This window comes from Somniosus microcephalus, unplaced genomic scaffold (assembly GCF_052327205.1).
Source record: "Somniosus microcephalus isolate GS21.2 unplaced genomic scaffold, FLI_Smic_1.0 unresolved_chr2, whole genome shotgun sequence".
Classification (NCBI taxonomy): Eukaryota; Metazoa; Chordata; class Chondrichthyes; order Squaliformes; family Somniosidae; genus Somniosus; species Somniosus microcephalus.
The window spans coordinates 36,391,923-36,464,011 of NW_028225180.1; the positions used below are offsets into that span (position 1 = coordinate 36,391,923).

Consider the following 72,089-nt stretch of genomic DNA (forward strand, 5'->3'; position numbering starts at 1 on the left):
TTACCATGCCTCTGGTAGAAGCCTCTTACAATACTGAACAGACCAGTATTTATGCCAGTCCAACAGGAAGTGACATATGACAGGAAGTGAGGTATGTACACAGTTCATAGTTCATAGTTCACAGGAAGCGATGACATAACTTCCCGGAAGTTATCATTTTTATCACATTCTTCCCTCCTGCAGGATTAGGAGGCTGTGGTCTACCTTTTGGTCCGCAGCCGCCGAACAAGGAAGAGTCGCACCCGTTTGGATTCCCGTCGTAGAGGGTCACTGGTCCGCTTACATGCGGTTGGCCATTGGTCAGAGTCTGTGTGGCCTGGATTGCCCTGTGAAGGGTCGGGGAGACCATGGCTTTGAGTACGAGCCCCAATAGGTTCAAAGTTGGACTGCCTCTGTTCAGAGGGAGGTGCAGAGCTGGTCTGTGGCGGATCAGTACTTTCATGCGCGGTACTGGGAGGGTCGCAACCTTGAGCACGGGGTTCTACCGGCACCAAGCTATTTGGTGTCCGATCAGGATCCTGGAGAGGGGTACCCGATAGGTCCCAAGAGTTTCCTGGTGAAATGCCATCACCCGATGTCCCACTAGGTCCTGGTGGGCAGGGAGCCAGATCCCGTAATGATACGGTAGATTCTCGGCCGTCGGAATATCGTATGTTTGCATAGGTGGGGTTGGCATCGGTTAGTTCGACCTCGTCTACAAGAGGGTCATTTTTAGACGTCCGAACGTATCTTCGGAGTAATACAGGTCCAGGAGTAGTTAGCCATGACGGGAGTGATGTCCCATGAGATGAGCGACGCTGGAATCCAAAGAACCGCTCATGAGGTGTAGTATTTGTGGCTGTAGAAAGCAGGGACCGTATAGAGTGCAATGCATCCGGAAGCACTGTTTCCCATTGCTGGTCTGGTAGGCCCCGAGATCTTAAAGCGAGACGTACGGAATTCCAGATGATACCGTTATACCTCTCTACCTGCACATTTCCGATGGGATGGTATGGTGTTGTTTTGCTAGTAGCAATTCCCCGTTCTGAGAGGTAGTCCTTGAGTTCCCTTGACATAAAGGATGGACCCCGATCTGAGTGAATATAAGCCGGCATGCCACAGAGAGAAAATACCTGCTCAAGGCAGCAGATTACTGTGGACGCCAGCATATTGGAGCAGGGGAAGGCAAACGGAAAACGTGAATATTCGTCGATCATGGTGAGCAAATATGTGTTCCGAGTTGAAGAGGGCACTGGGCCCTTAAAATCGATGCTAAGTCGTTGCATCGGTTGGGTTGCATGTATGAGTATACCATCTGAGGGGCGGAAGAACTGAGGTTTTAATTCCACACAAAGCCGGCATTCTGAGCATATTTTCTTTACATCTCCAGTGGAAAAAGGGAGATTCCGTGATCGTACGAAATGTAGCATGCGCGTAACGCCAGGATGACACAAACCATTGTGGACATCCATGAGAGTGGAGGATGACATAGTGGAGCAGAATGCCCGTGTGAAGGTGTCCGGGGCCACATTCTCCTTGCCAGGCCGATAGAGAATGGTATAACCAAAAGAGGCCAGTTCCATCCTCCAAAGTTGTATTTTATTATTCTTAATTTTGGTTCGTTTTCGATTATCGAGCATGAAGGCGACTGATCGTTGGTCCGTGATCAATGTAAAGTGCTGGCGAGCTAGAAAATGGTTCCACTTCCGTACTGCCTCTATGATGGCTATGGCTTCTTTCTCAACCGGAGGATAATGTAGCTCGGCACCTTGTAAGGTCCTGGACATAAATGCTACAGGACGACCTTCCTGATTCAGAGTAGCCGAGATCGCCACCTCCGAGGCATCACATTCAACCACGAAAGGGAGATTCTCATCAATGGAGTGAAGAGCCGCTTTCTCCAACTGTTTTTTGAGAAGGTTAAAGGCTGCAACAGCCGCTGTTCCCAGTGGAAATGATCTAGCATGCAGCAAGGGTTGGATTTTGTCCGAAAAATGAGGAATCCATTTAGCGTAGTATGCAAACAGACCGAGACCCCGACGTAAAGAAGCCGGATTCTTAGGTGACGGGAGCTCTTGGAGCGGGCGAAGTCTTTCTGGGTCTGGCTTAATGATACCATTGCCTATGCAGTAGCCAAGGATGTTGATGGTCGGTTGCGACTCAACAGATTTGGATTCATTCAGGGTCAAATTACGGCGATGGAGGGCATCCCGAAATTTTTGGAGGTTGGAGTCGTGTTCCTGTTGATCGTGACCTGCAATGGTAATGTTATCAAGATAGGGAAAAGTGTCCCTTAGGTTTTCCTGCTTAACCAGGCCATCCATTGCCCGTTGAAAGACAGCCACTCCATTAGTAACCCCGAATGGGAGGCGACGAAATTGGTACAGCCGTCCATTAGCCTCAAAGGCTGTGTACTGCTTATCTGAGACCTTCAAGGGTAACTGATGATAGGCACTTTTTAAATCGTAAGTTGAGAACACTTTGTATTCGGCCAGTTTATTAACCATATCATCAATGCGTGGCAATGGGTAGGCGTCCAAGTCGGTATATTGATTGATGGTTTGCGAATAATCGATGCATAGTCGCTGTTTGTGAGGTTTTAGAGGGTTCTTGACAATGACGACTTGAGCCCGCCAGGGCGACGAACATGGTTCAATGATATCCTCTGCTAGAAGTCGAGAGATTTCAGCCGCAATAAAAGATTGGCCTTCCTGATTAAAGCACCGCGATTTCATTATTATCGGTGGCATTGAGGCGGAATACTGGCAAATAATGAGGGTTCATCAAGTGAAGCTGCTGATAATGCACAAAATGGTAATTTAGACGGTATATTAGAAATAGTAAGTCCGGGTTTGGATCCACCAAACTCAATGGTGAGTTTCTTATGCTGTTTTTGGAAGTCCAGCCCTAAGAGGAGATCACTACATAAGTCCTTGAGCACCGAAAGTCGGGTGGAGGGATACATACGACCATGAAGTGTCATATCAACAACACAAAAGCCGGAGATTCTGGTATTAAGTGATGACTGGGCCATCGCAATTGCCTGGTCCGATGGGAAGACATGTAGTTTCAATTTCACAACAATCTGTTCCTTAATGAAACTATCAGTACTTCCTGAGTCAATTAAGGCATCTAAGGTATGCCCTTTAATTGAAATTTTTGTGGCTGCATGAGACAGGTTCTGTGGGCAAGCAGCTGTAATTGGTGTCGTTGCACAGAGAGTGGCTAAAACTCTCGGTGTGCTTCTTCGGGAGAGAGCTCGAGAGGAAGCTTGATAGGTCCTAGCTGGAGCATCTTGATAGGCCCTAATTGGGGCAGTTCGGTAGGCCTTAGCTGGATTGGCCCTCGTAGAGGCCCTTGATAGGCAAACTTTAGCAAAGTGTCCTTTTTTCCCGCAATAACTGCAGATTGCATTGCGAGCAGGGCAGGTTTTCCTAGGGTAAAAAGCATCTCCATCAAAGAAGCATTCCTTCCTAGATTGCCAAGAGGCTGCTAAAGTGGGGTCGTCCTCCTCTTCTTCATCAGAATTATCAGAATTAGATTCCCCCATGATAGGGTTCACCTGAGACCGCTTGAATTGTCTGGTTGCAGCTACAGCAGCAGATCGAGATCTGGGCAGCTGATAGAGGTCTGCATTTCTCTTTGCCAAATCCAGTGAACAAGCTAGGTCAAAAGCTTTTTGTAGCTCAAGTGTTTTACTTTCTAGTAGACGCTGGTGTATAAATGGAGAGGCAATCCCGCAGATGAAAGCATCACGAATCATTTCTTGGCGGTACAGCTCAGCTGAGGCTGCCTGAAAGTTACAATCTACGCTGAGCCTGCGAAGTTCTTGCAGGAATTCGTCAATTGATTCCCCTGGCCCTTGTCGGGCTGTGGCCAGTAGATGTCTAGCATAGACCTCATTTGGGGTCTTCGCATACAGTTTCTTAAGTGCCCGAATCACCTCTTCCTAATTATCCCAGTCATCAACATATTCGAACACTTTTGGGGTCACATAATTGACAAGTATCTTCAATTTAGCAGGAGCATCCGCTTTACATTCATCCAGAAAATTCTCAAAAGTACGATACCAATGCTTCCATACCCTGCCAGCTGCTGGTGTATTCGGGTCCAAGTCCAGATGAATAGGTCTAAGGATTTTCTCCATGATGGGTGGTTCCCTGGATCCTTAACTTCCGAGTTTGTCTGAAGGTCTAGTATTTGTCAGTGTAAATATTAAGTTACTTAAATTGATGTAAGAAAAAGGAGACTTACCATCAAGTAACTTTAAAGTAAGCTTTAAGTAACTTATAAACACACTATAAACACAAGAGAGGTCTTTACCATGCCTCTGGTAGAAGCCTCTTACAATACTGAACAGACCAGTATTTATACCAGTCCAACAGGAAGTGACATATGACAGGAAGTGAGGTATGTACACAGTTCATAGTTCATAGTTCATAGTTCACAGGAAGTGATGACATAACTTCCCGGAAGTTATCATTTTTATCACAATGACTATGTCTGTGAGTCTCTCTCTCCAACTGTTTCACTCTGTCCCTCTCTGTGTGTCTATGTGTGCGGGTCTCTCTCTCCCTCTGTATCTCTCTGTCCCTCTCTCTATTTCTATGTGTGTGGGTCTCTCTCTCCCTCTGTTTCTCTCTGTCCCGCTCTCCATGTCTATGTGTGTAGGTCTCTCTTTATCTCTCTCTTGCCTAAGTGTGTTGTTCTCTCTGTGCTCTGTTTCTCTATTTCTATATGTGCCTGTCCCTCTCTCTCTCTCCCCCTCATTTTCAATCTGTCTCTCTCTCTATTTCTACATGTGTGGGTCTCTCTCTCCCTCTCTCAATGTCCATGTGTGTGTCTCTCCCTCTGTTTCACTCTGTCCCTCTCTCTATGTCTATATGTGTGTGTCTCTCTCTCCCTCTGTTTCTCTCTGTCCCTCTCTCTACGACTATGTGTGTGAGTCTCTCTCTCCCTCTGTTTCTCTCTGTCCCTCTCTCTGTGTCTATGTGTGTGGGTCTCTCTCTCCCTCTGTTTCTCTCTGTCCCTCTCTCTCTGTGTCTATATGTGTGGGTCTCTCTCTCCCTCTGGTTCACTCTGTCCCTCTCTCTATGTCTATGTGTGTGGGTGTCTCTCTCCCTCTGTTTCTCTCTGTCCCTCTCTCTATTGCTATGTGTGTGGGTCTCTCCCTCTATTTCACTCTGTCGCTGTTTATCTCTCTGTGACTAATTAGGATTCCCCAGCTGTTCTCCGTGTTTCAACCTCAGTCTGTAAATATATTTCTCTCTCTCTCTGTTGTCCCCAGGACACACACTCTCTCTCTGGCCCAGTATGCACACTCACTGTCTGGCGCAGGATTCTCTCTCTGTCTCTCTCTCTCTGGCCCACGATGCACACACTGTCTCTTTCTCCCTGGCCCAGCCCTCTGTCTCTCTCTTTGTGTCTATTTCTGTCTCTCTCTCTCTGGGCCAGGACACACACTCTCTGTCTCTCTCTGTCCCCCTCTCTCTCTGTCTGCCTCTCCCTCTCAGGCCCAGGACACACACACACACACACACACACACACACACACACATTCTGTCCATCTCTGTGTGTGTCTGTCTCTGCCCCTGTCTGTCTCTCTCTCCCCCTGCCTCTCTCTCACTGTCTGTCACTCTCTCTCTCTGTCTGTTAGTCTCTCTTTCTCTCTCTCTCTGTCTCTCTCTATCTGTGTCACTCACTCTGTCACTCTCACTCTCTGTTTCACTCTCTGTCTGTCGCTCTCTCTCTCTCTCTATCTGTGTTACTCTCTCTCTGTTGCTCTCACTGTCCTTTTCAATCTCTCAGTCTATCGCTCTCTCACTTTATCTCCTTGTCTGTTGCTCATGCTCTCTCTTCCTGTCTGCTGCTCTTTCTCTGTCTGCCTGTCTCTCTGTCTCTCTGTCTGTCTGTCTGTGTGATTGTCACTGTCACTCTCGCTGTCTGTTTCACTCTCTCTGTCTCCCTGTCTCTCTCTCCCTGTTTCTCTCTCTCTTTGTCTGTAACTCTCTCTCTGTGATTGTCAATCTCTTTCTTGCTCTCGCTGTCTCTTTCACTCTCTCTGTCGCTCTGTCTCTTGTGTTCTCTCTCTGTCTACCACTCTCCCTGTGCGTGTCTGTCTGTCAGTCAGTCACTCTCTCTGGGTCTGTCCCTCGCACTCCATCTGCTGCTCTCACTCTCTGTCACTCTATTTGTCTCTGCCTGTCTCTTTCTGTCTGTCTCTCTCTGCCTGTCGCTCTCTCTGTCATGCTCACTCTCTCTCTCTCTCTCTGTCTCCCTCTCTCTGTTGCTCTCTTAAAATTAAATGCAATAATTGGGAATTCCTGCAACGAACATAATGTATGAAAATGTTCCCTATATTTGTCTTTGTTTCACTGTATAGGTTACACTGTTATGTAAAACACACCATATGTGTCTGTGCCCCGACTGATGCAGTGCAGAAGTCCAGCTTTGCACCAAATCTCCCGAGTTTACTATTTGACTCTCTCCAGTGTAATCCTGGGGTACATTTTCCACTTGCCCGCCTGGCTCACCCATTGCAGAAATGGACAGAATTTCACTTACTTTGGGCGACACCATCTCGTTCATACTTCAAAACTGCACTGAGGGGGTGCAGCACTGTCGGGGATGCAGCAGCCAGAGTGAGTTGTTAAAGCTGGACCTTATCCGGGTGAGTGGAGCAGATACCCTGGAATTCCTTCAAAGAAGACCAGGAAACTCTCCAGGTGATTTGTCCATATTTTCTCTGTTATAATTTGCATTAAAACAAATAAATTCGAAAGCCATGCCATTGGCTGATTGTGGAACCTTGCTTTGTGTTAATTGGCTGCGACTCTCCTACACAGGAACAGAAACTGAACGTCAGAAAGAGAAGTGATTCAGTGGCTGTGAAGCGATTCTAAACAACGGCGCTTAACAGATAAAAGTTCTTTCTTTCTGTCTTTGTACTTTCTTTCTTCCCTTTCCTTATTTCCTTCTTTCTTTCCTGCTTCCTCTCTTTCTTTCCTTCTATCGTTCTTTTTTCCTTTCTTTCCTTTCCTTCTTTCTTTCTATCATTCTTTCTTTCATTCCTTGCTTTTTCCTTCTTTCCTTTATTTCCTTCTTTCTTTCTGTCATTCTTTCTATCTTGCTTTCTTTCCCTTTATCTTCCTATCTGCCTTTCAGGTTTTCTTTCTATCGTTCTATATTTCTTTCAATATTTTTATTTCTGTATAATTCTCTTTCTTTCTCTCTTTCGATCTTTATCTTTCCTTTTATCTTTCTTTCTTACTTTCTTTGTACCTTTCTTGCTGTCTTTCCCTTTATCTTCCTTACTTTTTAACTATCTTTTTATAATTCTTTTTCATTCTTGCTTTCATTCATACTATATTTCGTTTGTCTTTTTTCTTCATATTTTTATTTTTTTTGACCTTTCTCTCTATCTGTCTCTCTCTCTATCTATCCATCTATGCATCTATCCCTCTCTCCCTCTCTCCATCTATCTCCCTATCTCCCTCTATCTCTCGCTCTCCCTCTATCTCTCTATCGCCCTATCTTTCTCTATCTCTCTATCTCCCTTTATCTCTCTATCTCCCTATCTCCCACCTCGTCGTGACAAAAGAGTGTGTGGTAAACTCACTGAGTCTATTTGTGTGACTGTGGGTCCTCGCCATTTCAGAGCTGACCCCGTGGCACCCCAGTGACGGGATGGTGTGTGGCCTGTTGCTCCCCCAAGCCCCCAATCAGAAATTGGTCCATTCAATCCCCATATCTGGGCTGGGTTTCAATCCAGTTGATTGTAAAAGGTTAGCAGCTGAGGAACTTTACTACATGGTCCCCACCAGGCAAAGGAACACTTTATCTCCCGTTTAGGGTGGAGTTGAACCCACATCACGGAGATCAAATGGCAATATTGGACCCCCTTCAGAATAATTGTCCCTTCGGGGAGTGGAGGGCTATTGCACTCTGTCAGGTGAACCATATCAAGTGTTGGAAAGACAGTGCCTGACTCATTCCCCTCAAGAGTCCCTGATCAGAGAGTCAGTCAATCTTCACCCCTTTTGTCTGAGCAGGATTATGCCCAGATCCCATAATTAAAAAAATACTTTGCCACTTTCGAGATTGGTTGCTTATACGAATAAAAAACAAATATTTATGTTGCTAATTTATAGAGCACTCTCTGTACAGCCCATTTACCACAATCACCAAAATCTGATAAGCTTTTGTTCGCACACAGCAAGCATATCCGGTGGGGTTTTGAGGGTCATTTTCACGTCTGAACTGCACACTGAGTCAAGCAGCAAAACCCCCCAACATTTTTGCTGATTAAATATTATCATCTGGCGACTGACCAGAGGACAACGAGAGACGTGCTGTCAGGAAACCTGGGATGGTGCTTTAATACTGAGAAAATATAATAATATTAATCTCATAGTGCAAGACTGAGATGACAATAAATCACTTCACTATTTGAAGGTTAAGAGTGTTCTGGAGATTTGCTGCATTGTCTCAATGGGGTAAGTTTACATTTAGACTTAGATCCTTCATCTGATTTTTGATTATGCTGAAAAGTTGATGAAAGTTAATGCGATACCCAGTCCTAAATAGGGGAGAAGTGTCCAATTCGGGTTCAGTCGATGCAGAGGGCGACTAACTCAATTTTAATACCTTAAAAACAATTATTTTGCACAGAGGACCGACAATAAACATAGAATACAGGAAAGCTACGATAGACTAATAGAGAACCAAACAAGACATATAGGACAATCAGAAAGGGCATTTTATAGGCACATTACTGATAAGAGGAGAATCTCGATAATTATATATATTAATGACCTGGACCTGGGTGTACAGGGCATCATTTCAGAGTTTTCAGGTGAAACGAAACTGGGAAATGTGGTAAACAGTGTGAAGGGTAGTAACAGACGTCAGGAGGACACAGACTGGTGAAATGGGCAGACAAATGGCAGGTGGAATTTTACACAGAAAAGTGTTAAATGAAGCATTTTGGAATGAAGAATGAGGAGAGGCAATATAAATTGCACAATGTTAAAGGGGGTGCAGGAACAGAGAGACCCGGGGTTCACATACACACATCTTTGAAGTTCCTAAAGCTGTTTAAAAAAAAGCTTACGGAATTCGTGGCTTTATACATAGAGGCATAGAGTACAAAAACAAGGAAGTTATGGTAAATCTGTAAAAATCACTGGTTCGGCCTCAGCTGGAGTATTGTGTCCAATTCTGGGCACCAGACTTTAGGAAGGATGTCAAGCTCTTGGAGAGGGTGCAGAGAAGATTGACTAGAATGGTACCTGGAATAAGGGACTTCAGTTACGTGGAGAGACTGGAGAAGCTGGGATTGTTCTCCTTAGAGCAGAGAAGATTAAGGGGAGATTTAATACAGGTGTTCAAAATTATGAAAGTTTGATAGCGTAGATAGAGAGAACATGTTTCCAGTGGCAGGAGGGTCGGTAACCAGAGGACAGAGATTTCAGGTAAATGGCAAAAGAATGAGGGGGGAGAGGAGGAGAATTCTTTTTAAGCAGCGAGTTGTTGTGAACTGGAATGCACTGGCTGAAAGGGCGGTGGAATAAGATTCAATAATAACCTTCAATAGGGAATTAGATATAAACTTCAAAGGGGGGAAATTCAGGGCTATGTGGAAAGAGCAGCGGAGGAGTGGGATTCACTAGACAGCTCTTTCAAAGAGCCGGCACAGGCACGATGGGCCGAATGGTCTCCTTCTGTGCGGCCTGATTCTAATATTGTATAAGATAAGGGTGAGGCAATTCAGAGATGAAGGTGGAATGTTTTATCGTAGAGATCGCGGGCATTATATTGACATTGAATGCCCGATTCTCTGATCAGATTGTTCCCGTGAGGTGATACATTGACACAATGCGCTGATCGGGAAATTGAAGGGCCGTATGCCATGGGTTTTCTGTGTATGAGTTAAAAGGACAGAAAATCACGGGCTGCCAGGTCACGTGTACTGAAACAATGGTCACTGACATTAAATAAATATATTGCCTCAGTTTCCAGGAAGGTGCTGATCCTGGGTTTGGAGAACTGGCCGAATGGGACTGGAACAGTGAGTGGTGGGGGACAATAAGTATTCAGTGTGAAATGACATATTTAATTTTTAAAAATCGGCATTTTACAGTGGACAAACCAGCAGGAGGCAATGCTTACATTCAAAGATCCACAAAGCGGCTGAGACAGTAATATAGGAAAGCTGAGCCAAAGGGAACTGGAAGGGAACAGGGATAAACCAGGAAAATCAAAAGCAAGTTGGTTCCACCTCAATTGTTGATGCGGGAGGAATTCTCCATTTGGCTGGATTTCATCAGGAAGAAATAGTGGAAATCAGAATCAGTTTGCTCACCGAATTGTAAGGGGCGGGGAAATTGACTGCTTGATGTGAAATTTACATCCAGTCACATAGCACAGGAACGATGGGCTGAATGGCCCCCTTCTGCGCTGTATCAGTCTATGTTTCTATGACCTTTTGCTCAGTGATGGAATAGCATAATGAGGTCATTGGAGATGACTAAGCACCAGGAGAAACATGAGAACATTCAACACAATTTTCTGAATCGCAGACCAGCGAAGGTTAAGGGGAGATTTAATAGAGGTGTGCAAATTTAGGAGGGGGGTTTGATAGCGTAGATAGAGAGAACATGTTTCCATTGGCAGGAAGGTTGGTAACCAGAGGACACAGATTTAAGATAAATGCCATAAGAACCAGAAGTAGCGAGTTGTTGTGATCTGGAATGCACTGCCTGAAAGCATGGTGGAAGCAGATTCAGTAATAAATTTCAAAAGGGAATTGGATAAATACTTGAAGGGGAAAATGCAGAAGTACAAGGAAAGGGCAAAGAAATGAGACACATTGGATAGCTTTGCCAGAGAGCTGGCACAGGTACGATGAGCCAAATGGCCTCCTTCTGTGCTGTAACATAAGTATGACAAAGACCAGGTAATAGATTGGGGAAAAGCCAATTTTGCGGGGCTGAGAATAGAACTTGGGAAAATAATATGGAAAACAATATTGGCAAACAATGCTGTAGAACAGCAGTGGGAAATATTTAACACGATGTTCTGCTAAAAAACAATAACAAGCTAAACACTAATGAGACACCATGGATGAATAAAGTCATAAGGGAAAAATTGAGGGTAAGGAAAGAGGCATGCATGGACGGGGTACATGGACAGCAGGGGAGAGCATCACGAGGGAGAATACGAAGAGATTAAGAGAGAAGTAAAAAAAACAATTAGAAAGGCAAAAAGGAACTATGAAATTAAATGATCATGGAACATAAAATAAAATAGTAAAATATTTTACAGGCACATCAATAAAGAAAGGACTGTCGTGATGGGAATGTGGCCACTAAGGGATGGAGAGGATAATATCACAGGCAGCGATAGAGAGATTGCAGAAATATTAAAAAATTACTTTCCTTCAGTATTTGCCAGGGAGACAGAACAGGTGGACATGACATTGGATAATGAGATTAGAAATGAGAGAACTACATTTAAAATAAAAGGAGGAGAAATATTAAATAAACTAATCAAACTGAAAGAGTATAAATCCCCTGGTCCAGACAGATTACATCTAGGAAAGAGATAGCAGAGGCATTACTACATATATTTAATAATTCCTTAGAACAATGTGTAGTGCCAGAGGACTGGCAGATAGCTAACATAATACTTATATTTAAGGGGGGAGATAGAGCATTTCCAGGGAATTATAGGCCAGTCAGCTTAAAATTGGTGATAGGAAAAATAATGGAATCCCTACTAATGGAGAAAATAGAAGAATACCTAGAAACTAAAAATATAATAATGAATAGTCAGCGTGGATTTCAAAAGTATTGCTTGACCAACGTCATTGAATTTTTGGAAGAGGTAATAGAGGTTAAACAAGGGTAATGTAGTAGATGCAATTTTTCTAGATTTTCAAAAGGACTACGATAAACTACCCCATAATAGACTGATGAACAAGGCCAGAGCATGCGGAATCAGGGGACAAGTAGCAGAATGGATAACTAGCTCGCTTCAAGACAGAAAGCAGAGAGTTGGGGGTAAAAGGATTCACTGTGGCAGAAGGTGGGAAGTGGTGTTCCACAAGGATCAGGGCTGGGATCACTGTTGTTCACAATTTATATTAACGATTTAGACTTTGGAACCAAAAGCACAATTTCTAAATTTGCAGATGACACCAATTTTTTTGGGGGGGATAGTCAATACTGAGGAGGATTGCAAAAAATTAGAAGATGTTAATAAACTTGTAGATTGGGCAAATAATTGGCAAATTAAATTCAACATGGATAAATGTGAGGTGTTACATTTTGGTAAGAAAAATAGGGGGGTCATGTACTACTTGGAAAATCAGAATCTAAGTGGGGTAGTAGAGCAAAGGGATCTCAGAGTAAAAATACACAAATCACTGAAAGTTGTGACACGGGTTAACAAGGCCATAAAAAATGCAAACCAAGCACTAGTGTTTATTTCTAGAGGGATAGAATTGAAAAGTAGGGAATTATGCTAAGCTTGTATCGAACCTTGGTTAGACCACACTTGGAGTACTGTGTGCAGTTCTGGTCGCCATATTCTAAAAAGGATATAGAGCCACTGGAGAGGGTGCAGAGAAGATTTACAAGCATGATACCAGAAATGCGAGGGTAAACCTCTCAGGAAAGAATGAACAGGCTGGGTCTCTTTTCTCTTGAAAAGAGAAGGCTGAGGGGTAGCCTAATAGAGGGCTTTAAAATTATGAAAGGTTTTGATAGAGTGGATACAGAGAGAATGTTTCCACTTGTGGGGAAGAGCAAAACTAGAGGCCATCAATATAAGATAATCACCAAGAAATCAAATAGGGAATTGAGAGCTTCTTTACTCAGAGTGTGGTTATGTGGAACTCGCTACCACAGGGAGTGGTTGAAGCGAATAGTATAGATGCATTTAAGGGGAGGCTGGACAAGCATATGAGGGAGAAGGAAATAGAGGGTTATGCTGATAGAGTTAGATGAGGAAAGACAGGAGGAGGCTGGAGTGGAACATGGACTGGTTGGGCCGAATGGCCTGTTTCTGCGCCATTCAGCCTATGTAATATGTGTGTCTGTGTACATAAGAACATAACATAAGAAATAGGAGCAGGAGTAGGCCAATCGGCCCCTCGAGCCTGCTCCGCCATTCAATAAGATCATGGCTGATCTGATCCTAACCGCCAATCCATTATCACAGAACCATCTCCTGAATCTAACAGAATTAGACACACGAAATAGGAGCAGGATCAGGCTACATGGCCCCTGGGCCCGCTCCACTACCCACAGGGCCATGTCCGATCCGAACCTAGACTCATGTCCAAATTCCTGCCCGCTCCCCGTAACCCTTAATTCCCTTTACTTCTAGGAAACTGTCTATTTCTGTTTTAAATTTATGTAATGATGTAGCTTCTACAGCTTTTTGGGGCAGCATATTTCATGGACCTACCACCCTCTGAGTGAAGTAGTTTCTCCTCATCTCAGTTTTGAAAGAGCAGCCCCTTATTCTAAGACTATGCCCCCTAGTTCTAGTTTCACCCATCATCGGGAACATCCTCCCCGCATCCACCCGATCCAACCCCTTCACAATCTTATATGTTTCAATAAGATCGCCTCTCATTCTTCTGAACTCCAATGAGTAGAGTCCCAATCTACTCAACCTCTCCTCATATGTCCATCCCCTCATCCCCGAGATTAACCGAGTGAACCTTCTTTGCACTGACTCGAGAGCAAGTATGTCCTTTCTTAAGTATGGACACCAAAACTGTACGCAGTATTCCAGGTGCGGTCTCACCAATACCTTGTACAACTGAAGCAATACCTCCCTATTTTTATATTCTATCCCCCTAGCAATGAAAGCCAACATTCCATTGGCCTTCTTAATCACTTGCTGCACCTGCATACTAACCTTTTGAGTTTCGTGCACCAGGACCCCCAGGTATGTGTGCCTGTCTGTGTGTGCCTGTGCCTGTGCCTGTGTCTGCATGTGTGTGTGTGTGTGCATGTTTGTGTGTGTGAATGTTTGTGTGTGTGTGTATCTGTGTGTGTGTGTGAGTTTGTGTAACTGAGCGTGTGTTTCTTTGTGTTTGAGTTTCGTGTATGTGTGTGCATGTGTCTGTGAGTGCGTGTGTCTTTGTGTGTATGTCTGTGTGTGTATATGTGTGCGTGTGTCTGTGTATGCCTATGTCTTTGTGTGTGTATCTGTGTGTGTCTGCGTGTGTGTCTGTGCGTGTATCTGTGTCTGTGTGTGTGTCTGTGTGTGTGTCTGGGTGTCTGTGTGTTTGTGCACCTGTGTGTGTTTTTCTGTGTGACTGTGTTTGTGTCTGTGTGTGCCTGTGTGTGTGTCTGTGTCTGGATGTGTGTCTGAGTGTGTCTGTGAGTGTGTCTGTGAGTGTGCCTGTGAGTGTGCCTGTGAGTGTGCCTGTGAGTGTGCCTGTGTGTGTGTGCCTGTGCGTGTGTGCCTGTGCGTGTGTGCCTGTGCGTGTGTGCCTGTGCGTGTGTGTGTGTGTCTGTGTGTGTGTGCCTGTATCTGTGTGCCTGTGCATATGTGACTGTGTGGGTGTCTGTATCTGTGTGTCTTTGTGTGAGTGTCTGTGTCTGTGTGTGTATGCCTGTGTGTGTCTGTGCATGTATCTGTGTGTGTATATGTGTGTGCATTTGTCTTTGTGCGTGTTTCTGTGTGTGTGTCTGCCTGTGCCTGTGTGTGTGTCTTTGTCTGTGTCTGTGTGTGTGTCTGTGTGTATGTGTGTGCGTGTGTGTCTGTGTGTATGTCTCTGTGTATGCCTGTGTGTGTGTGTCTGTGTGTGTGCCTGTCTGTGTGTGTGTGTCTGTGTCTGTGTCTGTGCGTGTATGTCTGTGTCTGTGTGTATGTGACTGTGTGTCTGTGTCTGTGTGTGTCTGTGCATGTGTCTGTGTGTGTATATGTGTGTGTGTGCCTGTGTGTGCATGTGTCTTTGTGCGAGTCTGTGTGTGTGTGTCTGCCTTTGTGTCTGTGTGTGCCTGTGTGTGGGTCTGTGTGTGTGTCATGCCTGTGTGTGTGCGTCTATGAGTGTGTGTCTGTGTGTGTGTGTGTGGGCCTGTTTTGTTGTGTCTGTGTGTCTGTGTCTGTCTGTGTCTGTGTGTCTGTGTCTGTGTGTCTGTGTCTGTGTGTCTGCGTGTGTCTGTGTGTCTGCGTGTGTCTGTGTCTGCGTGTGTCTGTGTCTGCGTGTGTCTGTGTCTGCATGTGTCTGTGTCTGCGTGTGTCTGTGTCTGCGTGTGTGTCTGCGTGTGTGTCTGCGTGTGTGTCTGCGTGTGTGTCTGCGTGTGTGTCTGTTCCTGTGTGTGTGTGTGGAAGAGGGAGGGAGAGTGATAGTAAAAGAGATGGAGGAGATAAAGAGTGGGGGAGAGAGAAAGAGTGAATGAGGGAGCGAGAGAAAGATAGAGGTAGGGAAAGAGAAAGAGAGAAAAATACAGCAAAAGAGAGATTGGGAGGAAACAGAGCGAGGGAGAGAGAGTGGTAGAGAAAGAGAGGGAGAGAGACAGAAAGAGTACTACAGAGAGTGAAGGAAACAAAGGGGGAGAGGGGGAGAGATAAACGGAGATAGCGAGGGGGAATGAGAGATGAAGGGAAAGAGAGAGAGGGAGAGAGAGAGTGGTAGAAAGAAGTAATGTAATTTATGCTTAATTTGCCCCATTCTTTCGCTACTCAGAGAGCAGATATTATCCTGCTGTGCATGGGTTATATTGCAATGCTGATTCGAGAGTGTAACACGACAGGATGTGACCCACTCCCCCATCAGAGAGAGAGAGGAGCTTTCACTCCACTGGCTGGACTGGATGTGACCCCAAGTTTTATGGCAAAAAAACAAAACTTTTGATATCCCACGGTTTGATGTTCCAATAAATAATCTTTTATATATTTTCCCTATTTTAGAAAACAGTGAACTCTTTGCAAAGCTCATCACAGTCAACAGACACCCGGTAAGTATTTCTTTGTGTGCATTCAGCTCAGGAAGTAGGAGCTGCGACGTGGGTCGCTGGCCTTCACATGCTGAACACATTTAACCACAACTGACCAGCAAAGCTGCGACTGCTTGCCTGTGAACCGTCTGAGTCATTTCTGATGAACCACACGGGGAAAATGAGCATCCTTCCGAGAAACATCTGTTAAACATGAAACCAACACCCACCAACAGACAAGTACATTAATAGAGCAAAGGGGAATAGAGCTGGTACACGCTGGTTGAAAAAAATTCCCAAGATTAACTTGCAAGTGAGAAATCAAATGCGCTGCTTCGAAACATGTCATTGGGGACAGCACCTCGTTTGTAATTGGGCACTTCACAGCCTTCAACGTTAATAACTTCAGATCTGAAGCACAGCTCCCATTCTGTCTTTACTGTCAACAGGATGAAGGGACTTGCATTTATAGAGCAGCCTTCACAACCACAGCGCATCCTAATGTGCTTTGCAGCCAATGAAGTACTACTCAAGTGTCGCCAATGTTCTAATGTAGGAAACGCGGCTGCCAATTTGCGCATAGCACGATCCCACAAAAGGCAATGAGATAATGGCCAGATTATTGGTTTCTTTAGGGATGTTGTTTGAGGGATAAATATAGGGCCCGGGACACCAGAGATAATTCCCCTGGTCTTCTTTAAAACAGTGGCCATGGGTTCTTTTGTGTCCACCTGAGAGAGGGCGTCAGTCTGTCAGAAGGGTGGTACAGAGGGAGGGCTGCACAGTCAGAGGGGCAGTACAGGGGGAGCGCTGCACTGGGGGCCATGGTTTAAGGTCTCATCCAAAAGACGGCACCTTAGACAGTGCAGCACTCCCTCACCACTGTCCATCTGGCAGAGCAGCGCTTCCTCAGGACTGCCCCTCTGACAGTGCAGTGCTCCCACAGTACTGCCCCTCCGACAGTGCAGTGCTCCCACAGTACTGCCCCTCCGACAGTCTAGCACTCCCTCAGTACCACCAATTCCACACTGCAGCACCCATTAGTACTGCCGCTATGAGTGTGCAGCACTTCCTTAGTGCTGCTCCTCCAACAGTACGGTGCACCCTCAGTGCCGCCCCTCTGACTGTGTAGCACTCCCTCATACCGCACCTTCGACAGTGCAGCACTCCCTCAGTAGTGCCTCTCCCACAGTGCAGTGCTCCCTTTGAACTGCCCCTCCGACAGTGCAGGCCTCCCTCAGTACTGCCTCTCCGACAGTGCAGCACTCTCTTAGTGCTGGCCCTCCGAAAATTCAGCTCTCCCTTTGTACTTCCCGTCCGATTGTGCAGCTTTCCCTCAGTACATGCCCCTCCGAAAGTGCAGCACTCCATATGTAGTGCCCCTCCAACAGTGCAGCACACCCTCAGTACTGCCCCTCCGAAAGTGCAGCACTCCCTCAGTACTGCCCCCCTGACAGTGCAGCGCTCCCTCAGTACTGCCCCTCCGACAGTGTAGTACTCCCTCAGTACCACAGCTTCCACAGTGCAGCACCCATCCGTACTGCCCGTACGTGAGAGTAGCATCCCCTCACTATCACTGCTCCAAATGTACGGTGCTTCCTCAGTACCATTCCTTCAACAGTTAAGCACTCCCTCAGTACTGTCCCTCCGGCATCGCTGCGCTCCCTCAGTAATGCCTCTGCGACAGTGCAGTACTCCCTCAGTACTGACCCTCCGACTGTACAGCGTTCCCTCAGCACTGCCCCTCCGACAGTGCAGCGCTTCCTCAGTACAGGCCATTCAACAGTGCAGCGCTGCCTCAGTACAGCCCTCCGACAGTGTAGCACTCCCTCAGTGCCACCGCTTCCACAGTCCAACACCCGCTCAGTACTGCCCATCCAACACTACGGTACTCCCTCAGTACCGCCCCTCCTACTGTGCAGCACTCCCTCAGTACTGCCCCTCCGAAAGTGCAGCACTCCCTCAGTACTGCCCCTCCGAAAGTGCAGCACTCCCTCAGTACTGCCAATCCGACACTGCAGCACTCCCTCAGTACTGCCCCTCCGATAGGGATGTCCTCCCTCAATACTGCCTCTCCAACAGTCCAGCACTCCCTCAGTACTGCCCCTCCGACAGTCCAACACTCCCTCAGTACTGCCCCACTGACAGTGCAGCGCTCCCTCAATGCTGCCTCTATGAGGGTGCAGCGCTCCCTCAATACTGCCCCTCCGACAGTGCAGCTCTCCCTCAGTTTTGCCAGTGAGACAGTGCAGCGCTCCCTCTGTACTGCCCCTCCGACAATGCAGCACTCCCTCCATCACTGCTCCTCCAACAGTATGGTGCTCCCTCAGTAATGTCCCTCCGACAGTGTAGCATTCCCTCAGTACTGTCCCTCTGACAGTGCAGTGCTCTCTCAGTACTGCCCCTCCGACAGTGCAGCACTGCCTCAGTACTGCCCGTCCGACAGTGCAGCACTCCCTCAGTACTGCCCTACGACAGTGCAGCACCCCCTCAGTACTGCCCCTCCAACAGTACGGTGCTCCCACAGTACCGCCCCTCCGACTGTGCAGCACTCTCTCAGTACTGCCCCTCCGACAGTGCAGCCCTCCCTCCATTCTGATCCTCCGACAATGCCACGCTCCCTCAGTACTGCCCCTCCGACAGTGCAGCGCTCCCTCAGTATTGACCCTCCAACTGTGCGGTGCTCCCTCAATACTGCCCCTCCAACAGTGCAGCGCTCCCTCAGTACTGCCACTCCGACAGTGCAGCAATCCCTCCATTACTGCCCCCCCGACAGTGCAACACACCCTCAGTCCATAGGAACAGGAGGAGGCCATTCAGTCCGTTGAGCTTGTTACTGACCAACCACAGGAGGCTATTCAGCCCCTGGAAACTGTTACATAGAAACAGGTGTATACCATTGTGCCCCTCTGTCTGCTACATAGGAAGGTGAAGAACCCATTCCCTCCCTAAAGACTGTGATATGGGAGCAGGAGGAGACTATTTAGCCCCACGTGCCTTTTGTTTATTTACAGGGGTAGGCGAGTCAGCCCTTCGAGACTTGTAGACAGGACCAGGAAGCGGCCATTCAGCCCCTCGAGCCTGTTAAATTGGAACAGGAATATGTCATTCAGCCCATCAAGCCTGTTAAATAGGAACATGAATAGGCCATTCAGCCCCTCGAGCCTGTTACACAGGAACAGGAGGAGGCCATTCTGAGACTTAAGCCTGTTAAATAGTAACATATATATCACATTCTGCTCCTTGACGCTATCACATAGCAACAGGAGAAGGCCATTTAGCCTCTCGAGCCTGTTACATAGACACAGGAGGAGGCTATTCTGCTTCTTGAGTCTGTTACATAGGAACAGGAGTAGGCCATTCCGTCGCCCAAATCTGTTCCTTATATGTGGTACTACATCAACAACACCTTGCATTTATATAGCACCTTTAACATAGTAAAACGTCCTGAGGCACTTCACCAGAGCGTAATCAGCCCCAAAAATTGACACCGAGCCACAAAAGGAGATATTAGGACAGCTGGCCCAAAGCCTGGTCAAAGAGGTAGGTTTTAAGGAGCGTCTTAAAGGAAGGGAGAGAGGCGAAGTTTAGGGAGGGAAGTCCAGAGCTTAGGGCTTAGGTAGCTGAAGGCACGGCCACCAATGATGGTGCAATTAAAATCGTGGAAGCGCAAGAGACCAGAATTGGAGGAGCACAGAGATCTCGGAGGGTTGTTGGGCTGGAGGTGATTATAGAGACAGGGAGTGGCGAGGCCATGGAGGAATTTGAAAACAAGGATGAGAAATTTAAAACGGAGGTGTTGCTTAACTGGGATCCAATGTAGGTCAGCGAGCACAGGGGTGATGGGTGAAGGGGACTTGGTGCGAGTTAGGACATGGGGCAGCCAAGTTTTGGATGACCTGAAGTCTATGCAGGGTGGGAAATGGGTGGCCGGGCAGTAGAGTTTCTGCTTGGTGACAACAGAGACCAGGGCTCCTGGCCCATCACCCTTCCTTTCCAAATCGTCCACCCATTCCATGAGCCCCCCTCCCAGCCCAGCCCTAACCTTGGCATCTGCCAGGCAACACATAATTCTGGGCTCCCTGCTGTGGCTGAATGAAAGGTTGTCTGTCGAAACTGACAGAGTGCTTCAATTATGATTTGTGTCAGTCAATTGTATTCCAGCCGATTATTCTTAGCAACAACTTCGCAATGCGGAGATGCTTTCCGTGAATGACCACTGATCGTATTCACATTTTGATATACATTAATGACACGGACTTGGGTATACAGGCGATCATTTCTAGTTTGCAGATGACACAAAACTCGAAGATGTAGTAAAGAGTGAGGAGAATCGTAACAATTTTCAGGAAGTCATAGACAGGCTGGCGAAATGGACAGACATGTTGCCAATGCAATTTAACACAGAGAATTGTGAAGTGATATATTTTGGTAGGAAGAATTACGAGAGACAATATAAACTAAAGGGTACAATTTTAAAGGGGGTGCAGGAACAGTGAGACCTGGGGGGGAGGGGCGAGGGGGGGTGTACACAAGTATTTGAAGGTGGCAGGACAAGTTAATAAAGCTGTTACAAAGGCATTTAAAAATAAAGATATAGTAGAACAAAAGCAAGGAGGCTATGCTGACATTTTACAAAAACACTTGTTGGGCCCCAGCTGGAGTATTGTGTCGAAATCTGGGCTCCACGTTTTAGGAAGGATGTCAAGGCCTTGGAGAGGGCGCAGAAGAGATTTACTAGAATGGTACCAGGGATGAGGGACTTCAGTTATATGCAGAAAATAGAGAAACTGCGATTGTTCTCCTTAGAGTGGAGAAGGTTAATGGAGATTTGATAGAGGTGTCCAGAAACTTGAAATGCCGGATGGAGTAAATGTGGAGCAATTGTTTCCAGTGGCAGAAGGGTCGGTAACCAGAGGACACAGATTTAAGTTAATTGGCAAAAGAATCAGGCAGTACATGAGGAAAAATGTCTTTACACAGCGAGTTGTTGAGATCTGGAATGCACGGCCTGAATGGCGGTGGAAGCAGATTCAATAATCTTAAAAAAGGGAAGTGGATAAATACATGAAAAGGAAAATTTTGCAAGGCTTTGGGGAAGTGGAACTATTGGACTGATTTTAAAATGCTGGCTTGGGCACGATGGGAGTGAATAGCCTCCTTCTGTGCTGAATCATTCTGTGATTCTACCTCAAGCCCTGGGCATGTGTCATTTTCCTGTTTATATTGTTTCAGGATCGTTGAGCCACTTTGATCACCGGGACTCCTGTGCTGCGACGACCGAATGATCCCACAGTGAAAAACAACAGAACTGAAACCCAAAGTGAAACCAATTGGTCTGAGTGATCTCACCTGGAGATACCAGAATAAGGAAACAATGCAGCTTGTGGTGTACATCGTGCTTGTCTCTTTGTGTTTGGACAGTAAGTATTTTCAGTCTGCATTTTGGTTTAAAAGGAAAGTTCACTCGTAATGTACCCAAATTTCCAAATTTAATTCACGTCTCCAGCTGCAGAAGGATTTGGAGTGGGAACATAGGAACAGGAGTTGGCCATTCAGCCCCTTGACCCAGTTACATAGAAAGAGATGGAGGCCATTCAGTCCCTCAACCAAGCTACACAGGAACAGGAGGAGGTCATTCTATCCCTCAACCCAGCTACACAGTAAGAGGTGGAGGCCATTCAGCCCTCAACCCAGCTACACAGGAACAGGTGGAGGCCATTCAGCCCTCAACCCAGCCACACAGTAAGAGGTGGAGGCCATTCACTCCCTCAACTCTACTACATAGGAACAGGAGGAGGTCAATCAGCCCCTCAACCCAGCTACGCAGTAAAAGGAGGAGGTCATTCAGACCCTCAACCCAGCTACACATTAAAAGGAGGAGGCCATTCAGCACCTCAATCCGACTACACAGGAACAGGAGGAAGTCATTCAGCCCCTCAACCCAACTACACAGTAACAGGAGGAGGTCATTCAGCCCCTCAACACAGCTACATAGTAACATATGGAGGCCATTCAGCCCTGCAACACTGTTACACAGGAACAGGAGGAGGTCATTCAGCCCCTCAACCGTGCTGCATAGTAACATAAGGAGGCCATTCAGCCCCGCAACACTGTTACACAGGAACAGGAGGAGGTCATTCAATGCCTCAACCCTGCTACACAGTAAGAGAAGGAAGTTATTCAGACACTCAACACAGCTTCATATTAACAGGAGGAGGCCATTCAGCCCCTCGATCCTGCTACATACGAACAAGAGGAGATCATTCAGCCCCTCAAACGAGCTTCATATTAACAGGAGGAGGCCATTCAGCCCCTCAACCCAGTTACACCGTAACAGAAGGAGGCCATTCAGCCCCTCAACCCTGCTGCATAGGAACTGAAGATGGCTATTCAGTACGGCAACCCAGCTGCACAGTAACAGGATGGGTCATTCAGCCCCTCAATCCTGCTACATAGGAACAGGAGGAGGCCACTCAGCCCCTCAATCCTGCTAAATAGGAACAAAAGGAGATAATTTAGCCCCTCAACCCTGCTACATAGGAACAGATGACATTCAGACCCTCAACCCAGCTACACAGTAACAGGAGGAGGTCATTCAGCCCCTCAACCCTGCCAGACATTAAGAGGACAAAGTCATTCAGACACTCAACCCAGCTTCGTATTAACAGGAGGAGGCCATTCAGCCCCTCGATCCTGCTACATAGGAACTGGAGAAGGCCATTTAGCCCCTCAAACCAACTTCATATTAACAGAAGGAGGCCATTCAGCCCCTCAACCTTGCTACATAGGAACAGAATGATGCCATTCAGCCCCTCAACCCAGTTACACAGTAACAGAAGGAGGCCATTCAGCCCCTCAACCCTGCTACATAGGAACAGAAGGAGGCCATTCAACCCCTCAACCCAATTACACAGTAACAGAAGGAGGCCATTCAGCCCCCCAACCCTGCTGCATAGGAACAGAAGGAGGCCATTCAGCCCCTCAACCCAGTTACACAGTAACAGAAGGAGGCCATTCAGCCCCTCAACCCTGCTACATAGGAACAGAAGGAGGCCATTCAGCCCCTCAACCCAGTTACACAGTAACAGAAGGAGGCCATTCAGCCCCTCAACCCTGCTACATAGGAACAGAAGGAGGCCATTCAGCCCCTCAACCCAGTTACACAGTAACAGAAGGAGGCCATTCAGCCCCTCAACCTTGCTACATAGGAACAGAATGTGGCCATTCAGTTCCGCAATCCTGCTGTACAGTAACAGGAGGAGGAAATTCAGCCCATCCACCCAGCTACAGGGTAACAGGAGGTCATTCAGACCCTCAACACCACTACACAGTAACAGGAGGAGGCAATTCAGCCCCTCAACCCCGCTACACAGTAACAGGAGGAGGTCATTCAGACCCTCAACCCTGCTACAGGGTAACAGGAGGAGGTCATTCAGACCGTCAACCCCGCTACACAGAAACAGGAGGCGGTCACCCAGCTCCTCAATCTTGCAACACAGTAACAGGAGGAAGTCATTCAGTGCCTCAACCCTGCTGCATAGGAACAGGCGGAGGTCAGTTAGCCCCTCAACCCTGCTACATAGGAACAGGTGGAGGGCATTCAGACATTGGAGCCTCTTACTTAGGAAGAGGAGGAGGCCATTCAGTCCCTCAGCCTGTTCTGCCATTCAATTTGCACTTGATGACGCGATCCTCCCTTTACCCACTTTGTCTCCATACTCCTTTGATCCTCTCACGTGAGAAAAATCTGTTCATCTCAGTCTTGATCCCGAGAATCCACAGCCTTTTCAGAGCCAATTGCAGATCTCTGCTATGCTTTGCATCAACAGTTTCTGCCCGATATTTCCTCAGAAACGCTGAGCTATAACGTTAGCCAGGCCAACTTTCCAACAGCCTGTTTGATCCCTTTCTGTATCTTTGCACTAGCACTTTGTGAACTGTATACCTGGGCACCCAATCTCTTTGCTCCTCCACAACTCCAGCTTCCAATCTCATGGCATTAAGAAAATATTCCATTTATGTCTCAGCTCCAATGTTAATGACCACTCTACCGCAGGTTAAACTCCATCTCCCACAGTCTTCCCCCTCTCATTTCATCTGACTACTTCTCTGTGACTTTCTGCTCCCATTTGCACTACTTACTGTCCCTCCTAACTTGGTGTCAGCATCAAACTTGGATAAGCAGCACAACTCTCGATTGCTTCATCCGCGTCATTAATATATGTGGTAAGAAAGGAAGAAACATAAGAAACAGGAGCAGGAGTCGGCCAATCGGCCCTCGAGCCTGCTCCGCCATTCAATAAGATCATGGCTGAGCCAATCTTGGCCTCAACACCACTTTCCCGCTCTCTCCCCATACCCCTTGACTCCTTTGTAGTTCAAATGTCTGTCAATCTCCGCCTTGAATATATTCAATGACTCCGCCTCCACAGCTCTCTGGGGTAGAGAATTCCAAAGATTCACGACCCTCTGAGAAGAAATTCCTCCTCATCTACATCTTAAATGGGCGATCCCTTATTCTGAAACTATGCCTCCTAGTTCTAAATACCTCCACTAGCTGAAACATCCTCTCACCCTGTCAATCTCCCTCAGGATCTTATATGTCTCAATATCTAGCTTTTAAAGGCTCTTTAGAATAATTTGTCCATGACTACACAAACCACTCTGGGTACAGGTATATTGTGCATAAGTTAAACTGGTTTATTAAGCATTAAACATTCAGTACAAAGAAGTAATTCTTAACAAGAAGATAGTCATAGTCTCTTCATCAAACCCTGGCGTTCCTTCCGAGTGACTGTGATGCTGTCTCTTTATTCTCTTGCTGTGTTCTGTTGACTGAAGCTTCTTCTTCCTCCTCTGGCTTCACGCTGCTCTCGGTGTTCACTATCTGCATTTTTATACCCTGTTTCTCCCGTTTTGCCTACGTGGCAGTAATTAGCTTCTCTGACACCTAGTCAATGTCCCTCCTCTCCTTGCCAATCATCTTATGACCTCGTTAATTCCACTAGGCCTCTTTCTGTGCATAACAAAATACCCTCATCTAAGAACTTCACTTTACAGAACACCCTTGAGGTGTTTTCTAAACAGTTTGTCTATGCTGCAGTTCCTAAAATGAAGGCTCCAACTCCTATCTCTCTCCTCTATCTCTTATGTATTTTCCATAATATTACTGAACTCCATTTCCCTGACAGTCTCTGTGTTTATTCAGCGCCACATTCCATTACTTCAGTAATTTTAAACAGAGGTTTTTAGTCAGGTTGGCATAATCCCATCCTGCTCTGCTCTCAGCCATTCGCCATTTTATACAGGCTTTTTAGGTTTTTAAAACGCTATGTCACATATTATAGTTATATAATAATGGTTATAGAATCTTAATAATGCTTACTTAATCCTACAGGTACATTTTATCCTACATAAAAATCACCTCTCATTCTTCTAAACTCCAATGAGTATAGGCCCAACTTGTTCAACCTTTTGTCATATGTCAACCCCTTCATCCCAGAAATCAAACTAGTGAACCTTCTCTGCACTGCCTCCAATGCAAATATATCCTTCCTTAAATATGGAGGCAAAAACTGTACGCAGTACTCCAGGTGCGGTCTCACCAGCGCCCTACTTTTAGACTCCATACCCCTTGCAATAAAGGCTAACATTCCATTAACCTTCCTAATTACTTGCTGTACCTGCATGCTAACTTTTTGTGTTTCATGTACTAGGACCCCAGATCCCTTTGTACCGCAGCATTTTGTAGTCCCACTCCATTTAAATAATTATTTGCTTTTTATTCTTCCTTCCAAAGTGGATAACCTCACATTTTCCCATATTATACTCCATCTGCCAAATTTTTGCCCACTCACTTAACCTATCTATTTCCCTTTGCAGACTCTGTGTCCTCCTCACAACTTGCTAACCCACCTTTCTTTGTATCATCAGCAAATTTGGCTACAGTACACTCGGTCCTTTCATCCATTGTAAATAGTTGAGGCCCCAGCACTGATCCATGTGGCACCCACTAGTTACTGATTGCCAACCGGAAAATGACCCATTTATCCTGACTCTCTTTTTCTGTTAGTTAGCCAATCCCTTATCCATGCCAATATATTACCCTCAAGCTTGTGTGCTCTGATTTTGTGCAGTAACCTTTTATGTGGCACCTTATCGAATGCCTTCTGGAAATCCAAATACACTACATCTACTGGTTCCCCTTTATCCGCCCTGTTTGTTACACCCTCAAAGAACTCTAGCAAATTTGTTAATCACGATTCCCCTTTCATAAAACCATGTTGACTCGGTTTGATTGTCTTATGATTTTCTAAATGTCCTGCTATTACCTCCTTAATAATGGATTCCAGCATTTTCTCAATGACAGATGTTAGGCTTTCTGTCTCCTGCTTTCTGTCTCCCTCCTTTCTTGAACAGTGGGGTTACATTTGCAGTTTTCCAATCCGCTTGGACCTCTCCAGAATCCAGGGAACTTTGGTAGATTACAAACAACGCATCCATTATCTCTGCAGCCACTTCTTGTACGACCCTAGGATGCAGGCGTCAGGTCCAGGGGACTTGTCAGCCTTTAGCCCCATTAGTTTGCCAGTACTTTTTCTCTAGTGATAGAGATGGTTTTAAGTTCCTCCCTCCCTATCGCCCCTTGATTATCTGTTATTATTGTTTTTTTAGTGTCTTCTACCGTGAAGACTGATCCAATTATTAATTCCCCAGTCTCATTCTCTAAGGGACCAACGTTTACTTTAGAAAGTTGATGTTCCAGTACAGATCCCTGGGGAATACCATTATCACATCCCACCAACCACAGTGCATTTCCTTTATCCATATTCTGGGTCTCCTTCCTGACAACCAATTACCAGCACACGTTTCAAAGTTCATAGAATCATAGAATGATACAGCACAGAAGAAGATCATTCAGTGCATTTTGTCTCTGCCGGCTCTTTATTAGAACCATCCAATTACTCCCACTCCTCTGCTCATTCCCCATAGCCCAGTGAATTTATTCCCTTTTCAAATATATATCCAATTCTCTTTTGAAAGATAAGATTGAATTTTCTTTCGCCACCCTTGCAGTCAATGCGTTCCAGATCCCAATAACTCCCTGCGCAAAATAAGTGTTTCCTCATGTCACCTCTGGTCCTTTTGCCAATCACCTTAAAGCTGTCTCCTCTGGTTACTGGCCCTTCTGCCACTGGAAACAGTTTCTCCTTATTTACTCCATCAAAGCCCTTCATGATTTTGAACACCTCTATCAAATCTCCCCTTAACCTTCTCTGCTTGAATGAGAACAATCCAAGTTTCTCCAATCTCTAAACATAATTGAAATCCCTCATCCCAATCATCTTCAGCTGCTTCATCAAAGACTTTCCCTCCAACATAAGGTAAGAATTGGGGATGTTCGCTGATGACTGCACAGTGTTCAGCGCCATTCACAACTCCTCGGATAATGAAGCAGTCCATGCCCGCATGCAACAAGGCCTGGACCACGTTCAGGCTTGGACTGATAAGTGGCAGGCAACATTCGTGCCAAGCAATGGCTATCTCCAACAAGCGAGAGTCTAACCACCTGCCCTTGATATTCAACGGCATTACTATCGCCGAATTCCCCACCATCAGCATCCTGGGGGGTCACCATTGACTAGAAACTTAACTGGACCAGCCACATAAATACTGTGGCAAAAGTGCAAGTCAGAGGCTGGCTATTCTGCAGCGAGTGTCTCACCTCCTGACTCCCCAAAACCTTTCCACCATCTACAAGGTACAAGTAAGGAGTGTGATGGAACACTCTCCACTTGCCTGGATGAGTGCAGCTCCAACAACACTCAAGAAGCTCGACACCATCCAGGACAAAGCAGCCTGCTTGATCGGCACCCCATCCACCACCTTAAACATTCACTGTCTCTACCACCGGCATACCGTAGCTGCAGTGTGTCCCATCTGCAAGATGCACTGCAGAAACTCGCCAAGGCTTCTTCGGCAGCACCTCCCAAACCCGCGACCTCTTCCACCTAGAAGGACAGGGGCAGCAGGTGCATGGGAACACCACCACCTCCAAGTTCCCCTCCAAGTCACACACTATCCTGACTTGGAAGTATATCACCGATCCTTCATTGTCGCTCGGTCAAAATCCCAGAACTAACAGCACTGTGGGAGTACCTTCCCATAAGCGAAAAATAATTTCTAGCAAATATCTTCTGCTCCCTCGCCAATGTCTTGGCATCCTTCCTAAAGTTTGGTACCCAAAATCAAACGCAATACTCCAGCTGGGGCCTAAACAGATTTTAGTTCCTTTTCCATGACCTTTAGTTTTTGCTAATAATCTTTTTGTGCAGGAACTTCTCAGATGCCTTCAGCAAGGCCATGTAGACAACAACCATAGACTATCCCCTGTAGGCCGAGTTAGTCACATCCTCAGAAAAATGAACTACATTATTTAGACATGACCCACCCTTCACAATTCCACGCTGACTCTCTTTGACCAGCTCAGAGCTGTGCAAGAGCTCCGTCACTCTGTCTCTCACGATAGATACCAAGTTGAGGTCAAACTGACAGTCTGCTGTTTCCTGTTATCTCTCCCCACTCCCTTCTTAAATGATGGAGAGACATTTATAAATTTCCAATCCAAATGTACAATTCCTGAAGCTATAGGCCTTTTGAAATTTACGACTGGAACATCTGCAATTTCCCAACATATTTTAACATATCCTAGGCTGAAAAGCGCTGGTATGGTAGCACAGTGATTATGTTACTGGACTAGTAATCTAGAGGCCTGGGCTAATGATCCAGAGACGTGAATTCAAATCGCATCATGCAGCTGTGGAAATAAAATTAACAAAAATAAATTTGAAATAAAAAAAACGAACGCTGGTCTCAGTAATGGTGACAAATTGTGTGACCATGAAACCATGTCCGTTAGGGAAGAAAATCTGTTGCCCTTTCCCAGTCTGGCCTATATGTGACTCCAGACCCACAGCAATGTAGTTGACTCTTAGCTGCCCTCTGAAATGGCGTAGAAACTCATTCAGTTGTAACAAACCTCTACGACAAAGTCAGCACTGTGGGAACACCTTCACAAAGACTGCAGCGGTTCAGAAAGGCGGCTCAAGGGCAACTAGGGATGGGCAATAAATGCTGGCATTGCCAGCGACGCCCACATCCCATGAACAAATAAATAAAAAACAGTTACTGGAACTTTGTCTATGTTATGTTCCATTATTTCCTCCATTATGAGTTGTCAGAACAGCCCGCTTTGTTTCACAGATCGGGGCACCCTAGCTTTTAAAGCTGGAGAACAAACCATCGAACTGGACATGGCGATGAACTCAGCCGCTTACATCTTCACTAAGACCCGGGCAGCCGACAAGGCGGCGATTGCTTACATCAGCACGGAATGGGCTGAGAAAAAAGACTTCCTTGAGGTGTGGAATAATGCAAGCAAAGCTTTTGGGCCAAAATATAAAACTCCGCGCGGTTTGAGAAGGGAGCACCTGATGGCAATTCACGCTTACACTCAACATTCGCAATTGCACAGTGAGTTTAATGCCGCAGTCAGGGAGTACGGCGCAAGTGACGCCATCTATCTGAAGGATTTCCACTTCAAAAGCTTCCATTACCTGCTCTCCGTCGCCCTGGATAAGTTAAAGAGGAATAGGCATAAGACCTATAGGGGAGTCAAGAATCTATTCAGTGCCAGGAAGGGAGGTAATGTCAGACTGGGACAATTCGCGTCGTCTTCTTTGGATCTGTACGTAGCGAAAACATTCATGAACCACAATACAGCGGAAAACACGCTGTTTGAAATAGAGTCCAAGTTGGGGGTTCCAATCAGGGCATTCTCGTCCTTGCCACATGAAAATGAGGTCCTCATTCCGCCCATTGAAGTTTTTACGGTCAAAAGCACGCCATTGTGGGTAAAGGGGAATAAGTGGAGCTGGCGCCAAATTACTCTGGCATCAAATGGGTGCAAGGGCATCCCAGTGACCGTGAAAAAAATCCGCAACGGTGCACTGGAAGTCAAAAGGCGAAAGGGAACGTGCCCCAAATTTTGCCACTGTATTAAGAGCTGGGAGCTTCTTCAGCTTAACAACACCGATATCTCTTCGCTAACCCACAATGGCCGCTTGTAATTGATAATACACGCTTGATAATTGACAACACACGCTTGATAATTCATAATACACGCTTGACAATTGATAATACAACGTTTGCTATAAGATAAGATACGCTTGATAATTGATAATACACGTTTGCTATTTGATAATATACGCTTGATAATTGATAGGACACGCTTGATAATTGATAACCCGCAATGGCCGCTTGTAATTGATAATACACGTTTGACAATTGAAAATAGAACATGCTTGATAATTGATAATACACGCTTCATAATTGATAGGACACGCTTGATAATTGATATAACACGCTTGATGATTGATAATGCACGCTTGATAATTGATTGGACAGCTTGATAATTGCTAATACACGCTTGATAATTGATAATATACGCTTGATAATTGATAATACACACTTGATAATTGATAATACACGCTTGATAATTGATTGGACAGCTTGATAATTGATAATACACGCTTGATAATTGATAGGACACGCTTGATAATTGATTGGACACGCTTGATAATTGATGATACATGCTTGATATTTGATAGGACACGCTTGATAATTGATAATACACGCTTGATAATTGATAATACACGCTTGATAATTGATAATACACGCTTGATAATTGATAGGACACGCTTGATAATTGATAATACACGCTTGATAATTGATAATACATGCTTGATAATTGATAGGACATGCTTGATAATTGGTAATACATGCTTGATAATTGATAATACACGCTTGATAATTGATTGGACACGCTTGATAATTGATAATACATGCTTGATAATTGATAGGACATGCTTGATAATTGCTAATCCATGTTTGATAATTGATAATACACGCTTGATAATTGATAATACATGCTTGATAATTGATAATACATGCTTGATAATTGATAGGACATGCTTGATAATTGCTAATACACGCTTGATAATTGATAATACACGCTTGATAATTGATAATACATGCTTGATAATTGATAGGACATGCTTGATAATTGGTAATACACGCTTCATAATTGATACTACGCTCTTGATAATTGATAGGACAGGCATGATTATTGATAATACACTCTTGATAATTGATAGGACACGCTTGATAATTGTTGGGACATGCATGATAATTGTCCCTGTGCATGTCAGAATCTGTCCCTAAATGTGTATGTCAGTCCCTGTCCGTCCTGACCTGCATGTCTGTAACTTCTACACCTGTCCCCGTGTCTGTCAGTAGCTTTCTGTGTGTGTGTCAGTACCTTTCCATAGCTGTCCCCATATATGTCAGGACCGTTTCCATGTATTTGCCAATACTTGTCCATAACTGTCCCTGCGTGTGAGTACCTGTGTCTGCGTATATAAATACCTGTCCCCACATGTCTCTGTCTATTTAAGTACCTGACCTTACCTGTCCTTATCTATTTCTGTACCTGTACCTACCTGTCGCTGCTGATATCAGTACTTGTATCTAGCTGTCCCAGTGTACGTCAGTATCTGTCCCTAACTGTCCCTCTGCATGTCAGTACCTGTACCTACCTGTCTCTGTGTCTGTCAGTACCTCTCCCTAACTGTCCCTGTGTATGTCAGTACCTGTCCCTGTGTATGTCAGCACCTGTCCCTATCTGTCTCTGTGTATGTCAGACCCTGTCCCTGTGTGTGTGAATACCTTCCCCTGTTTAAGTGAGCACAGATAGTTGCTGATACAGAGAAAAGGCAGAGGAATGAGCGGATTAAGGATACAGTAAGGTAGACAGGAGAGAGAGAAAGATGGGCAGAAGAATTGCTAGAGGGAAGACTACAGAGAGACAGACTGCGAGGAATGTCCAGTAGCTGATGAGTTCACACCCTCGGCCCACAGATAGAGCATTGCCAAACTGCAACAGGAATTCACTCTCAGCTCTCAAATTTCTGCTATCTCCTTATCTTCGAAATATTGCTGATCAGGTGAAGTATCTAATGAAAAATAAATCATTCCCCCTCACGCCTATAACTATTTGATTTCGGGGCTAGTGCTTGGATTTCGAATAACTGCAATAGATGAACATTTCTTCCTCCTATTGTATAAACCACCCATCCCTGACCTTGGGAATGCAGGTGCTTTGATCTGCGGTGCTGGAAGTTATCCACAGCACTTATCGCATTGTGCCCTGTCGGGCATTCATTGGGCACGGAGGACCTGGAGGCATCCAGCTCTATGCCTCGCATTTATTGGCACTGAATCATGATCATATGTCCTAATTCTGTACATTGCGGGCAATGCGTTTTTAATACGTGTTTCAGGTGCTTTACGATGCTGCAAAGCTTAAAAAACATAACTAGAAGTAACTCCTTTAGCAGATCTTGATTGAGCAACTGGGCAATAGTCTCCTGACATTCCATGTCCTGATATACTGTACGATGATTGACTTTGCATTAAAATAAATGAAGCATTCTGCGAATATATGGAAAAGTGGTCTGATTTGTTCTCTCCTTCCCCCTCACTGTGTGCCATCTTAGTTCACAGAGCGCGGGTGCTTGGAACTCTCTAGCGTGTTACCAAGACACTATTGTCATGCGAGTCTAGTCAGTGAGCCCAGCATTCACACCGGTGCATTTCGCAGCCCAGCGATTGGTTCCAAACTAAATGCAGTGATAATCCAGTAATGTTGACTTCGTGCGATAGTGTGAAATGGGCGATAGCGAAACGACTGCCCCGTTATTCAACCCTGCCGATTTTTCCTTCCATTAATTTCTGCCCTCTCGGGTGGATGTGGGAGTTCCCATGTCACTTTTCGAAGAAAGAACGCATTTGCATTGATAAAGCACCTTTTACAACCTCAGGACGTCCCAAAGTGCCTTAAAACGAATGAAGTACATTTGAACTGTTGTAATGTATGAAACACCGCCGCCAATGTTCGAACAGCAAGATCCCACAAACACCAATGAAATAATGATCAGTGGGGCAAATATTGGGCCAGGACACTGGGAAGAACTCTTCCAATCTTCTCTCCAAGAGTGGACGTGAAATTGCTTATGTCCACCTGAGAGGGCTGACGCGGTTTAACGTCTCGTCCAAAAGACGGAATTGCCGACAGTGCAGCGCTCTCTTGGTACTGCACTGGATTGTCAGCCAAGATTGAGCGCTTAAATCCCTGGAGTGAGACTTGAACCAGAGACTAATTCGCGATTTCAGATGTGAGTGCGCCAACCAACTGAGACAAGGCTGACGCTGTAAAGTTACTCATCTAATGGGAAGAGCAGGGGAGCTCTCCCCGGTGTCCTTGAGAAAGTATTCAATTGGCTGTAAAACGCTTTGCGACGTCCTGTGGGCGGGATAGGCGCAGTATAAATGCAATTCCATCTTACACTTTAAAATTGTTCTCAGATTTCCATTGTCTCTCTCTGTCTGAGCACTGCTGCACATCGGAGTAAGGGTAAGTGTCAGCACCAGATAGACAAAGCCAGGATATTCAGGAGAGAAGTTAGGAAGCACTGCTTTATGCAAAGGGTGGTAGAAGTGTGGAATTCTCTCCCACGGCAAACTGTTCAATTAATCATTTTAAATCGGAGATCGATTGTGTTTTGCTAGACACGGATATAAAAGGATATGGAGCCAAGGCGGGGCCTGGAGTTCGGATACAGATCAGCCATGATCTTATCTTTCTTTCATTCAAATCTTACTTTCGTAGAGAACCATAAAACACGAACAATTCACGCTGATCTATCCTGCTGTCTCAATAAAATGCATGAATACTTTTCAATTCAAAACGATTTTGTGATAGAGTTATAATCTAACATCGATGCTTTAAATTGCGGTATCCATTAAAGCAGAGAGTGAATAGGGACTTGAACCCCAGAACACAAAGGCTGATGCTCTACCGACTGAGCTATCCGGGCGCTAAACTGCCAGGGAAACAGCGACACTGAGTGGCTGTTGTAGGGAATTACATTCTCTTCGCTTCCTGCCCACAGCTGCCCCCTGAGTAATTGCACCGTCACCCCATTGCTTCAGCTCGACAGCTCTTCTCTTAGCAAATTCTATCTCAAACACACTAACAGCCATCAAACTGCCCCGAGTCTGCTCCGAACTGAAGTGACGCTTTCTCCTGAATCTGATCTCTCCTCTTCCATCTGAGCGCTACTCCTCAATCTCTTCACTTCTCCCCAATCTGACTCCCTCCTCCTTAATCTCACTGCCTCATCTTTTTCTAGGATTATAGGAGCAGGAGTAGGCCAGCCAGCCCCTCAAGTCTGTTCCACCATTCAGTCCTATCATGATTGATCTGCATCTTATCTCCATGTACCCGTCTTAGTTCCCTAACCCTTAGTACCCTTGCGACAAAAATCTGCCAATTTCAGTTTTGAAATGTTCAATTAAGCCGCAGCCTCACCAGGTTCTTGTGGCAGAGTGTTCCAGATTTCCACTTCCAAGTGTATGAAGGAGTGGTTATTGACATCAGCCCGGAATGGCCGAACTCTGATTTTAAGGTTAAGCCCCCTTGTTCTGCATTCCCCCACGAGAGCAAATTGTTTCTCTCTATCTGCAATATCAACTCATTTCATCATCTTAATTAGGTCAATTAGATCACGCCTTCATTTTATATACTCAAAGGAATACAAGCCCAGTCTATACAGCCTGCCTTCACAATGTAACCCTTTTAGTGCCGGTATAATTCTAGTCACTGTGCGCTTACGTTAAAGGCGCCATATAAATTCAAGTTGTCATTATTGTTAGTTTTTTGACTCGAAGGGAAACAAGGGATATGGGGATCAAGCATTGAGGTCGATGATCAGCCATGATCTTATTAAATGGCAGAGCACGCTCGAGGGGCCGAATGGCCTACTCCTGCTCCTATCTTCTATGTTTCTATGTCATCGCACCAACACTCTTCTCGATCTTCCTTGCTGCGATGCTCCATCTCACCCTCAGTAAGCTCCCTGCTGTAGTGATGCTAATTTACAGAACAAACGGGAAACTGTTCAGCCTCCGTCGCCTCCAGTCTAGATCCAAGGTTGTCCCATCCTCTGTCGTCGAATTACAATATGGAGACGACGATTGAATCTCTGCTGACTCGGAGGTCAAAATCCAAACCATCGTCAACACCTTCACCGAAGCGTACGAGAGCATGGGCCTTACTCTAAACATCCATAAGACAAAGGTCCTCTACCAACCTGCCCCCACCACACAGTACTGCCCCCCCTCGATTATCAAAATCCACGACAAGGCCTTGGACAACGTGGACCACTTCCCACACTTCGGGAACCAATAGGCATAGAAATCTGGCAGGGGGATTGTGATATACTTGAACAAGTTAGTATTGAGAGGGAGGATGTACTAGCGGTTTTAGCGGGCTTAAAAGTGGATAAATCCCCAGGCCCAGATGAGATGTATCCCAGGCTGCTATGTGAGGCAAGGGAGGAGATTGCAGGGGCTCTGACACAAATTTTCAGATCCTCTCTGGCCACAGAGGAGGTACTAGAGGACTGGAGGACATCTAACGTAGCACCAATATTCAAGAAGGGTAGTAGGGATTAACCAGGGAATTACAGGCCAGTGAGCCTAACATCAGTGGTAGGGAAATTATTGGAAAAAATTCTGAGGGACAGAATAAGTCTCCACTTGGAGAGGCAAGGATTAATCAAGGATAGTCAGCATGGCTTTGTCAGGGGGAGATCATGTCTAACCACTTTGATTGAATTTTTCGAGGGGGTGACTAGGTGTGTGGATGAGGGTAGTGCAGTTGATGTAGTCTACATGGACTTCAGTAAGGCTTATTAGAAAGTCCAACATGGGAGACTGGTCAAGAAGGTAAGAGCCCATGGGATCCAGGGAAATTTGGCACATTGGATCCAAAGTTGGTTTAGTGGCAGGAGGCAGAGGGTGATGGTCAAAGTTTGTTTTTGTGACTGGAAGCCTGTGTCCAGTGGTGTACCGCAGGGTTCGGTGCTGGGTCCTTTGCTGTTTGCAGTGTACATTAATGATTTAGAAATGAATGTAGGAGATATGATCAGTAAGTTCGCAGGTGACACGAAAATTGGTGGAGTGGCAAATAGCGAGGAGGGAATAGATAGGGCTTGATGGCCTTCACAGACATGATGGGCTGAAGGGCCCCTCTGTGCTTTATAAATGTATGACTCTATGATGCTGACTCTAGCCTACTGTCAACAAGGGCAGACAATGATGCCGAAGTCCAACACTGCCTTCAGTTTGCCAGTGCCGCCTTCGGTCGCCTGAGGAAGAGAGTGTTTGAAGACCAGGACTTCGGACCCTGCACTAAGCTCATGGTCTACAGAGCAGCAGTGATACCTGCCCTGCTGTATGCCTCAGAGACATGGACCATGTACAGCAGGCACCTCAAAGCACTGGAGAGGTACCACCAACGCTGCCTCCGCAAGATCCTGCAAATCCATTGGCAGGAAATGCGCACCAACATCAGTGTTCTCACTCAGGCCAACATCCCCAGCATCGAAGCTTTGACCACACTCGATCAGTTCCGATGGATGGGTCACATCATCTGCATGCTTGATACGAGACTCCCAAAGGAAGCACTCTACTCTGAGCTCCGACATGGCAAGAGAGCCCCAGGTGGGCAGAGGAAACGCTTCAAGGACACCCTCAAGGCCTCCTTGAAAAAGTGCAACATCCCCACTGACACCTGGCAATCCCTGGCCCAAGACCGCACAAAGCGGGGGAGAAGCATCTGGGAAGGTGCCGAACCCCTCGAGTCTCTTCGCCAGTAACAAGCGGAAGCCAAGCGCAAGCAGTGTCGAAGTGCCTTTTATTTAGCTCTGGGTAATGACTCAATACACTCTTGGATTCGTCAGACGGACAGGCCTTTTATTTCACTTGCAAGGGGAATCAGTACCTCCACTCAAAGGGTGAGGCTACTATTCCAATGATACAGTGTAAGCGTTCCATATTTATACAGTGTAAGAAACAAGTTTAATTGACATTCCTTTGTTCCTCAATCAGGATACATTTTAGATTAATCATTAGGTCTTATGACATATTGACAGAAGGATCCTGGACACATAAGTCAACGGTTAAGATATAACAGGATATGAATCGTGTAACCAGAGGTCCTCTTTAATCTTAATCATGTATCTGGAGACTAGGTCTAACAAGTTATTAGGTCACTGGATACTTCAAACGGAACCCATTGTTTCACTTCTACATTCTCATTAGGTGGGCAGACATCTGTTCTTGGTTGTAATCCAGGTACGTGCAATAGCTCTAGTTACACATCGACTCTTGACCTATGTCAAGTCTGAAAACTTTTACCCAGCAAGCACCCGAAATTAACCCCTTATATTGTGTAGATTTCCTCAGCAGTGCAAGGAGCACAAGTCAACCCAAGCACCCCACCCACCCGCCCCTTCAACCACCGTCTGCTCCACCTGTGACAGAGACTGTAGGTCCCGCGTTGGACTCATCAGTCACCTGAGATCTTGCGGAGTCATTTTTAACGTGGAAGCAAGTCATCCTCGGTTCTGAGGGATTGCCTAAGAAGGATGGCCTACTCCTGCTCCTTTTTCTTATGTTCTTATGCTCTTTCCACATTTTTACAGAGGGTTGCATTTGAAGCCTTATTTGCATTTTCCACCGTCCGTGTTTAGTCTTACAGCCCCAGGTGGTTAAGAAGGCAAGTGGTATGTTGGCCTTCGTAGCAAGAGGGTTCGAGTACAGGAAGAAGGATGTCTTGCTACAGTTGTACAGGGCCTTGGTTAGACCACACCTTGAGTATTGTGTGCAGTTTTGGTCGCCTTACCTGAGGAAGGACGTTCTTGCCATGGAAGGAGTGCAGCGAAGATTCACCAGGCTGATACATGTGATGGCAGGAATGACGTATGAGGAGAGATTGTGTCGATTGGGCTTATACTCACTGGAGTTTAGAAGATTGAGAGGGAATCTCATCGAAACCTATAAAATTCTGACAGGCCTGGACAGACTAGATGCAGGAAGGATGTTTCTGATGGCCGGGGAGTCCAGAACCAGGGGTCATAGTCTAAGGATAAGGGGTAAGCCATTTAGGACTGAAATGAGGAGGAATTTCTTCACCCAGAGCGTGGTGAACCTGTGGAATTCTCTGCCACAGAGGGCGGTGGAGGCCAGTTCATTAAATATATTCAAGAAAGAGTTGGATATATTTCTTAAGGCTAAAGGGATCAAGGGATATGGGGAGAAGGCAGGGACAGGGTACTGAATTTGGATGATCAGCCATGATCTCATTGAATGGCGGAGCAGGCTCGACGGGCCGAATGGCCTACTCCTGCTCCTATCTTCTATGTTTCTATGTTCCCAGCACACACATTTGAAATAATTTCCGAATGGGTCTGTGACTTAGTGGGCGTGTGAGAGAAATGTGCTGTGCAGACGGTATTGCTGCAGAAAGAAATGCAGAATATAAATGATGTAATGTTCCATCTTAGCCACGGAAGGTCGGTGTGCAATTTGAGCTCGTGAGCCTGGATAGCTCAGTCGGTAGAGCATCAGACTTTTAATCTGCGGGTGTAGGGTTCAAGTCCGTGTTCGAATGCTGCTTTTAAAATAAAATTCTCAATTCTATCTCCCACGCAACCCCGTCAAATTTCAGTCTTTCCTGCAGTCTCAATAAAGCTCATTACTATCTCCTCAACGTTTGCGACAACACAGATTTTACAAATATAATTTGTTTTCTCATTTTTTATATGTTTATCTTTATATGTTTTAAAACTTTGCAAGGAAACCTGATTTTTTTGATAGGGTCTCTCTCTCTCTTAAGCAGTCCCTTGGAACCGAGGATGACTTGCTTCCACATTAAAAATGAGTTTGCAGGTGACTGATGAGTCCAATATGGGATCTACAGTCTCTGTCACAGGTGGGGCAGACAGTGGTTGAAGGGGCGGGGGGAGGGTGGGGAGTGCTTGGGTTGCCGTGCGCTCCTTGCGCTTGGCTTCCATTTGCTCCCAGCGAAGAGACTCGAGGTGTTTGGCGCCTTCTCGGATGCTTCTCCTACATTTTGTGCGGTCTTGTGCCAGGGCTTCCCAGGTGTCAGTCGGGATGTTACACTTTTTCAAGGAGGCTTTGAGGGTGTCGTTGAAGCGTTTCCTCTGCCCACCTGGGGCTCTCTTGCCGTGCTGGAGCTCCGAGCAGAACGCTTATTTTGGGAGTCTCGTATCGGGCATGCGGACGATGTGACCCGTCCATCGGAGCTGATTGTGCGTGGTCAATGCTTCCATGCTGTGGATGTTGGCCTGAGCAAGAACACTGGCGTTGGTGCGCCTATCCTGCCAATGGATTTGCAGGATCTTACAGGCGCAGCGTTGGTGGTACCTCTCCAGTGGTTTGAGCTGCCTGCTGTACATGGTCCATGTCTCTGAGGCATACAGTAGGGCGGGTATCACTACTGCTCTGTAGATCATGAGCTTAGTGACGGGTTTAAGGTCCTGTTCTTCAAACATTCACTTCCTCAGGCGACTGAAAGCTGCACCTTCAAGAAAAGTGACAAGTTGAATTGCGGTAATTACAGAGGAGTTTCCCTGCTGTCTGCCACAGGGAAAGTCATCGCAAGAATCCTCCTCAATTGCCTTCTCGCAGTGGCCAAAGAGCTCCTCCCAGATTCCGCCACTAAGGGGCCCAATCGACATGGTCTTCACCGCACATCAATTGCAAGAGAAATGCAGGGAACAGCACCAACCGCTGTACATGGCCTTCTTTGATCTTTGATAGGGTATATTCCAATGGCATGGCTTTCAAGTGTAAACTGGGATTTGTTTTCATTGATAAAAGCAATGCCCAAACAGGGCCTTGAACCCTGGACACTACATCTACACTACATCTTTGCTCTGGTTCTACAGTTGCAGTTAGCTCAAGATCAATTTTTACTTTCACTCACGCAGCCACATAAAAAACAAAAATTAAAGAGCATAGCGGGGGTTTGAGGGTTGGGGGGTATTTGAGAAGTGAAGCCTGTGGGAGGCAGTGAGAGTGGGGGTGTGAGAGAAATGCGCTGTACTGATGGGATCACTGCAGAGGGAAATACAGAATGTGAACGACTTTAAATGTGGTGGAAGCTGATTATATACATAAGTTTAAAAAGGAGTTGGACAGACACTTGAGAATGAGGAATTTATATGTTTATGGACAAAAAGCGGTGAGGTGGGACTAAACACGACTGCTCTGTCTAGGAGCCAGCTCAGGCACAATGGGCCGATTGACCTCCTTCTGTGCTGTAAGTTTCTATGAAGAGGTTTTGTGCATTTCTTATTCGGAATAGAATTTAAGGATGGCATTCTTGACCAGTTTTTGAAGTTCAATAGATTAATATATGTCATGGGCGACATAGCAAACTTTAATTTCTAAAGGTAATAAATGGTAAAGGAAAGATTGCACAGTATGAAAGAATAATACCAATTTGTTTCTGTCTTTCATGAGTACTTTAACATTTGTAGCTGAAATCTAGTAAAGGAATGGTTTATCGTACAAATGAATGATTACAATGTTGGAAACCTGTTTAATGTTAAATAAATCCAAAAATAGAGCTTCAGACTTTAATCTGAGTGTCCAGGGTGTTGCTTTTATTAATGAAAAGAAGACCCAGTTTACACTGGAAAGCCATGACATTGGAAAATACCTTATCAAAATCAGTTTACTTGCAAAGTTTTAAAACATAAAAATATTATAAAATAAATTATATTTGAAAAATCTGTGTTGTGGCAAACATTGATCAGATATTAATGAGTTTTATTGCGGCAGCAGGAAAGGCTCAAGTGTTACAGGGTTGCACGAGAGATAGAATTGAGAACTTTTAATTTAAAAGCAGCAATTTAACAGGGACTTGAACCTTGGACGTTCAGATTAAAAGTCTGATGTTTAACCGACTGAGCTATGCGGGATCATATGGTGAATATTGCACAGCGCCCTCTCGTGGCTAACGTGAAACATTACACTGTTCACATTCTGCATTTCCTTCTGCAGTAATCCCATCTGTGCAGCGCATTTCTCACATACCCACTCTCTCTGCCTATGAGGCTCTGTGAGTGAAAGTAAACATTGACAATCGCCGGTTAACTGCGAGTTTTTTTGACTCGAAGGGAAACAATTGATATGTGGATCAAGCGGGAAGTTGGAGTTGATGTCGATGATCAGCCATGATCTTATTACATGGCAGAGCAGGCTCGAAGGGCCGAATGGCCTACTCCTACTCCTACTCCTATCTTCTATGTTTCTATGTTTCTATGTTTCTATGTCATCGCACCAACGCTCTTCTCGATCTTCCTTGCTGCAATTCTCCATCTCACCCTCAGTAAGCTCCCCGCTGGAGTGAAGCTAATTTACAGAACAAACGGGAAAGTGTTCAGCCTCCGTCGCCTCCAGTCCAGATCCAAGGGCATCCCATCCTCTGTCGTCGAATTACAATATGGAGACGAAGATTGCATCTGTGCTCACTCGGAGGTCAAAATCCAAACCATCGTCAACACCTTAACCAAAGCGAACGAGAGCATGGGCCTTACACTAAACATCTGTAAGACAAAGGTCCTCTACCAACCTGCCCCCACCACACGGTACTGCCCCGATTATCAAAATCCATGACAAGGCCTTGGACAACGTGGACCACTTCCCACACCTCGGGACACTAGTAGGCATAGAAATCTGGCAGGGGGAATGTGATATACTTGAACAAGTTCGTATTGAGAGGGAGGAGGTACTTGCAGTTTTAGTGGGCTTAAAAGTAGATAAATCCCCAGGCCCAGACGAGATGTATCCCAGGCAGCTGGGTGAGGCAAGGGAGGAGATTGCAGGGGCTCTGACACAAATTTTCAGAACCTCTCTGGCCATATGGTGAGGTACCAGAGGACTGGAGGACAGCTAACGTAGTACCAGTATTCAAGAAGGGTAGTAGGGATAAACAAGGTAATTATAGGCCAGTGAGCCTAACATCAGTGGTAGGGAATTTATTGGAAAAAATTCTGAGGGACAGAATTATTCTCCACTTGGAGAGGCAAGGATTAATCAAGGATAGTCGGCATGGTCTTGACAGTGGGAGATGATGTCTAACAAATTTGATTGAATTTTTCGAGGGGGTGACTATGTGTGTGGATAAGGGTAGTGCAGTTGATGTAGTCTACATGGACTTCATAAGGCTTTTGACAAAGCTCCTCATGGGAGACTGGTCAAGAGGTTAAGAGCCCATAGGATTTGGGGCAATTTGGCACATTGGATCCAACATTGGTTTAGCAGAGGTTGATGGTCGAAGGTTGTTTTTGTGCCTGGAAGTCTGTGTCCAGTGGTGTTCCGCAGGGTTTGGTGCTAGGTCCTTTGCTGTTTGTAGCGTACATTAATGATTTAGCTATGAATGTAGGAGGTATGATCAGTAAGTTCGCAGATGACACGAAAATTGGTGGAGTGGCAAATAGCGAGAATGGAATAGATAGGGCTTGATGGCCGGCGTGGTCATAATGGGCCAAAGTTCCTCTCATTACTCTGACTCTAGCCTACTGTCAACAAGGGCAGACAATGATGCCGAAGTCCAACACTGCCTTCACTGTGCCAGTGCAGCCTTCGGTCGCCTGAGGAAGAGAGTGTTTGAAGACCAGGACATCAGACCCGGCACTAAGCTCATGGTCTACAGAGCAGCAGTGACACCTGCCCTGCTGTATGGCTCAGAGACATGGACCATGTACAGCAGGCACCTCAAAGCACTGGAGAGGTACCAGCAACACTGCCTCCGCAAGATCCTGCAAATCCATTGGCTGGAAATGTGCACCAACATCAGAGTTTTCGCTCAGGCCAACATCCCCAGCATCGAAGCTTTGACCACTCTCGATCAGTTCCGATGGATGGGTCACATCATCTGTATGCCTGATACGAGACTCCCAAAGCAAGCACTCTACTCTGAGCTCCAATACAGCAAGAGAGCCCCAGGCGGGCAGAGGAAACACTTCAAGGACACCCTCAATGCCTCCTTGAAAAAGTGCAACAGCCCCACTGACACCTGACAAACCCTGGCCCAAGACCGCACAAAGCGGGGAAGAAGCATCTGGGAAGGTGCGGAACCCCTCGAGTCTCTTCGCCAGTAACAAGCGGAAGCCAAGCGCAAGCAGCGCAAGGAGCACAAGTCAACCCAAGCACCCCACCCACCCGCCCCTTCAACCACTGCCTGCCCAACCTGTGACAGACACTGTAGGTCCTGCATTGGACTCATCAGTCACCTGATAACTCATTTTTAATGTGGATCCCGGCTGTACAGCGCATTTCTCTCATGCCCACACTTCGCAAATAACCTTTCCGCCACCACGCTCTTTTATGTTTTGTGTTTTGTGAGGCTGCGTGAGTGAAAGTAAAAATCGCGAGCTAACTGCTACTTTAACGGCAGGGCATAGATCTGCATAAGATATTTGCTGTATGACCCCGGATAGCTCAGTCAATAAAACATCAGACTTTTAATGTGAGTGTCCAGGATTCAAGGCCCTATTCGGGCGTTGCTTTTATCAGTGAAGACAACAAGTAAATTTACACTTGAAACCGGTGATATTAGAAAATACCCTAGCTAAAGAATCAGACGTTTGTTTGCAAAGTTTTAAAATATATTACGTAAATGCTTATATAAATTATTAATAGAAAATGTAATATATTTCAAAATTCAGGTGTCAATGAAGACAACACAAAATTTACACTTGATAGCAGTGACTTTATAAAATACTATGTCAGAAAAAACAGATTGGCTTGCAAAGCTTTAAAGTATATTTAGAAAATATTAGAATTATATTTGAAAAAAACAAGTGTTGTAACAAACATTCAACAAATATAAATGAGTTTTAATGAGACAGCAGGAAATAACAGTTTGAAATGCTCGTTTCATGGGACTGCATGAAGGTAAGAATTGAAACTCTGAAAAATACCACTCAACGAACCTTTAAGCATTGCGATTGTGCCAAATATTTAAAATATATTGATGAGATCAGCATGAATGACTTGTGTTTCATGAAACAAGGCGTTGAGAATTTTGGTTTTAAAACTGCACCCAAGCAGAGACTTGATTCACGGACCTTGAGATTAAAAGTCTGATACTTTACCGACTGAGCTATCATGCCTCCCACATGCAAATTGCTATTAGGTCCCTATCGCTCTGTAATTCACTGCCTACACTTCTCCGCCTCTCTACCTCTCTTTTCTTCTTTAAGACGCTCCTTAAAACCTACGTTTTTGGCCAAGCTTTTAGTCACCTGCCCTAATTTCTTATTAAATGGCGGAGCAGGCTCGAGGGGCCGAATGGCCTACTCCTGCTCCTATCTTCTATGTTGCTATGTTTCTATGTCATCGCACCAACACTCTTCTCGATCTTCCTTGCTGCAATGCTCCATCTCACTCTCAGTAAGCTCCCCGCTGTAGTGAAGCTAATTTGCAGAACAAACGGGAAACTGTTCAGCCTTTTTTGCCTCCAGCCTAGATCCAAGATGGTCCCATCCTCTGTCATCGAATTACAATATGGAGATGACGATTGCATCTCTGCTCACTCGGAGGTCAAAATCCAAACCATCGTCAACACCTTCACCGAAGCATATGAAAGCATGAGCCTTACACTAAACATCTGTAAGACAAAGGTCCTCTACCAACCTGCCCCCACCACACAGTAGTGCTCCCCCCCGATTATCAAAATCCACGACAAGGTCTTGGACAACGTGGACCACTTCCCACACCTCGGGACACTAGTAGGCATAGAAATCTGGCAGGGGGATTGTGATATACTTGAACAAGTTAGTATTGAGAGGGAGGATGTACTAGCGGTTTTAGCGGGCTTAAAAGTGGATAAACCCCCAGGCCCAGACGAGATGCATCCCAGGCTGCTGTGTGAGGCAAGGGAGGAGATTGCAGGGGCTCTGACACAAATTTTCAGAACCTCTCCGGCCACAGGGGAGGTACTAGAGGACTGGAGGACAGCTAACATAGTACCAATATTCAAGAAGTGTAGTAGGGATAAACCAGCGAATTACAGGCCAGTGAGCCTACCACCAGTGTTAGGGAAATTATTGGAAATAATTCTGAGGGACAGAATAAGTCTCCACTTGGAGAGGCAAGGATAAATCAAGGATAGTCAGCATGGCTTTGTCAGGGGGAGATCATGTCTAACCACTTTGATTGAATTTTTCGAGGGGGTGACTAGGTGTGTGGATGAGGGTAGTGCAGTTGATGTTGTCTACATGGACTTCAGTAAGGCTTTTGACAATGTCCCACATGGGAGTCTGGTCAAAAAGTTAAGAGCCCATGGGATCCAGGGCAATTTGGCACATTGGATCCAAAATTGGCTTAGTGACAGGAGGCAGAGTGTGATGTTTGAAGTTTGTTTTTGTGACTGCAAGCCTGTGTCCAGTGGTGTACCGCAGGGTTTGGTGCTGGGTCCTTTGTTGTTTGTAGTGTACATTATTGATTTAGATATGAATGTAGGAGGTATGATCAGTAAGTTCGCAGATGACACGAAAATTGGTGGAGTGGCAAATAGCGAGGAGGGAATAGATAGGGTTTGATGGCCAGCGCGGACATGATGGGCTGAAGATCCTCTCTGTGTTGTATAAATCTTTGACTCTATGACTCTGACCCTAGCCTACTGTCAACAAGGGCAGAGAATGAAGCCGATTTCCAACACTGCCTTCAGTGTACCGGTGAAGCATTCGGTCGCATGAGGAAGTGAGTGTTTGAAGTCCAGGACTTCAGATCCGGACTTTAACATTTGTAGTTAAATTCTATTTAAGGAATGGTTTATGGTACAAATGAATGATCACAATGCTGGTAAACTGTTTAATGTTGAATAAATCCAAAAATAGTGCCATTGGAAAATACCTTATCAAAAATCAGTTTACTTGCAAAGTTTTAAAACATATAAAATTAATAGTATAAAATAAATCATATTTGAAAAATCTGTGTTGTGGCAAACGTTGATCAGATATTAATGAGTTTTATGGCGGCAACAGGAAAGACTCAAGTGTTACAGGGTTGCACGAGAGATAGAATTGAGAACTTTTAATTTAAAAGCAGCAATTTAACAGGGACTTGAACCTTGGACTTTCAGATTAAAAGTCTGATGTTTAACCGACTGAGCTATGCGGGATCATATGGTGAATATTGCACAGCGCCCTCTCGTGGCTAACGTGAAACATTACACTGTTCACATTCTGCATTTCCTTCTGCAGTAATCCCATCTGCGCAGCGCATTTCTCTCACAAACCCACTCTCTCTGCCTATGGGTCTGTGTGAGTGAAAGTAAACATTGACAATCGCCAGTTAAATGCAACTTTAGGCTCAGTGCAAAGATATAACCTGTAAGTAGCAGATCCATCACAAAATCCTTTCAAATGCATGCACTGGGAAGCGGGTGAGCAAGAATAATCATGGACGGGGGACCATGCATACAAATCATCAAAACAGCCCTGTGCTAAGCGATCCCACAACCAACAGATCAGATCAAAGCTCTGCAGTCCTGTCACATCCAGTCATCAATGGTGGTGGATCTTTAAATAACTAATGGGAGGAGGAGACTCCATGAACATTCCCATCATCAATGATGGCGGAGGGCAGCACGCTGTGCAAAAGATAAGGTTGAGGCATTTGCAACTATCTTCAACCAACCGTGCCGATTGAAATGATTCACCTCGGCCAGCACCTGAGGTCCCTACCATCACAGAAGCCAGTCTTCAGCCAATTTGATTCACTCCACATGATATCAAGAAAGGGCTGAGCGCACTGGATACAACAAAGGCTATGGACTCTGACAACATCCCGGCTGTCGTGCTGAAGTCTTGAGCTCCAGAACTAGCTACAACACTGGCATCTACCCGACAGTGCGGAAAGCTGCCCAGGTATGTCCTGTCCACAAAAAGCAGGAGAAATCCAATCCAGCCAATTACTGCCCCATCAGTCTACTCTCAATCATCAGCAAAATGATGGAAGGTGTAATCGACAGTGCTATCTAGTGGCACTTACTCACGAATAACCTGCTCACTGATACTCAGTTTGGGTTCCGCCAGGACCACTTGGCTCCAGACCTCATTACAGCCTTGGTCCAAACATGGACAAAGGAGCTGACTTCCAGAGGTGAGGTGAGAGTGACTGCCCTTGACATCAAGGCAGCATTTGACCGTGTGTGGCATCAAGGAGCCTGAGTAAAATTGAAGTCAATGGAAATCAGGGGGTAAACTCTCCACTGGTTGGAGTCACACCCAGCACAAAGGAAGATGGTTGTGGTTGTTGGAAGCCAATCATCTGAGCCACAGGACATCGCTGCAGGTGTTCCTTAGGGCAGTGTCCTGGGTCCAACCATCTTCAGGTGCTTCATCAGTCACCTTCCATCCAACATAAGATCAGAACTGGGGATGAGCGCTGATAACTGCACAGTGTTCAGTTCCATTCACAACTCCTCAGATAATGAAGCAGCCCGTGCCCACATGCAGCAAGACTTGGATGACATTCAGGGTGGGGCTGATAAGTGGCAAGTAACATTCGCGCCACACAAGAGCCAGGCAATGACTATCTCCAACAAGAGAGCCTCTAACCACCACTTCTTGTTATTCAACAGCATTACCATTGCCGAATCCCTCAACAAAGACCTGGACCCTGCAAATAAAAGTCTGAGGCGCTATTATTGGGTTAATTCAACATTTAACAGAGAATCATCTGAAATTGCTTCTCTTTAGGCTCCCACATCATCACCTCTGGTGTCCCACAAGGATCTATCCTTGGCCCCTTCTTATTTCTCATCCACATGCCAGCCCTCAGCAACATCATCTGAAAACACAGCGTCACTCTCCACATGTATGCTGATGACACCCAGCTCCACCTCACCACCACCTCTCTCGATCGCCTCCACGGTTTCTAAATTGTCAGACTGCTAGTCCAGTACTGCATGAGCAGACATTTTCTCCAAATAAATGTAGGGAAAGATCAAAGCCGTTGTTGTCGGTCCCCGACTGACAGGATGACTACAGAATGAAATGCAGAATGTGAGCGATGTAATAACAACAGAATATGCTGGAAAAACTCAGCAGGCCAGGCAACATCTGTGGAGAGAAAATAGAGTTAATGTTTCGGAGCAAACACTTTGTCAAGAGTGGCAATGCAGAGGAAATGAAATAGATTGAGAGGCCAGGCTGGGGGAGAACAATAGAGAAGTGAAGAGACTTTAAGAGGTATTCAAAACGAGAGAAGATGGTGATAGGACTGGTGGAGACAAAAGACGGCTCTAGATTATGTGTGAAATGCGCTGGCAGAATGAGAGGCAGCTGCCATGTGGGAGAGAAAAAAAAGGGGGGGAAAGGGCCAAAACATAGGTGTGGATAAAAAATAAGTAAAAATGTAATGGGGGCCGAGGTTGTACTGGCCGCGCTAGACGTGCTCCTATCTAGTTATCCAGCAAGTTAAACACTTATTCAAAAATAATTCTTCTGCAGCCAGTTGCTGTTTTGAAGCTTTACTTGAACAAATTTGTGAAACTGTAAACAAAGACAAAGTATGCTTTGTACATAACTGAGTTCTATACATTCGATATTACATAAGATATAAACATATTTACAACAGTAGAATAGACTAATTGTATAACTAACTAACATTTGGACTAACTTCTATAACTATCAAATATTAACCTTTTATAAACATAGTGTTATCAAAATATTACTCTGACAATGTTGCTATTATGCTAAGGAACAAAGATACTCACAGATATTGCGCTTGGCCTAACATATGAAATCAGATTACATTGGATTGTAAAACCCTTATGGAATCCTCCATTACTGCCAAGTTCTTCCTGGAATTTTACTTCCTGTGTTACACAGGAAGAAAAGTACGAAGGTCAAATGACCTCTGATATACCTATCAATTCATCCAATGAAAAGCGACGAGTTAAGAAAGTAACTATAGGTTTTTATTGGCTAAATAACAGAGCCCACCCTCGTGGGTGATCGGATCCAACAAGGAGGAATACCAGCCAGTCAACCACATTTATACCTGGGCAGGTAGGTGGAGCCATGGGCGGAGTCAGCAGTGTTCAGCCCAGGTATAACAGCGTGACAAGAGGCGACCTCATATAGTGATACAACAGTGTGAACAGTGATAACGATATAACAGTGATAACTATAGTGTAACGATAGTGAACGACAAAAGTGGTTTACCACATTCACCCCTTGTTTAGATTTGAGTCTGGCGGGGTGAAGTGTACTACCAGTTCTGGTAAGTCAGTCTGTCCGGAGGCCTCGTAAGCCTTTCTGATCGCCGCAGCGGCGGTGTTGCATTCTCCGGTGTTGATGCTGGTGTCTGCGTGGTCGGCGAAGGCTCGTGGGGTTCCGGCGTGCCATCTACCTGAGCTGGAATTGGGGGGGGTGGGGGGGGGTAAAGGTGGTGTCTCTGGAATGCCCGAGGGTGCGAGGTCCCATAAGGAGACTGTGTCCTCCCGCCCATCTGGGTAAGCCACATAGGCGTACTGGGGGTTGGCGTGCAGGAGGTTCACCTTCTTGACCAGGGGGTCCGTTTTATGGGCCCTCACGTGCTTTCGCAGCAGGACGGGCCCCGGGGAGGTCAGCCAGGTTGGTAGTGTGGTTCCCGTAGTCGACTTCCTGGGGAAAACAAACATTCGTTCATGGGGGGTGGCGTTAATGGCAGTGCAGAGTAGTGACCGGATGGAATGCAGCGCTGCTGGGAGGACTTCCTGCCAGCGGGAGGTTGGGAGGCCCTTAGACTTTAAGGCTAAGAGGGCGGCCTTCCATACCGTCGCGTTCTCTCTTTCCACCTGGCCGTTCCCTCGGGGGTTGTAGCTGGTGGTCCTGCTTGCAGCAATACCTCTCGCTAGTAGGAACTGACGGAGTTCCTCGCTCATGAAGGAGGAGCCCCGGTCACTATGTATGTAGTTTGGGAACCCGAACAAGGCGAAGAGGTCGTTCAGGCATTTAATGACCGTGGTACTGGTCATGTCTGGGCAGGGGAAGGCAAAGGGGAAACGGGAGTACTCATCAACGATGTTGAGGAAGTACACATTACGGTCAGAGGACGGGAGGGGCCCCTTCAAGTCGATGCTCAGGCGCTCGAAGGGGCGGGTGGCCTTGATCAGGCTTGCTCTGTCCGGCCTAAAGAAGTGCGGTTTGCACTCGGCACAGGTCTGGCAGTTCCTTGTCATGGTCCTGACCTCCTCGATGGAGTATGGCAGATTGCGGGCCTTAATGAAGTGGTAAAGTCTGGTGACCCCGGGGTGGCAGAGGTCGTTGTGGAGGGTCTGAAGTCTATCACTTTGCGCGCTGGCGCATGTAATTCGTGACAGAGCATCAGGGGGATCGTTCAGCTTACCTGGCCGGTACAAGATATCATAATCATAGGTGGATAGTTCGATTCTCCACCTCAATATCTTGTCATTCTTGATTTTGCCCCTCAGCTTGTTATTAAAAATAAAAGCGACCGAACGCTGGTCGGTGAGGAGGGTAAATCGTTTGCCTGCCAGGTAATGCCTCCAGCATCGTACCGCCTCCATAATTGCTTGGGTCTCCTTCTCGACCGACGAGTGTCGGATCTCAGGGCCCTGTAGGGTCCTTGAGAAGAAGGCCACTGGTCTCCCCTCCTGGTTAAGGGTAGCGGCTAGGGCGAAGTCGGATGCATCGCTCTCCACTTGGAAGGGGATGGACTCGTCCACTGCGTGCATTGTGGCCTTGGCGATGTCTCCCTTAATGAGGGAGAAGGCTGCCCACGCTTCCTCTGTAAGGGGGAAGGATGTGGACTTCATGAGGGGTCTGGCTTTGTCTGCATAATTGGGCACCCATTGGGCATAGTAGGCGAAGAGCCCCAGGGTTCTCTTCAGAGCCTTTGGACAGTGGGGGAGGGGTAGCTCCATGAGGGGATGCATTCTTTCGGGGTCGGGGCCGACGACTCCGTTCTCTACTACACAGCCGAGGGTGGCAAGGCGCGAGGTGTTAAACACACATTTATCCTTATTGTAGGTGAGGTTCAGCCGTTGGGCCGTACGGAGGAATCTCTCCAGATTAACATCATGGTCCTGCCGGTCGTGGCCGCAGATGGTGACGTTATCTAGGTAGGGGAACGTGGTGTGCAGCCCGTTCTGGTCAACCATCCGGTCCATCTCCCTTTGGAAGACCGAAACCCCGTTGGTGACGCTGAAGGGAACCCTAAGGAAGTGGTAGAGGCGGCCATTCGCCTCGAAGGCGGTATAGTGGCGGTCCTCAGGGCGGATAGGGAGTTGGTGGTAGGCTGACTTAAGGTCGATGGTAGAGAATACTTGGTATTGTGCGATCTGATTGACCATATCAGATATGCGGGGAAGGGGGTATGCGTCCAGCTGGGTGTACCTGTTTATGGTCTGTCTGTAGTCGATGACCAGGCAGTTCTTATTGGTACGATAGCAAAATACTGCAGATGTTGGAAATCCGAAATAACAACAGAAAATGCTGGAAAAACTCAGCAAGTCAGGCAACATCCGTGGAGAGAAATTTGAGTTGACGTTTCGGGTTTGACCCTTCTTCAAAACTGGAGAGAAAAGGAACTAGATCGAAGGCAGGGCTGCGATCGGACGTCTTAACTACCACGACCTGGGCATGCCAGGGGCTGGTGCTCCCTTCGATGATGCCCTCCTTCAGGAGACGCTGCACCTCAGAGCTAATGAAAGCTCTGTCCCCGGCGCTGTACCGCCTGCTCTTGGTCGCCACGGGTTTGCAGTCGGGGGTGAGGTTAGCGAACAGGGAAGGTGGCGGGACTTTGAGGGTGGATAGGCCGCAGGTGTTACGCGGTGGGCGATTTAAAATCTGTTGGTTGTCGGCTGTGAGTGGGGGGAGGGGTCCGCCGTATGCTAGCGTGACGCTTTGGAGGTGGGATTGGAAGTCTAGCCCTAGTAGGACGGCGGCGCATAGCTGGGGGAGGATGAGGAGTTTAAAATTTTTATACTCCGTACCCTTAACCGATAGGGTCACAACACAGTAGCCGCTGATGTCTGTGGCGTGGGATCTCGATGCCATCGAGATCCGGTTGCGCGTTGGCAGGACAGGGAGGGAGTTGTGGCTCACCATGTCTGGGTGGATGAAACTCTCCGTGCTTCCACTGTCAAACAGGCAGGTCATGGCGTGGCCATTTACTCTGATGTCCATCATTGACTTGGACAGGTGATGCGGGCGGGCTTGGTCCAGTGAGACGGAGGCTAGTGTATAGCTGAGCGAGTCGCTGTAGTCTGCGGGTGAGGCAGTAGTCGGGTCTAGAGGCACGGTGGCGGTCGAGCGTGGTGGGTAAAATGGCGTCTCCCACGAGGTTGGACAAAATGGCGGAGCAGATGGCTGCCCCCGTAACTCACATGAGGCACTGCTGGTGTCGGTTGCCTGTATCAAAGATGGCCGCCCCATGACTCACATGTGGGGATGCTGGCCTCTGTTGCCTTGAAGGAAGATGGCCGCCCCCACAGCTCGCATGAGGCACTGCTGGCCTCTGATGATCCACCTCTGCAGGCCTTAGCGAAGTGGCCTTTCTTCATGCAGTTTGAGCAGGTAGAGTTCCTGGCTGGGCAGCGTGACCTCGGGTGTTTCGCCTGGCCGCAGAAGAAGCAGCCAGCGGCCCGATCGCGGGGGTCCGATGTCGGGGCCGGTACCGGGGGTGGCGGTCTCGATCGGGTCTGGGACGCCGACGCTGAGGTACATCCCAGGGGGGTTGCTGCGGGGGGTATCGCGGTCGGGGTCGGTCCCAAGTCCCAGGGTCGCGAGTTACAGTACCTTGAGTATGCCTCGAGGTCCCGATGGGCCACTTCTAGAGAGAGAGCGAGGGCTGCAGCTTTGTCCAGGTCGAGGTCCCTTGCTTCCAGTAGTCTTTGCCGTGAGTAGTCGGACCGCAGGCCTTTCACGAAGGCATCGCGGACATTGTCTTCAGTATTTTCTGCGGCCGTTACCGCTTTAAAGTTACAGTCTCTGCCGAGTGCTTGTAGCACCCGTAAAAATTCCTCCACGGGCTCTCCTGGCTGTTGCAGGCGGGATCTTAGGAGGTGTCTGGCATACATGGAATTTACCGGGGTTTGGTACTGTCTTTTCAGCCGGTTGATGGCGTCCTCGTATGTTTTAAGGTCCCGGATGAGTGTGAATACTTTAGGGCTCACTTGGGCGTTCAGAACTCTTAGCATGGATTTCTGAGGCACGCCGGATTCTCCCAGGTAGGCTTCGAAGCAGCTCAGCCAGTGTTCGAAGTCGAGGGCTGAGTTTGCTGCCTGTGGGTTTAGGTCCAGGTACGGTGGTCTGAGGGCTCGCAGCCAGGCCGGCTGCTGTGGCTGTTGTAGCTGGGCATCTGGCTGGTCGCTTGGCTGGTCATTTGACTGCTCAAGTGTCGACATTTTAAAATTTAGCCAATAAAATTGATATACCTATCAATTCATCCAATGAAAAGCGACGAGTTAAGAAAGTAACTATAGGTTTTTATTGGCTATATAACAGAGCCCACCCTCGTGGGTGATCGGATCCAACAAGAAGGAATACCAGCCAGTCGACCACCTTTATACCTGGGCAGGTAGGTGGAGCCATGGGCGGAGTCAGCAGTGTTCAGCCCAGGTATAACAGCGTGACAAGAGGCGACCTCATATAGTGATACAACAGTGATAACGATATAACAGTGATAACTATAGTGTAACGATAGTGAATGACAAAAGTGGTTTACCACAACCTCTCACAGGAAGAAAGGAACAAAGGTCAAATGACCTCACATAGGAAGAAAGGAACAAAGGTCAAATGACCTCTGCTTCATACAAACACACTGCTAACACAATAACCACCAACAGAGGGTGCTATCTGAACACATAAAATAGTCCATCGGTCCAGAACACTCCCTGTCTGGAGTTGTTAACGACTCCACATAGTCCGAACTCTACTTGTCACTGGAGTCCTCTGGTGACAAAAGAAGAACCACCTCAGAGATGGTCCGTCAGTGTCGATGATAGGATGCAGCTTCATTAGACTGCTGTGGCGGGGGGGGGGGGTAGGTTGCGTTCTGCTACGCACAGTTCCAATCTGGGTATGGTGAGGTCTGGCTGGGGCGCCTCTTGCCTCTATCAAAGACGAAGCCGATTTTGCTTTGTCCTTCTTGAATGGTGACCTTCAGATAAGCCACACTTGCAACGGCCTTAGCGGATGCGTCTGCAAAGACACAAAGCTCTTTGAATTGGGCATTTAAGGGAGAGAAAGACGAATAGCAGCGAGGTATTCAGATCTCCTGTAAGTCTTGGAGTGAGTCTGTCCGTCTGTCCCACTCTGCTTCCATCTCTTCAGGGAGAGGTGAATCCCACTCTTCAGTGCATGTGGAGAGTTCCCTGAGGAGCAGCCTGCCTTGTATGGTGACAGGGGCTAAGAAGCCGAGTGGGTCGTATAGGCTGTTGACTGTAGAGAGCACTCCTCTACGTGTGAAGGGTTTCTTGGCTTCTAGGATTTGGAACATGAACGTGTCTGTTGCTATGTTCCACGACACCCCTAGGCTACGCTGTAGGGGGAGGTCATCAGTGAAGAGGTCTAGGTCCTTGACGTCCTTAGCACGATCTTCAGGGGGGAATGCCTCCATCACTGCTGGTCTGTTAGAGGCTATCTTGTGCAGCCTGAGGTTGGATAGTGGAAGTAGTTCCTGAGCTCGTCCAAGGGTACTGATGGCCTCTGCTTCGGTCGGGAATGACTTCAGTGCGTCGTCGACATAGAACTCTCGTTCAGTGAACCCTCTCACATCACTGCCAAAGTCGTCTTCTTCTTCCTTGGCAGCCCTCCTTAGTCCGTATATGGCGACAGCAGGGGATGGGCTATTCCCAAAGACATGGACACGCATTCTGTAGTCCACAATGTCTCTATTGGGGTCATTGTCCCGATACCACAGGAAGCGGAGGAAGTCTCTGTGGTCTTCTCTCACCACGAAGCAATGAAACATGTGCTGGATATTGGCAGTGATGGCGACGGGCTCCTTCCTGATTCTCATGAGCACTCCCAGGAGGCTGTTGCTAAGATCGGGCCCTGTGAGGAGTACGTCGTTGAGAGAGACTCCCTGATATGGTGCACTGGAGTCAAACACCACGCGGATCTGTTCCGGCTTTTTGGGGTGATAGACTCCGAAGGAAGGGAGGTACCAACACTCTTGGCCTTCCTGGAGTGGAGGAGCTATCTCTGCATGATCGTCGAAAAGCATTTTCTTGACAAATTCTAGGAAGTGTGCTTTCATCTTTTCAGATTCCTGGCGACATCCTACAGGGTACACATTAACGAGGCATATCTTGGAGCATGCTCTTGTGCTCACTCCTTCTCCACACACCTCGGTGCACCTGGATGTAATCTCTGGACCAGCAGCTCCCTCTCTCTCCCCGCCGTGCTCTGAAGCGGGAGGAGGCATCTCTGACTTCCAAGGAGCTGGGCCTGGGTGTAGTGCTGAAACGTGCCGATCACTTTCGCCCTCTGTGCATTGTGCATCTACCTTGCAGTTCTTGGCGAGATGGCTCGTGGACGAGCAGCACTTGACACATGTAGAGTTCTCTTTAAGATCTTGTTTCCGATCTTCCAGGGACATCTCTCTGAAGCCTTTGCACTTCTTTAAAGGATGGGGCTTTTTGTGGATAGGGCATTGTTTGCTCATATCCTCAGGTTTCTTCTGAATCTTTGTGTGCTCAGTTGAGGACACTTGCATGTTGTGGACAGATATTGGTGTCTTTCCATGTCTGTCGAACTTGTCTCTTCTGGCAAGTGCTGGGTGGGAGGAGAAGAAGTTGAAGCTGGGGTCATTCCTGGCTTTGGCTTCTTTACGGATGAATTCAACGAACGCAGAGAATGGTGGGAACACCACGTTGTGCTTTAGCTTGAACTTTGATCCAAACGTTATCCACTTCTCCTGCAGGTTAAATGGAAGCTTCTCAATGATGGGACTTAACCCTCTGGAAGTGTCCTGCTTTGCGGCTTCGAGTTCCGACAGCAGATCTCCAAGGTCGCGGAGCTTCTGGGGTTCCTTACTCGTCAACCTCGGAAAGTTCTCCAACCTGTGAAAGAGAGCCCTTTCAATGGCTTCGGGCGAGCCGTAGCTTTCTTCCAGCCTCACCCAAGCTTTCTTCAACCCCTCTGGCAGCTGTCCCACATTGGCCGCTTTTATCCTGCAGGCCTGTCCGGCGGACTCTGGGCCGAGCCATTTGATAAGGAGGCCGAGCTCTTCTCCTGCCAACAGGTCTAAGCCCGATATGGCATCGTGGAAGCAGGACTTCCAAGCCCGATAATTCTCCGGCCTGTCATCAAACTTGATTAACCCCGAAGTCACCAGCTGGGTGTGTGCAAGGTATTTGGCGAGGTCGTAGGTGCTGGGACCTGTGCCAGGGTTGCCTTGGCTAGGGGCTCTGTTGGGGGTCTCAAGGAACCGAGAGGGGATTTGCTGCTGACTTTCTCTATTCAGCATCCTATTCCTCTGCACCGTGTCTTCCGTTCTGCTGGGGGAGACTCTGCGGCTTGAGGCATGCCGTCTGCTTTGACCTTGGTTGGCAAATTGTGGCATGTTATACGAAGTGCTTGTGTCTGTAGAGATGTGCGGGCCACCACCCCTTTCTCCTGTAAACTGTATGTCGGCATGGTTGCTCACGTAATATATGGTGCACTGTCGTGGACTCTGCCATGGAACGGGAGTTAAAGGTTTGTAAGCTGTCTCGGGAACAGCCCCCTCCAAAATTGCCTCGAATACTTGTGCCTCGGCTATTGCAGCATCTATCTCTTTTTGTTGCTGCAGAGTGTCTAATGTGGCTTGGAGACGGGCCTGTTCAGCCCGGCGTTCCACTCGGTGATGGGACTGTTCCGCTTGGAGTCGGGTCTGTTCTGCTTGGAATCGGGCCTGTTCTGCTTGGGGTTCAGCTTGGAGACGGGCCTGTCTTACTTTTATTTCTATTTCACTGTTCGCATGCGCAGCTCTGACTTGAGCTGCCACTCGCTTAGCCCGTGCTCTGGCGATAGTCACGCTTATTCTAGAACCACCTGATGACTGTGTACCAGCTTGTGATCTGATGTAACCAGAGCTTATAGACCGATTGTCACCTTCTACAGTTTCGTCTGCCTGTTTAAGGTCTTCTACCAGCTGCAAAGCATTTTCGTTATTATCTTCTGACATGTTGATGTGAGGCAGATGTGCTCTACGAGGTTCAATCAATCAAATCAAATCAAATCAACTTTTATTGTCATTGTTAGTGCACAAGTGCAGTACAACGAAATGTAGGCTTGCGGCTCCCGAGAGTGTACAATTTGGATTAGGACACTTAAACATTTCAACATACATTTGTACATATATATTAGCATAAATATGACCATAATAAAGTGCATCAGCAGATGTGCAGGCTTTAGTGTTTAATTGTGGAGTTGTAAGATTCGCAATTTTCAGCAAAAATCACGCAAGAAAACTGGATAAAATAAGACTGTTTATTGACCAAAGTAAGCTTGCACAGAAAAACCTTTGATAAAAAGGGCATACAAAATGGCCGCCAGGCCCCGTGATCAGTTTATGAACCATTTTATTTCTGTTACTGCAAGCCAGACAGGCTTGTGGATTGAAGACAGTGAGCCCACGAAAGCCAGTATCTGGGAACCGAAACTCAGAGCAACAGCATACATATTCAATGGATTATAAGTACAGGATGGGGCCCATCAAGATATGGGCGGACAATGTAAAAACACTTATACCCATTTATCGTACAAAGGAAAAACCGTTTAGCAGCCATCAAGGAAAATGTCCGGACCGATCAATATGCGAACCGAGCCGCGGTGACAATGCAAAGGACATTAACAGACATTATCGGCCAGGAAGGCCAGTTTAAGTTATCACCGGCTCCGTTACAAGACAAAGCGCCCCTGCAGAGATTTCTGCCCGCCAAAATTAATACAAAGACAGGACTATGATTTGGCGGGAGATAAGACTGTCCCAAAAGACTATAACTATGGATTGAAAGTCCATCTAAAGAAACTTCCGGACTTCGGGTTACTTGAACAACTTCACTTGACTGGACAGCGGCTGCTTCTTCTTCTTGGACGACTTCAACTTCTTCGGACGGGGCCAGGATCGGCGCCTCTTCCACTTCGGCAGATTGATGAAAACATTTTCGTCTTTTTAAAGATGGACGGTTTCGGAAAAAGGACAACGTGGCCGGTGTTCAGCCAAACAAGGCTCGACCACGACGAGAAGACGACAAGGGTGGCCCAGGTACTGGGGTCGGGAGATCATCGACGACCCAGGCCGACGGAGAAGAAACCCTCTGGAGGACTGGCGATCTAGGCCACAAGATTCTCCCATGTGCATAGCCTGCATCTGGGTCTGCTCCATGAACCCAAATCGACTTAGTGGATCTCAACCTTAACGAGCGCTCATCGAGGCTGTGTCTACCCCACCGCTTCGAGAGAGAGAGAATATCGACTGCGCCAGAAGTTTCCAAATCCACGTGACGACGGAAAGCGGTGCCAAAAAGGCTGCGAACCCCCTTTCTCGCGATTTCGAGAGTGGTGAACATGATCCCAGGTTCCCCAGGTCGAAACTTAGTTTAGGTATAGGGGAGGGAGTTAAGGGAAATCGTAATGTGTTTCCCCTTTTACGATGTGCCGTGTGTTCCCCATTTCCATAGAGTCAAGTTCATAAATTTGTGCATGATTGTAGTTACTTGAATCTGTGCCTATGACATGTATTTTGTAATGCTTCAAACTGTTTAAAAATAAAAGCATCCATTTCGTGCTATTCAGCCTGGTCTATTGAGTTCTTTTCTCTGCACTACTGTTCTCTGCATCTAAGTCCAAGGTCTAGAAGCGTAGGGGGAGTGGGTCGAACCACTCAAGGGTAATTCTTGCACGAAGCCTGGCAGGAGGCCAGAACGGGCAAGAGAGAGGAAAAACCCCCTACAGAAATGGCGACCGCGGCAGGACCTTGGCAGCAGGAAAGTAGTGTGTTAGATCAAGATCTGAATAAACGAAATGTGATGGATGAAAGAATAGCAGATTATGTTTTCGGAAAAGTCAACCTCACAAAACAATGGATATCTGATCTACTAAGGGATAGGCGCCCACTAGACGCAGCCATCAAGTGGACAGCGGGTAGAGAGCATAAGAAATCTGTAGAAAAGGCGGTCTGGCTGATGTGCTACAAGAAGCAAGTCCAGCTTTTGGACCAGGTAGTTGCAGCACAGACAGTCCAGATCAACGGCTTGCTTAAAGGCGTAGAGGAAAAGGTTGCGGGAGGTCAAAAACTGATTGAATCGCTTGACGCGCTGAACCAGGAACGCCGCTCTGTAATTCGCTGCCACGAAACCCGGGTAGAATATTTAAAATGTCAGGTCGTTGAGGCCAAGGCCAGTGAAGGTAGAATGAGAGAGAGGTGTTCCCGTCTAGCCAAACAAGTAGATGCCCAAGAGGAAAAGCTCCTGGGAGCCAGGGCAGCATATAAGATGGCCATGGAGGATAGATCTGAGAACACCGACCACAGCACTTGCCGCCGGGAGCTAGAGGACCTGAGAAAGGCCCTAGCGAAGGCAAACGGGTTGGTGTGTCTCATAAATCCACCAGCGAGTCAGCTGTTGCTAGCCAAGGAATCCAAAAGACCGATTCCACAAGAGGCAGTTGGGGTCCCAACCCCCGAACCTTCTGCGCCTCCTGCCTATGAGGAGTCTTGGACTCCGGGACAGGAGACGGAGACGGTAGAGGAAGAGAGCCCTGAGGTAGAGCAACCCCAGACAGTAGAGTCGGGGCCGGCGCCAGTGTGTCCAACGAGACACCGGAGGATCGGTCCAAATGAAGAAAATGGCGATGACGGACCCCTTGAGAGTCAGATCATAATGCCTCATAGCGCACGACAGCTAAGAGAGATGATAAGTCACATCCCAAAACTCTCCGAGTCAGGAGATCCCTCCGTGCATTTCAGGGACGTGGAGCAGACCGCAGCAGTCAATGACTGCGACGGGGTTGAGCAGTCTAAAATGCTGCTGTTCTCCCTGGACAGTTCGCTCCTCCAGTGTCTCCCTGACGAGAGCAAGAGAGGGCACAGGGACTATGAGTTGCTACGGGATGAGATTCTGGAGATCATGGGAGAGGGGGACGGAACTCCGTTCCTCCGTTTAGAAAAGACAGTGCAGCTAGAGGGAGAACCCCCACGGGTTTTCGCCGACAGGTTGTGGCCAGTGTATCGGCGCAGCTGCCCGGGCGGGCCGGCCCGGGCCGGGCTGGATGGCGAACAAAGGGCTCACTGGCTTCGGTGCCTGGTAGCAGGTTGCCTGCCAGTAGTGAAGGAACAGGCCAAAGCATGGTTTGACCCCACTAACGCCCGCTCCACGGAGGAAGTAGTACTAGATCAGCTCACGATCAGTTATAGAAACAACAAGGGCAAGAAAACGCCTGTTGTGAAAGGAAAGGTGCATGAGGTGAGACCCGCAGCCTCTGCTAAAAAGGAATGGCGTCAGGAGGGAAATCGCCATCCCCAAGCAAATAGCAGTTGTTACGGGTGTGGGAAGGAGGGTCATTGGCGCAAGGACTGTAGGAATCCTTGGAAGGATAAGAGGGAGAGAGCGTTCGCCGCAGCCCAAGATCAAGCCCAAGCCCGAGTCGCCAACGGCCCGAGAGTTTACCCAACGCCAGCACAACCACAAGTGCAGGCCGCTGCCCCAACACCAGTCCAGAACCCAACCGTAGCCTCTGCCCCGAATAAAGGGGGTGGTGCGGTTGTGGACCTCGCTGCGATCGAGTCAGTCTTGGAGACTATGCGGTCTCTGATGACCTGGCAGGGGAAGGTAGCGGTTGCTAACAGCCCTATCGCCCCCGAGACCCCAGCCGAAACACCTAAATGACTGACGCCCGCGCAGCCCATCTACTTGTGTCCGCTCCGCTATGACGCTTGGAGAAGACCTGTGGTGGAGATGGAGGTGGAGAAACAAAGGGGTAGTTACCTGTTGGATACGGGAGCTTCGTGTACCGTGATCCACACGGACAAACCTTTTGCCTCACCTCTGTCCGCCCAGGCTCCATATTTAGTAGCGGGTTTCACAGGTAGAGCACAGGCTGGCGCGCACTCCCTCCCGCTCTCCATTCAGTTGGGAGCGCTCCACACCACATGGACGTGCATCCTATTGAAGTGGAAAGAGGGGGGGGGAAAGGCATCCTCGGGGCTGATTTCTTGGTGGAACACGGGATCCTCGTGGACCTGAGAAATCACTGTCTCTGGGGAGCCGAGGGCGGTTTAGGTAAGGTAGTCGTAATCCCGGGGAAGGAAGAAAAGGGGGCCCTGTGCACTATGAAGCCGTCAGGAGGTTACGATCTCGAGCTCATGATAACAAACGTCCCAACGGACTTGCAGGCGCGTGTGTCAGAAAATCTGACCGCGTTCGCCACCCACAAGCACGACTGCGGGAGAGTCACTGGGTTCGAAGTCAGCGTAGACGGGGACCCCATGATCCGACCCCAAAAGCAGTATAATTTCCCCAAGGAGGCAGAACCCGACATGGAGACAGCAATATCTTCATTGGTACAGCAGGGCGTGTTGAGGACGATAGCCACCCACGTGAACTCCCCATTATGGCCGGTAAAGAAACCGGACAATTCGTGGAGAGCCACGGTGGACTATAGAGTCCTCAATAGTAATATCCCAGCCTGCGCGCCCACGGTAGCAGCAGTTGCAGACTTAATAGGGAGTATTCCAGCATCGGCGACCACATTCACGGTGCTGGACATCTCGAACAGTTTTTGGTCCATTCCGCTGCGGCGGGAGGACCAGTACAAGTTTGCCTTTACTTTCAAAGGGCAACAGTACACTTGGAACTGCTTACCACAGGGCTTTCACAACAGCCCCAGCATTTTCCATCAGTGCATGGCGGGGAGTTTGAAAGAGTTCAGCCAGCCCAACCAGATAGTGCAGTATGTGGACGACTTACTCCTGTTCACAGATACAAGGGAGCAGCACGGCCCACTGTTAGCCGAATTGTTGGAACTGTTAGAAAGGAAGGGTTTCAAAGTAAACCCAAAGAAAGCCCAGATCGGCCAGCAGGAAGTTAAATTCCTGGGTCTGGCCATCCGCGCTGGGGAAAGAGCCATAGATAAGGCCAGACGGGAATCTATACAAGATCTGCCGATTCCCAACACAGTAACGGGTGTAAGGTCCTTTTTGGGATTGACCGGGTACTGCAGAGATTTCATCGAGGACTATGCTGCCACAGCGGCCCCGCTACTTCGACTCTTACACAAGGGAGTCGAGTGGTCTTGGGACAAGGGGTGCCAGGCAGCATTCGAGAAGTTGAAAAGAGATCTGCAGACCGCGCCAGCCCTAGGGGCCATAGATGGGGGAGAGGAGTTCTTGCTGGAGGTAGCCGCTAGTGGGGACAGCCTGAGCGCAGTGCTGCTCCAAGAGCGGCACGGCAAGCTAAGACCAGTAGTTTATTCCTCCAGGGTGCTCACGGATGTGGAGAGGAGTTTCTCCAATTGCGAACGGCATCTCCTGGCCACGCAATGGGCTGTGAACAGATCAGTGATCTTCACAGGGACCTCTCCCATTACGCTCCTCACCCATCACACCCCCACAAAGATGCTTCTGGACGGGAGGATTAAGGATGGGACCGTAAGCAGCGCTCGGATTGTGCGCTGGACCCTCCTCCTTTCCCAGATGGATCTCAAAGTTAAAGGCCTCTGCACGCCAAGGCTCACAGCCAATATGGCATATCCCGGGACAGCCCATCAATGTTCCGTGGAAGGGGTATGGGAAGTTAACATAGGTTTACGGGCCGGGATACATCCCACGGGCCGCGAGATCTACGTAGATGGTTCTAGCACTGTAGCTGACGGCAAGCGACTCACAGGGTGTGGAGTTTATGACCCTGCGGCAAACATTGCCCTGGCAATTAAGCTCCCCAGCACTATGAGCGCGCAGCAGGCTGAACTGTCCGCGGTGGCGTACGTGGTTACCCACCCCGAGATTTTCCCAACCCCATACACGATTTGCTCAGACAGCATGTTCACGTGCAATTCGTGTACAGAGTACCTCGCCATCTGGTCCCGACGTGGGTACACCTCCGCGGACGGGCGGCCTTTAACAGTTAAGCCCTTGCTGGAGAAGATCCTAGCAGCTGTGGGGGAGAAAGGAGAGGTGTTCATGCATAAGATGAAGGCTTACTCCACTACAGAACCCCACAGTCAGGGCAACCAGCAAGCGGATGCGCTAGCCAGGGAGGGTGCCCGCAACGGCATTCTCTGGGACCCATACGAACCCAGACCCGTGGCGGCGATCCAAGGCAGGGAGGGAATTCCCGGGAACACAGGGGTGACACCGCCCCCAGACCTAAAGACCGTCCAAACCCTGGATCCCGCCCTAAAAACAGTCCTAAAAGCCATCACAGAGGGCAAACAGGTAGAAGGTCCGTACAGTACGGCAGCCCTCACAGTCAAAGAAGGTATGCTGTTCCGAGAGGAGCAGTGGGTTGTGCCGCAGCAGCACCGAAGGGAATTCCTGCAATTGGCCCACGAGGGTCCAGGAGCGGGACACCCCGGACCTGAGGTCACCTGGCAACGGGTGGAGCAGGCGGGATGGTGGCCGGGACTTCGGGACGATGTCCGCGAGTTCTGCGCAAGCTGTCTTGTGTGTGCTGCTAACAACCCAGACCCCCACAAAAGGAAGGTGCCCATGGGGCACATCAGGAGGGTAGAGGGACCATGGCAGTCGATTCAGGTCGACTACATAGGGCCCCTGCCTGCCGCCCAGGGAGGCTATAAGTACTGCCTTGTCCTGGTAGATGTGTTCACCAAATGGGTAGAAGCCTTCCCGTGCAGAACAGCTATGGCACTGGGTACTGCTAAGATCTTGATTCGGGAAGTGTTCTCACGGTGGGGACTCCCCCGTTTTGTAGAGTCCGACCAAGGGAGTCAGTTCACCGGTCAAGTAATGCAGAACGCCCTCATGCTCTTGGGCATTGAGGGAAAGTGGCACGTAGCATACAATCCCCAGTCATCCGGGATTGTTGAGCGTATGAATCGGACCCTCAAGGAAAAGCTGAGGAAAGAGACAATGGGCTCGCCCCAGAAATGGGCGGAGGTCCTGCCTTTAGTCCTCATGGGGATCCGAGCCAGCCAGTCCAAAAGCACGGGGTATTCCCCGCACGAGTTAATGACTGGAAGGATCATGCGAACACCCACCCATGTGCTAGCCCCGGTGCTCACTGAGGGCCAGCTCCGAGAGGTGAAACGGGACAAATTCGCCCAAACCCTCTTGGAGCACCTGAGACAGATTTATGGGCAGGCGGCTGGGAACATGGGAAGACAGCACCAGGGAAATAAACTGTTGTTGGAACCTCGGAAACAACAAGAGTGGGTAGTCGGGGACCAGGTCATGGTCCGAAACTACGCCAGGGTAGGGAGTTTTGAACCACTGTACATGGGGCCATACAGCATTGTAGACAAAGCCAGCCCCATGGTTTATGCAGTGAAGACGCCCCGACGTACCAAATGGTTTCACATCAACCAGTGTAAACTGTTTAAACCGGGTACACAAGGGCCACCAAAGGGGACCAGGTCTGAGAACAAAGATCCTCAGCCTGTAACAGAGTCACAGACCACACAGGCTGGAGCAGTAGCCTGCGTGAAGGGAGAGGCCATCCCATTGGAGTGGGAGGTCTCATCTTTTGAATGGGATTTAGGCAGGGGAGAGCCCGAACAGCTCAACCTCGCTTTAGACCCAATCACGGAGGAGGAAGAATCAGAGGACGGCAGTCCCGCCCTCGACTCAAGCTTGGGGGAGGTAGGGAGTGGGGGTGGAGACTCGTTACCTGTAGGGACAGGTGAGGTGGAGTCGGAAGCCACAGATCCCGACCCCGGGGGGGCGGAGCCTGAGGGAGGGGAGCTGGAGCCGGCAGCTGTGGAGGAACCACAGGCTGTAACGGTAACAGTCACGACCCCAGGTCCATCGGCCCCGGGAGCCCAACCCAAAGCAGCCCCTCGTAGGTCGGCTCGAGCGCCCCAGCCCAGAAAATTTTGGCCAGATTCTCCCCATCCTCCCCAACCACGGTTTAAAGCAGCCCCAGGAAGACATGATCCCCGTTCAGCAGCGAGAGGCTGCGGGGGATCGAAGCCAAAGATCAATGCAGCCCCACCGCAGGGTGTGGCACACGTCAGACCTCACAGGGATTCGGAAAGCCGCCCCACGGAGGGCGGTGCTGTACATAAGTTAAGATAGGTAATTATGGTCATAGTTTAAGGAATGTAAAGTATATGGTGTTAAGAGTACAATTTTGAGGTCTGCCCGGTATGTGTGTTTGTTAGGGAGCGGGGTCCAGGAACCCGCGCGTCCAATTAATTTAGGCCAGCACCTATCGGGAGCCCGGCTACATCATTTTGTTGGTTACAGAAACCTGGGATATGATGGAAAGGATTGTCGTCGCGTTCATGGCGATCGGGTGCGGGTGGGCCTACCGAGGCCGCACCAAGGACGTCATCATTTTCGGGTGCTCCGGGGACACGGCCCCCATCGCAACGGATGGGACGGGGGAGCGAAAGGTAGAGGAAACCGCCACCTACTTCCACCAAGGGAGATGGCCAGGTTGGCTGGGAACGAATTCTACGGAATATTCCAGCAATTTCGGTTTTGCCTACCAAATGACTTCATTAACGTGCCCTCGAGTGAGGATCCTAGCGCCCAGAGTCAGCGTCACCGTGGGAAAGAGGATTTGTCTGGTGTGCAATGGGAACGTACCACCAAGGCGATGGTGGTGGCTACGAAAGCTGGGAAAGGACATGAGAAACTCTACGGTCGAGTGGGAGCGACTGGGTAATAATACCCATCGGACTATTACGGGAACTCACAGACAATTACGTGTGTGTTGGGACAAATGGTGGGAACCGAATGAGGGAATATATGTCTGTATGTGGGGTTCGAGACACGTCTGCCCCAAGGGCGTGTCCATCTTCTTCCAGAGGCAGTGGCAGGATGAAGGGAAGGGGATGAGATGGGATGTTAGCACTCGAGCGTGCGGAGCCCCATACTCCCCTATTCCGGTGAACGCCACTGAACTCATCACCCGCCCACGCAAGCCCCTGCCCACGCTTCCGGTAGCACTAGCCCAGAAAGGAGGGTGCCCAACCATCACCAAGGGACCCGGGAACGGTTTAGTATTGGTACCCACCGGTCAGGTGCTGTACCAAGGGGTACACTACGTGGTGGCCTCAGTGATTTTAAATCTCACTGAGGTAAGATTGCCGGAGTGGTGTCCCAAAGAAACGGAACAATTATACCAGGTCCTGTTAACCCGTATGTTTAGACAATTTTACGAATTTGACTTTGCCGACATCGACAGAGACAAATTATACACCACACCGCCAGAAGTTTTGGATCGAGTCGGGAGGCAAAGAAGGGGTACTGTAAATGACATATTCACTGCTTTTAATACCGGGACATCTGTTGTCAACGCTCTAGATAATGTGGAGCTGCAGACACAGATCAACGGTTTAAAAGCCCAGTTAAGGAACATATTGACAGACGGAAACAAGGTCGTGGGTTCTGAGTTGCATGAGGACCAGGCCATGACACTACACTTTAAGGACATAATTGCTGAGCTGGAGAAACACGCGAGAACGGTAAATGCACTCATTAAGGAGGATCGGAATGCGTCCGATCAAGCTGCGCAAAACGAGGCCTGTGTGCTGTACGGGGCGTGGTTACTGGGCGAGGGCCGCAGTAATCTTGAGGATTTAAAACAGGGTTTGGTCCCGTCCTGGATCAGCAACAAGCACTTGCAAGCGCTCCACCCTTTTGAGAATGCATTAAGCCCGTGCCAGCTCAGGCTAGCCGCAGAAGCATACCCAGTTCCAGTGGACTGCGGACATTCGAATCACACTATTATGGGAATAGTAGTAAGAATGCCGGTGTTGGGTCCCGCAGCAAAGCCCGCCCCGGTATACAGAGTAGAGAACATTGGAGTCATTCGGGGGGGCGCACACATTCGTTACGCAGTGGTCCCGCCTTACGTCATCAGATGGGAGCGTACGATGACAGGCACCGACCTCTCGGGATGTCGGAGCCGGGGAGCACACATCATCCTGTGTCCCCAGCACTTGAATGCCTTTTTGAAACCACAGTGCGGGTTCAGAACCGCTAGCGCGAAGCCGGTGAATTGCACCATGGAGGCAATGGCAGAGGACCATCTGCCCCCACAGGTAGCATATATCGGGGGTGGGACATACTGCGTCACCACTGCAGCGCCTCAGTACCGATATGGACAACACGAGTGGTGTTCGGTCGGTGATAGCAGTTTCTGTTTCAAACCCAGGGCCGAGGTTCAAGTGGCACAACAACGAATTGTTCCCATTCCTGCGCCCTCCACCGTACACATCACTATCAAAGAGAATTTCACAGACTTACAACGATTTGTCGCGCATTTTGGTTATGTCATTCCCCCTCTTCCCGAACACCTCACCAAGATTTTAAAAGCCGTTATAATTTCGCAGAAACATTTCTACACACTGGAGCAGAAGACTTTAGAGATAGGAAAAGACATATTGGACATAACCATCCCACCATGGTGGGACTTGTTCACCAACATAGAGGTCCCCGCCTGGATTAGAATAGCATCCCATATCCTAGTAGTATGTCAGGTTTTGATTGTGATATTTTTGCTCTTCGTGCATTGCAAAAGAGGCAAACGCCTCCAGAGGCACGAGAACACAGGAGAATGGAGAGAACGCTATGTGCGAATGGGGGAAGCAGATACCCCACTCTAAGCTGCTAGTATAAGATTAAGCGTCCCTCCATTTAAAATTTTTTTTTTTTTTGATTGTTTTGGGTTATAAGGAAATAAGTATTGTTATGTTATTAGTTGTTCTTAAGTTTTTTTGGATTAATAAAAGATGCATGCAGATGGCGCAAAAGGGTATCAACCCCTGCCCATCTGACAGGTGAAGGTGTTATAGTTTAAGATTTGCTGTCTATGATTCCAAATGTGCATGAGGTAATTTTCATTTTCTCCGGAAATGGGAACTGCATGTGTCGTGAGGGGCATAGATAGTTAAGTGCCAGGAATGTTTGGATGTGGGGAATCAGGGAAAATTTGCTCATCAAGGATTATTGATACTTTAAGCAAGCTATCAGTATCACAGGGGGGCCTGTAAGATTCGCAATTTTCAGCAAAAATCACGCAAGAAAACTGGATAAAATAAGACTGTTTATTGACCAAAGTAAGCTTGCACAGAAAAACCTTTGATAAAAAGGGCATACAAAATGGCCGCCAGGCCCCGTGATCAGTTTATGAACCATTTTATTTCTGTTACTGCAAGCCAGACAGGCTTGTGGATTGAAGACAGTGAGCCCACGAAAGCCAGTATCTGGGAACCGAAACTCAGAGCAACAGCATACATATTCAATGGATTATAAGTACAGGATGGGGCCCATCAAGATATGGGCGGACAATGTAAAAACACTTATACCCATTTATCGTACAAAGGAAAAACCATTTAGCAGCCATCAAGGAAAATGTCCGGACCGATCAATATGCGAACCGAGCCGCGGTGACAATGCAAAGGACATTAACAGACATTATCGGCCAGGAAGGCCAGTTTAAGTTATCACCGGCTCCGTTACAAGACAAAGCGCCCCTGCAGAGATTTCTGCCCGCCAAAATTAATACAAAGACAGGACTATGATTTGGCGGGAGATAAGACTGTCCCAAAAGAGTATAACTATGGATTGAAAATCCATCTAAAGAAACTTCCGGACTTCGGGTTACTTGAACAACTTCACTTGACTGGACAGCGGCTGCTTCTTCTTCTTGGACGACTTCAACTTCTTCGGACGGGGCCAGGATCGGCGCCTCTTCCACTTCGGCAGATCGATGAAAACGTTTTCGTCTTTTTAAAGACGGACGGTTTCGGAAAAAGGACAACGTGGCCGGTGTTCAGCCAAACAAGGCTCGACCACGACGAGAAGACGACAAGGGTGGCCCAGGTACTGGGGTCGGGAGATCATCGACGACCCAGGCCGACGGAGAAGAAACCCTCTGGAGGACTGGCGATCTAGGCCACAAGATTCTCCCATGTGCATAGCCTGCATCTGGGTCTGCTCCATGAACCCAAATCGACTTAGTGGATCTCAACCTTAACGAGCGCTCATCGAGGCTGTGTCTACCCCACCGCTTCGAGAGAGAGAGAATATCGACTGCGCCAGAAGTTTCCAAATCCACGTGATGACGGAAAGCGGTGCCAAAAAGGCTGCGAACCCCCTTTCTCGCGATTTCGAGAGTGGTGAGCATGATCCCAGGTTCCCCAGGTCGAAACTTAGTTTAGGTATAGGGGAGGGAGTTAAGGGAAATCGTAATGTGTTTCCCCTTTTACGATGTGCCGTGTGTTCCCCATTTCCATAGAGTCAAGTTCATAAATTTGTGCATGATTGTAGTTACTTTAATCTGTGCCTATGACATGTATTTTGTAATGCTTCAAACTGTTTAAAAATAAAAGCATCCATTTCGTGCTATTCAGCCTGGTCTATTGCGTTCTTTTCTCTGCACTACTGTTCTCTGCCTCTAAGTCCAAGGTCTAGAACCGTAGGGGGAGTGGGTCGAACCACTCAAGGGTAATTCTTGCACGAAGCCTGGCAGGAGGCCAGAACGGGCAAGAGAGAGGAAAAACCCCTACAGAGTTCAGTAGGATGACAGCCCTGGGAAAGAAGCTGTTCCTAAATCTGGTCGTACGGGTGCGAATGCATCTGTAGCCTCTTCCAGATGGTAGGAGGGCGAACAGACTGTGGCTGGGGTGGGTAGGGTCTTTGATGATGGACCGTGCCCTCCGTAGGCAGCGTTGCTGATATATATGTTCTATGGTCGGTAGCCAGGTGCCGGTAATGCGTTGGGCAGTTTTGACTACCCGCTGCAGGGCTTTCCGGTCATGGGAGCTACAGCTGCCATACCATACCGTGATACAGTTTGTCAAGATGCTCTCTATAGTGCAGCGGTAGAAGTTAGAGAGGATCGGGGGTGACAGATTACATCCCTTCAGCCTCCTCAAGAAATGTAGGCGCTGCTGGGCCTTCTTCACCAGAGAGGAGGTGTTGAGGGACCAGGAGAGGTCTTCCGTGATGTGGACACCGAGGAGCTTAATGCTGGCCACCCTTTCCACCTCCGCCCCATTGATGGCTTACACTGGGTTCCTCCTGCTCCGCTCTTCACAGCTAGCTGTATTGCTATCTTTTCACTGTACTGGCCACGCTAGACGTGCTCCTATCTAGTTATCCAGCAAGTTAAACACTTATTCAAAAATAATTCTTCTGAAGCCGGTTGCTGTTTTGAAGCTTTACTTGAACAAATTTGTGAAACTGTAAACAAAGACAAAGTATGCTTTGTACATAACTGAGTACTATACATTCGATATTACATAAGATATAAACATATTTACAACAGTAGAATAGACTAATTGTATAACTAACTAACATTTGGACTAACTTCTATAACTATCAAATATTAACCTTTTATAAACATAGTGTTATCAAAATATTACTCTGACAACGTTGCTATTATGCTAAGGAACAAAGATACTCACAGATATTGTGCTTGGCCTAACATATGAAATCAGATTACATTGGATTGTAAAACCCTTATGGAATCCTCCATTACTGCCAGGTTCTTCCTGGAATTCTACTTCCTGTGGTACACAGGAAGAAAGGTACGAAGGTCAAATGACCCCTCACAGGAAGAAAGGAACAAAAGTCAAATGAACTCACACAGGAAGAAAGGAACAAAGGTCAAATGACCTCTGCTTCATACAAACACACTGCTAACACAATAACCACCATCAGAGGGTGCTATCTGCACACATAAAATAGTCCATCAGTCCAGAACAGAGGTTATGATCTGAAATTGTTGAACTCGATATTGAGTCCGGAAGGCTGTAAAGTGCCTAATTGGAAGATGCGGTGCTGTTCCTCGAGCTTACGCTGAGCTTCCGTGGAACAATGCAAGAGCCCGAGTATGGTGAGGTCTGAGTGGGAATGGGGCGGTGAATTAAAATGACAGGTGACCAGAAGCTCAGCGTTATCTTTACGGACTGAACGGAGGTGTTCTGCAAAGTGGTGAATGATGTAATTTTCACAATCAACCACTGGATGTCGCTGTGTTGTGAAAAGAGTGTGAGCCCAGATAGCTCAGACTTTTAATCTGAGGGTCCAGGGTTCAGGGTCATTGTTTGGGTGCTGCTTTTAAATCAAAATTCTGAATTCCATCTTCCAGGCAACCCCGAGAAAAAGAAGCCGTTCATTCTGATCTAATTAACGCATTTTAATGATTAGTCACAGTGGCGGTGCTTTAAGGTACATTGAGCGATAGTTTCGAGATGATCAGTTGCAACGTTCATGCAGCCCCAAGAAACACAAGCATTTGAAGCTGCTCTTCCCTGTTGTCTCAATAAAAAAAATTCATTTGTGTTGCATATTTGTCACAACATCTGAATTTTGAAATATATTACATATTATAGTTTTACTTAATATATTTTAAAACTTTGCAAGGAAATGTCTCATTCTTTTGATAGGGTATTTTCTAAAGTCATTGCTTTTAAGTGTCAGTTTAGGTGTTGCCTTCACTGATAAAAGCAACGCCCGAACAGGGACTTAAACACTGGAACCTCAGATTAAAAGTCTGATGCTCTACCGACTGAGCTATCCGGGCTCAGGTGTCCAATCTAACACAGCGACATTCACTGGCCGAGATTCAATATTACATCCTTCTGTACTGGTCCTGGCTGCACAGTGCATTTCTCTCACACACCCACAATTCACAAATACCCTTACCGCCACCACTCTCTTTTATGTTTTGTGTTTTGTGAGGCTGCGTGAGTGAAAGTAAAAATCGCGAGCTAACTGATACTTTAACGGCAGGGCAAAGATGTGCATAAGATATTTGCTGTATGACCCCGGATAGCTCAGTCAATAAAACATCAGACTTTTAAAGTGAGTGTCCAGGATTCAAGTCCCTATTCGGGCGTTGCTTTTATCAGTGAAGACAACACCTACATTTACACATGAAATCGGGGATAATAGAAAATACCCTATCTAAAGAATCAGACGTTTGGTTGCAAAGTTTTAAAATAT

General features: G+C 47.5%; 1 protein-coding gene across 1 annotated transcript; it reads left to right on the forward strand.

Moving 5' to 3' along the window:
• Positions 1-29,213: 29,213 nt before the first annotated feature.
• LOC147092468 (GPI-linked NAD(P)(+)--arginine ADP-ribosyltransferase 1-like) lies at positions 29,214-32,494 on the forward strand. Its single transcript, XM_085975734.1, has one exon. The coding sequence runs from the start codon at positions 29,258-29,260 to the stop codon at positions 30,071-30,073; it is 816 nt and encodes a 271-aa protein (XP_085831860.1). The 5' UTR covers positions 29,214-29,257; the 3' UTR covers positions 30,074-32,494.
• Positions 32,495-72,089: the final 39,595 nt, after the last annotated feature.

Coding starts and splice junctions, on each gene's coding strand:
- LOC147092468 (XM_085975734.1), top strand. CDS start 29,258: ATGGCGATGAACTCAGCCGCTTACATCTTCACTAAGACCCGGGCAGCC.